Raw genomic sequence first — 71,597 nt, forward strand, 5'->3', positions numbered from 1 at the left:
AAGCCTCTCCATGTCCCAAATCCATTCCAATCACCTAGTGACTAGAGAGAGTTTTGTTCGTGTTCTTTGAGCTCTTGTTTCTTGGATCGCTTTCTTCTTCCTCATTCTTGTTCTCAAGACACTTGTAATCAAAGCAAGAGACACCAAGTGTGTGGTGGTCCTTGCGGGGTCTAAGTGAACCGTTTGATTAAGGAGAAAGCTCACTCGGTCTAGGTGACCGTTTGAGAGAGGGAAAGGGTTGAAAGAGAGCCGGTCTTTGTGACCACCTCAACGGGGACTAGGTTCATTGGAACCGAACCTTGGTAAAACAAATCACCGTGTTCATTCGCTTGTCTTTCATTTGATCTGTTTTCCCCTCTCTCCCGGACTTGATATTCGTTCAAATGCTAACCCTGGCTTGTAGTGTGTGCTTAAGTTTATAATTTTCAGATTCCGCCTATCCACCCCCCTCTAGGCGACTTTCAATTGGTATCAGAGCCCAGTACTTCATTTAGAGTCTAACCACTCGAAGTGATGTTGGGAGGATCCGCCAAGAGGGAGATGGAAAGGGGCGAGAAGGCCACAAGCTACAGGAAGGCTCCATCAAGGGAGTCCGGCGCCAAAGGCAAGGAGGAATCCCCTCCCCGCGTCAAGTCGCATAGAAGTGGCGACAAGAAGAAGAAGATGAAGAAGGTGGTCTACTACGAGACCAAGTCTTCATCGCCTTCCACATCCTGCTCCGACGCGGCGTCCGTCACTTCTAAGCGCCATGAGCGCAAGAAGTTTAGTAAGATTCCCCTATGCTATCCTTGCATATCTAAACACGCTCCTTTACTTTCCGTTCCATTAAACAAACCTCCATATTTTGATGGTGAGGATTATTGTATGTGGAGTGATAAAATGAGGCATCACCTAACCTCACTCCACGCAAGCATATGGGACATTGTTGAGTTTGGAGCGCAGGTACCTACCATAGGGGATGAAGGCTACGACTCAGACGGGGTCGCCCAAATCCGACACTTTAACTCCCAAGCAACTACTATACTCCTCACCTCTTTATGTCGAGAGGAGTATAATAAGGTGCAAGGGTTAAAGAGTGCCAAAGAAATTTGGGACATCCTAAAGACTGCACGAAGGAGATGAGGTGACCAAGATCACCAAGCGGAAGACGATCGAGGGGGAGCTCGGTCGATTCGTCCTCAACCAAGGAGAGGAGTCACAAGCGATGTACAACCGGCTCAAGACATTGGTCAACCAAGTGCGCAACCTCGGGAGCACAAAATGGAATGACCATGAAATGGTCAAGGTTATTCTTAGATCCCTAGTATTTCGCAATCCCACTAAAGTTCAATTAATACGTGGTGATCCTAGATATAAGCTAATGTCTCTCGAGGAGGTAATTAGGAAGTTTGTGAGCTTTGAGTTGATGATCAAAGGCTCCAAACACATCGTTGACTTGGAGCAAGGCGTCACCTCCACACCCGAGGTGCAACCCGTCGCATTCAAAGCGACGAAAGAGAAGAAAGATGAGTCTACATCAAGTAGGCTCCCCATCGACGCCTCCAAGCTCGACAATGAGGAGATGACGCTCATCATCAAGAGCTTTCACCAAATCCTCAAGCAAAGGAGGGGGAAGGACTACAAACCCCGCTCCAAAAGGGTGTGCTACAAATGTGGTAAGCCCGGTCATTTTATTCCTAAATGTCCTATGTCTAGTGATAGTGACAGGGGCAACGACAAGAGGGAAAATAAGAAGGAGAAGAAGAGGTACTACAAGAAGAAGGGCGGCGATGCCACTGTGTGTCGGGAATGAGACTCCGATGAGAGCTCCACCGACTCCTCCGATGAGGATGCGGCAAACATCACCGTCAACAAGGGACTCCTCTTCCCCAACGTCGGTCACAAGTACCTCATGGCAAAGGACGGCAAAAATAAGAAGGTACAAACTTAAGCCACCCCAAATATACTACATCTAGTGATGAGGGTAGTTCTAGTGAAGATGAAGATGATTTGCTTACACTTTTTTGCCAACCTTAACATGCAACAAAAAGAGAAATTAAATGAATTGATAGGTGCTATTCATGAGAAGGATGAACTCTTGGACAGCCAAGAGAAATTCCTTATTAAGGAAAACAAAAGGCATGTTAAAGTAAAAATGCTTATGCTCAGGAAGTAGAGAAAAATGAAAACTTGACTAAAGAACTTAGCATGTGCCATGATTCAATTACCAATCTTAGAAATGAGAATGCAATTTTAAATGCTAAGATTGATAAATTGAATGAGTCAATTTCTAGCCTTAAAACTGAAAATGCTAGTTTAATTTCCAAGGCTAAAGAATTAAATGTTTGCAATGATTCCATTTCCTGTCTTAGAGATGAGAATGCAATTTTAAATACTAAGATAGAGGAATTAAAATCTTGCAAACCCTCTACATCTACAGTTGAATATGTTGCTATTTGTACTAGATGTAGAGATGTTAATGTAGAAGCTATTCATGATCACCTTGCTTTAATTAAACAACAAAATGGTCATATAGCTCAGTTAACTGCAAAAATTAATGAGCATGAAATTGAAAATGAAAAGTTTAAATTTGCTAGAAGCATGCTCTATAATGGGAGACGCCCTGGCATCAAGGATGGCATTGGTTTCCAACAGGGAAGCAATGTCAAACTTAATGCCCTTAAAAGATTGTCTAGTTTTGTTAAGGGTAAGGCTCACACGGTTCAGGATAATGAGGATTACATTTTATATCCTCCTAATTATCCTGAGCACAAAATTAGGAGAATTCATGCTAAGAAATCTCATTCTGTTTCCCATCATGCTTTCATGTATAAGAATGAGGCTTCTAGCTCTAGGCAATCAACCCGTGTTAAATTGCCTAAAAAGAAAACTCCTACTGCATCAAATGAACCTAACATTTCATTTAAAATCTTTGATGCTTCTTATGTGCTGACTAACAAATCAGGCAAAGTAGTTGCCAAATATGTCGGGGTCAAAGACTTGTGTTTGGGTACCCAAGGTGCTTGTTTCTAACATCAAAGGACCCAAGACTATTTGGGTACCTAAGAACAAGGCCTAAAACTGTTTTGCAGATTTATGCATCCGGGGGCTCAAGTTGGATTATTGATAGCGGATGCACAAACCACATGACAGGGGATAAAGAATGTTCTCCTCCTACGAGAAAAACGAAGATCCCCAAAGAGCTATCACATTCGGGGATGGAAATCAAGGTTTGGTCAAAGGACTTGGTAAAATTGCTATATCACCTGACCACTCCATTTCCAATGTTTTTCTTGTAGATTCTTTAGATTACAACTTGCTTTCAGTTTCTCAATTATGCAAAATGGGCTACAACTGTCTATTTACGGATGTAGGTGTTACTGTTTTTAGAAGAAGTGATGATTCAGTAGCATTTAAGGGAGTACTGGAGGGCAGCTATACTTAGTTGATTTTAACAAAGCTGAACTCGATACTTGCTTAATTGCTAAGACTAATATGGGTTGGCTCTGGTGTCACACCCGGGCTTCGGGACACCAAGACCCGGGCGCGAACATAATCACCAGGTGTGCTAGGACCAAGTCTCACACATATGATGAATCATGGCACAGGATCGAATGTCACATCTTTACTATATAATAGGAGTTCTATACAAAATAAATAATTACATTATAAGGAGACAACGGTCCAGCAACCCAAAGTTGACTGGGAGACGACGGCCTAGACCTCTCACGAACTCGACACAACATCCTCCAAGCGCCTCATCCTGCGGTACCTGTTCTTGACCTGTGTGTGGGGGGTGTGAGACAGCAAGAGTGAGCTCACATACGTTCATAGCTCAACAAGTTGTGGGGAATAATGTGCATGAACTCACCAAAGGTGGGAGCTCACGTGAAGTGTAAGGCTTACCAAAGAGGATGGTTAGAGCTGAGCATTGCTTTTAAAGTTGGTCAAAATTTTATTAGCAGTTACTAAGTATAAGTAAATACCAAACCCAATTAAGTAGTAGAACAAAAATAACAACATCACCTGCGATGCAATGCATATGACAAATTGAATTTAGTTCCATAAATTAATCATGTGAGTGTCCGAGCTGCTCATGACCGTGAGCACGACTAGTATACCAATTTTACACTCTGCAGAGGTTGCGCATCTTTACCCACTATAACGTTGGCTTGTAATATTATAGACCCAACTAGGAGAAGAGAGGAGGGAACGTCAAGAGATGGAGGCGAGGATGATGGCGGAGCGAGAGGCTCGCCTGGCAGATCATCAGAGGATGGCGGAGATGTTCCAGTACATGCAGAGCCTTGGCGCCGCATAGGGTTTCGCTCCGCCACCTCCATTGTTCCCTGCAGTTGACCCTGCTTTGTTCCATACTCCTGTGAGTATCAAAATTGTAGTTAGATGTTGGTAATGCATCTGGTATAACACATGCAATCTCTTCTCTGTGCAGGGCCAATCTGGGCGGCATCCAACAACCCTCATGAAGGGTACAACCCAACGCAGCACCAATCCAATCGCCCACCTCCATGAGAGTTATGTTTTTAGTGTTTCGACTACAAAACTTATGTTGAATACTTATGTCAGAGCTTGTGAACTTGTGTTGATACTTCTGAACTTGTGTTAATACTGTTTGTGTTGAGAACCTCTGAACTTATGTTGAATACTTATGTCAGAATTTGTGTTAATACTGTTTGTGTTGGCTATATATGTCTGTGATGATCTGTGATGTATATATGTGATATCTATGAAATATCTTTTGTTTGTTTGGATAGAATAGGAAAAACAAATAAAAATGGTGTGTACTAGTCACTTTGCCGAGTGTGACACTCGGCAAAAAGGTGCTTTGCCGAGTGTCAGGACCATATCACTCGGCAAAGAACCAAGACCTAGGCACTGATATAGGTTCTTTGCCGAGTGTAGTGGCCCAGGCACTCGGCAAAGAGGCACGCTTTGCCGAGTGCCATACAAAGCACTCGACAAAGAACCTGACATGGGGACCCCGCTGGCGGATTCTTTGCCGAGTGCTGACCGGCAGACACTCGACAAAGGTAACTTCTTTGCCGAGTGTCACCTAGGACACTCGGCAAAGACGTCGTCTCCGTCACCCAGCGCCGTGACAGCGACTTTTCTTTGCCGAGTGCCCGAGAAAATGTACTCGGCAAAGAAGGCTTTGCCGATGCACTGTGTGCCGAGCCCTCTTTGCCGAGTACGACACTCGGCAAAGAGTTTGTCGAGTGTTTTTAAGGCTTTGTCGAGTGCTTGAGGCACTCGACAAAGCCGTCGATTCCGGTAGTGCCTATAGCCTAGGCATAAAATAAGAATGCACCAACAGTGAATGATCCTAATTTATTTGAATAGAGAATAATTCTATGAGCATTTTGCAATTTGAATCACTCAATTTAGAGTTCATATGCAAAAGATATGAAATAAACAAGTTTTGAAGTTTAAAATACAAAATTAGGTCCAATTCTGTGATTAATAAAAAGGTCAGGGCTCTGTTTATAAGAATCTAGGGGTCTGCGGGCAAAACTTAAAGGACGACAGGCTGAGGGCGCAAATGAGCGGGGGAGGGCGAGTGAGTGAGAGCGGGGTCCAGAAAAGACTCATGCGCGTGGGGGTGTGGCCGGGAATCGCGCGGTCGTGGGCGCGTCCACGGCGAGAGTGTGGCGGTTCAGAGAGGAAGGGTCCAACAGACGGGCCCGACGGGTCAGAGAGAGAGCAGGCGAGCGAACGAGCTTCTGCGCTGACGAGCGGGACCCACGGATCAGCGAGAGAGGGCAAGAGCGTGCGGATGGGTTTGACGCCGACAAGTCGACCCCACCAGGCAGCGAGAGGGAGAGAGAGCGGGCGCGAGAGGGCACCGACAGGCAGGGGCCGCCTGTTAGGGAGGGCTGGTGCGCGGGCGCGGGCGCGCGCGCGGGGGCTGGGCCGACTAGGCTGATTTGGGCCGAAAAGGGATTTTTCTATGTTCCTGGAATTTTCAATTGCTTTTCTATTTTATTTACTTTAGGGTTTTTAAATCAAATTCGAATCAAATACAAATTCAAACCGTTTCAAACATGTGCATCAAACAAAAGAATAAATTAGGCTAAGCATGACTTATTTGAAATTTTCGGTCGACGCTACAATATTTTATGCATTTAATTATATTTTGATGATTTTCTATGACAAGAAATTAATAATACATAAATAGCCTAAAAATCGTGAAATTTTACGGAGGCACAACATATGGCCATATAAAGCCATAAAAATGTTTGGATCATAAGATCTATAAGATGCCCGCGTTTCTTCCATTTCATTTTCACTTATTTGTATTTATTTGTATGAGTTACATGTGAAATCACTGTAAGTATTCAAGTTTCAACATAATCAGTACTTTACTTTATCATTTTCATATGAGGACTTGAGTTATCTTCGTAAAAAATGTTTATTAGTTTTTGTAACTTATTTGCAATTTTTTAGTGAAACTAGAATATTTTATGAATTTTTAATATTGTGGTGTTGGTTCTACAATGTCCTTGTGATTAATAACTTTGAACTACATGATGTCAATTTTATCGGTTTACTTTCCTATATTTGATCTATCGTATACATGATTATGTATTGCTTAATTTATGTGTTTGTTGGATGGTTGGACAATTAATATCATCGTGACAAACTACCCGACAACTATCTGGTACCTATCCGAGTAGTATCTGTTATCCGTTTTTTACCCGCCCGGATTATTACTCGGTCCTGTCATATATCCGTCCCGAATCTTAACTATCTGTATCTGATCTCGTATCCGAAAGAAATGCATTAGAGTAGGATACATGATGACCCAGTATCCGACTGTATGCGTCCCGTTTTCGTCCATGAACGAGGACGACGACAAGGTTGCTGAATAATCTATATAAAGTTTCCCTGCTTCCAAAACCGCAACAATCATGATTGCGACACCAACAATTTTCGTTGGCGGCGGATTGAATTATCCAAAGCTCAAGTACGATCCCAAATAGCGCGCGGGTGTTGAGGAAAGGGAATCTCACTTAAATATGCACACTTTTGTTGAATAGCCCATTAATTTTGAGATATGCTGATGATATTATTTGAAATTTTTTTGTGCTTTGACCTTGCGGGTTGGAAAATGTTGATGAAGTTACATTACAAGTGTACGAAACCTATGTCAGTATCTGTTCCTTTTGCATCACTCTTGTCACAAGTGTTGAAACCTAACAACGAGACGACTATGGGACTTTTGGTGTATATGACTGTATAGCGATGGACCCAACTCTATTAGATGATGCTATTATGCACTTGGATGTTGTTCTACAAGGACAGTGTTTATACACTATTATCTAAAATCTACAGGTAAATTTGGCATGCACTTGGATGTTATTAGCTGTTACTGAACTCGTGACATTTCTGTGTTTCAGATCTGAGCCCACATGAATCTACGCTGTTATGTGATGTTGTTGAAGTTTGAATGCTCCAGTAAGTACCTCCGAAATACAGGTGACACGTACTCTGAAATGCAGAAAGAAAAAAAATACGTGTGACAGAGACTGATTTGCATTGGATTTGGTTGTTTTCCAGGTTGATTCATGGGTTAGAGCACTGTCAAGTAATTCCCCCAGAAGTGTGTGTGCAGTACAGTCTATAAGGCTGGTTCTTGCATTCACAGAATGTGATATGCATTAGCCAATGCACTGTACATACATTTTTTTTAATGCAAGGGAGATCCCCATTTCTATTATGATCATAACAGAAATACAGAGTTTCAAGTTGTGACAGCCAGAACAAACGGCCAGGTGCAAAGCAACTGCGGGACAGTGTCACTCTTGGATGATCTGGTTCAGATCTCACCAGACAAGCCAAAAAGCCACATGCATACCCACGAAGGGGAGGGGCCAAACAGAATGAAAAACAACGACAACTAACATAACCGAGCACGCACTCATCATCAGTTTGGCACCCTCCTGGAGAAGATCCTTAAGCTCTTTCTTACTGAGCCATGCCCGGGAAGTTATCAACGCACCCGCGTGTCAAATGATATCATTAGGAGAGTTAATAAGTTTTTTTTCCTTTTTCAAAACACATTATTCCTAGCCTTCTAAATAGCCCAGCACATTTGCAGCAATGACAATCATGTATATTTTATTTGAATGGGGGCTGTTAGAGATATAATTTATATCCATCTATAGAAAGGTAGTTTAGGGGACTCCATATTCTCTCCTGGTCTTGTGGAGCTGCGCCTCCTTTTTCTCCTATGTTTGTTACAGAGTCCTTATCATGTAATCCTCCTTTATCATGTAATCCTCTTCTATAAATATGAGAAGGCGTGACCTATGAAGGTCAAGACGCCATACATTAACATGGTAACAGAACCATAATTTTTCCAGCAAAATCTAACTTCATCCTCTACCTCCTCCTCTCCTTCCACCACTACTACCACGCTTTCTTCCATGGTGTCTTCCTTTGTGCCAATTCCTATTCATCATGCTGTTACAATACGACTCACGAAGTCTAACTTCCTCCTCTGGCGAGCTCAATTACTGTCCTTTCTCTGCAACGCCAAATTGCTGGGCTATCTCGATGATTCTCTTTCACCTCCAGCTCAACAAATTGCATCTACATCTGACAATAGCATCACCATGGTCTCCAATTCAGATTATGATCGCTGGTTTGACCAGGATCAGCAGGTTCTTAGCGGCCTGCTGTCATCCATGTCTGAAGAGGTTCTGCGAGATGTGATCTCAGCCTCCACATCAAAGGAGGCCTGGGATATCTTGCAGCGAATGTTCTTCTCTGCTACTCATGCTCCCATGGTGCAAATTTGAGTTGAACTGGCTACATCCAAAAAAAGAGATCTATCTGCGGCTGATTTTTTCGCCGAATCAAGGGGCTGGCCAATGAACTTGCTGCTACAGGTGCTGCTTTATGTGATGATGAGATAATAGCATATCTTCTGGCTGGCCTTGGCTTAGACTATGATTCTTTTGTCACATCGATGACCACTAGATCTGAAACCATTACATTGGATGATGTATTTGCCCACCTCATGGCGTTTGAGGCCCGCCAACTTCAGCATCAGGCCGAGCTACAACTTCATACTGGTTCATCTGCCAACTATGCCGGACGTAGTGGTACACCGATGAATCGTGGCCGTGGTCGTGGTCGTGGTCGTGGCCGTGGCCGGTTCCCGCCTCCTCGTGTTGATACTTCTCCTCGTTATTCAGGGGATAATCGAGGATCAGCTACTCGACCAACTTGTCAGATTTGTGGCAAAGAGGGTCATACTGCAGTTCGCTGCTGGTATCGTCATGATGATTCCTACGACGAAGTACCGTCGTCGGCTGCATTAGCTGCTTCATCCTCCTACAACGTTGATCCCGATTGGTACACTGACACGGGCGCTACTGATCATATCAACAGCGATCTAGATCGCCTTGCTGTTCGGGAACGTTATCACAACAACGACCAAGTTCGAGTGGGCAACGACACAGGTTTGCACATCTTACATACCGGTCAGTCTTCAATTACTACTGCTGCTCGTCCTCTTGCTTTGCGCCATATTTTACATGTTCCTGAAATTTCTAAAAATCTCCTTTCAGTTCGTAAATCTTCTAAAAATAATTATGTTTTCTTTAAATATCATCCATGGCATTTCTCTATAAAGGACCGACAATCGGGACGCAGCCTGCTGACCGGCCAATGTGAGTCTGGTCTCTACCCAATCCGATCGTCTGCAGCTACTACACTCAAACATGCTCTTCTCAGCAGGTCTGCAAGCAAGACCCAGTAGCATGCCCGTCTCGGCCATCCCTCTTCACAAGTAGTTCAATCCATTTTACGTCTTAATAATATTCGATGTACTAGTGAACCCTGCGTCCGTTTGTGATGCTTGCCAATTAGCTAAAAGTCATCAGCTACCATATACCGTCTCTCTTCATCAATCCACTTCACCATTAGAATTAATTTTTTCTGATGTGTAGGATCTTGCCCCTAAATCTGTTTCTGGGTTTAAATATTACATTAGTTTTATTGATGCCTATAGCAAATTCTCTTAGGGCCCGTTTGTTTCGTTGGAATTGAATTCCATTTTAATAATTATAATTTAGACAAAACTAATTAAGTTTATATATTTATATATATAATATATTTGTATATTATCCTAAATCACATGAGAGAGTTGGTTATATAGTATATTTATGTTATAGAGGTGCAGGTAGAAGAGTGTGCTATAAGTTGTACATCGGAAAATTAGCATGTAAATCTATAGAATCAATTTCCATCTCTCACCGCATGAATTTGTGATAGGCTTATATGATAACTTTGGAAAGTGGTGGAATGTCATATTCTAAAAAATTAGCCTATTCCATTAGTAAGATTCCAATTCCTCGAAATGAAAGGAAACAAACGGGGCCTTAGATATATTTGATGCATGATCGCACGGATGCCCATCGCATATTCTCTTTGGAGCCATATTTTGCATTGGTACAAGTGAGCAGGGATGTGCCTAGAATTTAGGCAATTAGCAATGTGTCCCCAAACCACTTTGGCAATGGGACAAGAGAAAAACAGGTGATTAACAGTTTCAGGGAGGGGACAGAAACAACAAGTTGGATCCCCACTCCATTTTCTTTGAGGGCTTGTTCGTTTGTGTCGGATTGGTGGGTCGGAACGATTCCGAGCTGGATTGCTTCTCTAATTTGTATAAACTTTGATTAGCCGGAACGATTCCGGGTATAATCCGATGTAAACGAACAAGGCCTGAAGGAGATTTTCTTTAGAAAGAATTGCATTGTTTTCCGTCAGCCACAAGAAGATTTTAATTTTAGGGTGGGAGTTTGGCTTTCCAAAAATGTTTCATATTTGGTCCATATTTCCTGTTAACTAGGAAAGAAGAGTACATGCATGTAAACGAAGCACAACTCCCACACAGAATGCTATCCGGTGCATGTAAACGAAGCAACATACCATTTTTTCAGGGAAAACGAGGATACAAGGCTGGTCGAGGAGCATTCAGAGCGAACAGACCCGCTTATAATAGGATGATAGAGAGAGATGCAGCAGCAGCAGCAGCCGCCAACAGGTCGACAAGCGCTGCTGACCACAAACTAAGCAAGGAAGGAGGGCCAAAACAATGGCGACCTCACATAGCCCCATACGCCTGTCTCGAAGCCGGAGAATGAAGAGATAGCCTATCAACGAAGCAGCAATATGGCACCTGGATCGATCATGCCGCCGGGACGCTCTGTGGCCTCCGTCCTCCTCCATGGCCTCCTCTGCCTGCAGCTGGTTGCCTTGGCCGAGATCGAGATGGAGGGCGGCAGCTGCATGCATTTCAGTGTCTCCCCGCCGGCTGCTCCGCCCGAGGACGCCGATGAGCGTCGCAACTATTTCCGCGCCATGGAGGCCAAGGACCTGTTCCGGCACCAGCAGATGATCAAGATGATGGGGAACGGCAGTGGCACTGGCAGCGGCAGCAGCAGGAGGCGGCAGGCCAAGGAGTCGTCCAAGCTGCCGGAGGTGATGTCCGCCACGTCCATGTTCGAGCTACCCATGCGGAGCGCGCTCAACATCGCGCACGTGGGCATGTACCTGGTGTCGGTGCGCTTCGGCACGCCGGCGCTGCCGTACAACCTGGTGCTGGACACCGCCAACGACCTGACGTGGATCAACTGCCGGCTGCGGCGCCGCAAGGGCAAGCACTACGGGCGGACCATGTCGGTGGGCGCCGGGGACGATGGCGCGGCGGCCAAGGAGGCGAGGAGGAAGAACTGGTACCGGCCGGCCAAGTCGTCGTCGTGGCGCAGGATCCGGTGCTCGCAGAAGGAGTGCGCGCTGCTGCCCTACAACACGTGCCAGAGCCCCAGCAAGGCGGAGTCGTGCAGCTACTACCAGCAGATGCAGGACGGCACGTTGACGATGGGCATCTACGGCAAGGAGAAGGCGACGGTGACGGTGTCGGACGGGCGGATGGCCAAGCTCCCTGGCCTCATCCTGGGCTGCTCCGTCCTGGAGGCCGGCGGCAGCGTGGACGCCCACGACGGCGTGCTCTCGCTGGGGAACGGCGAGATGTCCTTCGCCGTCCACGCCGCCAAGCGCTTCGGCCAGCGCTTCTCCTTCTGCCTCCTCAGCGCCAATAGCTCCCGCGACGCCTCGAGCTACCTCACCTTCGGTCCCAACCCGGCGGTGATGGGGCCGGGCACCATGGAGACGGACATCGTGTACAACGTGGACGTGAAGCCGGCGTACGGGCCCTTGGTGACGGGCATCTTCGTGGGCGGGGAGCGCCTGGACATCCCGCAGGAGATCTGGGATGCCGAGAAGGTGGTCGGCGGCGGCGTCATCCTGGACACGAGCACGTCGGTGACGTCGCTGGTGCCGGAGGCGTACGCGGCGGTGACGAGCGCATTGGACAGGCACCTGTCCCACCTGCCGCGGGTGTACGAGCTGGACGGCTTCGAGTACTGCTACAGGTGGACCTTCGCCGGCGACGGCGTGGACCTGGCGCACAACGTGACGGTGCCCAGGTTGACGGTGGAGATGGCCGGTGGCGCGAGGCTAGAGCCGGAAGCCAAGAGCGTGGTGATGCCGGAGGTAGTGCCCGGGGTGGCGTGCCTGGCCTTTAGGAAGCTGCCGCGGGGAGGGCCCGGGATCTTGGGCAACGTGCTCATGCAGGAGTACATCTGGGAGATCGACCACGGAAAGGGGAAGATGAGGTTCAGGAAGGACAAGTGCAACACCCATCATCTCCACAACAGCAAAGGCGGAGAGGTCTATAATAATAATAATGGCAATTCCTCCTCTACTGTCGTGCATCGCGTCAATTAATTCGTTCTCTCTTCTCTATCTCTACAAAATTAAAGGACCAGACCATGCATGCACTTCGCTGTATGTAACAAAAGAAGCAGGTAGCTCAGCTGCCTTGCCTGTGTTATGTTTATTTCACTTCTTCATTTGCTGATTATCTTGGAGTATATACCCACTCTGTAAGAGGATTACATTCATAATGAGAGAGAAGCGGGGGTTACATGTTTAAGACACTGTTTGGAAACAACCCAGTTTATCTTTTAGATCTTTTAGCTAGGAGGGGTCAGTTTATTGGTTTTTTAAGAAACCGAGAATCTAATTTCTATAATAAACTGATATGTTTGGAACTACCTTAATTTCTATAAACCAGTTTCTTAAAAATTAGATGCTTCCAAACAGGTCTTGAACCGCTGGAGGTAGTTCCATACATGTTGTGGCATCACCCTTGCATTCCCCAAGCAGAATACATTTGTAGACAAATTAAATTCTGCACATACATAGTATTACAATTCAATACAACAGCATAAACTTGCAAACCTCAGTATATCTATTCAAGATGCATGCGGGTACAGTTGCAGGGTTTAATTAATTAGGACCAGTTTATTGGTTTTTTAAGAAACTGATAATCTAATTTCTATAATAAACTGATATGCTTGGAACCATCTTAATTTCTATAAACCAGTTTTTTAAAAATTGGATGCTTCCAAACAGGTCCTAAACCGCTGTAGGTAGTTCCATACATGCTGTGGCATCACCCTTGCATTCCCCAAGCAGAATACATTTGTAGACAAATTAAATTCTGCACATACATAGTATTACAATTCAATTCAACAGCATAAACTTGCAAACCTCAGTATATCTATTCAAGATGCATGCGGGTACAGTTGCAGGGTTTAATTAATTAGGACCCTAGCTTATATAAAGCATGTCTTTTTGGTATCTGTACTTGATATAATTAATAAAAAAATTACAAGTAAATGTCATCCCCTGGATCTCTTCATTTTCACAATGAAGTCATCGTCGTCGTCGTCACTGTAATCAACTCTTCTCTTTGCCTTGGAATCCATAATGCCTGGCTTCTTGGAACTTTCAGGTTTATTATCTTTTCTCACTGCACAAGACTTGATTGGGGTACCCATCCTCACTTGCTGCTGCCGCTTTTGCTTCCTTTCATATGCCTTCCTTGCTCTCTCAGGAGACAACATACCATGCTCCATCAACCTGTTTAGACGTAAGGGGGGGGGGGGGGGGGGGGGGGGGGGGGGGGGGGGGGGGGGGGGGTGCATGTAGAAGAGGGCCATTAACACAATATTGTAGCCTGTAGGTGCGTGCTCATAGTCATAGGCTCATAGCCTTAAGTCTAGATAAGGAATTAAGGATGAATGCAAAGGGAGCGAAGAGCGTACTGTACTGTACAAACACTGCCTACTTTGAACGTTAGCATGTCAGTCCAATCCAAGAAAGGTATTTCTTTGCAGCATAAGAATTACTACTAAATACTGATCGTCCATCGGGTGAGGGGAGAAAGCATAATGCATACCAGAATTCAGCCATCTCACTGGAGGGGATCTGCTTGGACAGTGACTCGTAGAAAATCCTGAGAGGCTCCCTCTCCTCCGGAGGATCGAACTTCTGGCCGGGCAAGGAGTAGACCTTCTTGTCGGCCTTCCCTCTACCTCTACCTCTGCTGCTGCTGGTGGTGGTTCCACGCTTGGTAGCTGCCGCAGCTGGGGAGGAGGAGGAGGAGAATTTCCCCTTGGCCTGCACCACAGCATGAGCATGAGATATCCCCCCCGATTTAGAGCCTGGCTTAGTTAGAATCGACCAGTCTGAAAATTGCCATACGAGGAGGAGGAGGAGGAGACTACGGGATCTGATCTGGATCTGGTTTGGTTTGGTTTGACTTGGACAAAGAGGGAGGGCAGGCAACCAACAAGCTAAGCGAACAAGGAAGGAGGCCTACCTCGAATTTGGCAGATCCGGCTGCGGATCCGATTGCCGACTTGCCTTTGGCCAGCGCGGAAGACGAAGACGACATCGCCGGCCGGGGAGGAAGAGGGGATGTCAGGCGTGGGTTCCTGAGCTAAATCCCACGCACGGGCCACGGCAGCAGAGCAGCCGATGCCGAGCAGGAGCAGCATTCGCTCCACGTGAATTAAGAAACGCCAGCTAGGGGGTGGGTGATGCCAAATCTTCGTTCCGTTCGAGTATTTTGCTATTACAGTAGTCGTTTAAGCAGCTTTTTTTATCTACAAATCTAACTTCTCTAAAGGAGTATGTACTCTTTCTCGTTTTCACCGTGGTTCCTTTAAAAAATCCTTATACTTCTTTTAAATCGTCGTATATGCACGTAGGTTTGTTTCTCTCTCCTACTTCTTGCCTTTAGTGGACTATTATTTATGATTCATGATAAACTACCAAGCCTAATATAACAGTAAGTCGTATGTAGCGCAACATTCCATATGATACCTAAAAGAGGACGAGCGAATGAGCGAGTTATAAAAAGGGGCAGGTTTATTTTTAACTCATACCTTTTTTCACTACCAAGATAAAATATAGTATTTATTCTTTTCAGTTTAATACATGCTTACATGCTATGTGGAGCATATGTTCACTTTTGTATAAGTATCTTTTGTGGGAATGGTGTGCCATACTGGTTTACTGGACCCGTGGTCGCAACATACGAGAATTGTATTAATACTTATAAGTTGACCTCTTCTCTAAAACAGGATTAAGCGAATTTTTACTCTCTTTTCTTTTTCTTAGGCTTCCTTTGAAATGAAGGAAAAACAAATGAATTTTAGAGGATTCAATTCCTACACAAAGTTTTCCTACGAGAGCCTTTGAAACAAAGGATTACTTGGAGTCTGCCTTGTCGAAGTTGCTCAAAACATCTGAACTTCGGTATAACGAAGTGTGTTTCATATGAATAATGAAGGCTGGACGAAGCTGGCAGCTTTGGCGTAGAGAAAAGCTTCGTCCAAAAACATATGGAGAAAGGCTTCGGACGCAAGCTGATGAAGGAAAAGAAGTCTAAGACTTGCACAACAAAAAAGATATGGAAAGGACAGCAGTATCCCTACATCATTTGTAAACAATGAGTGTAAAAACTTAAGGGATACAATTGTAATTTTGTATAAAGGCTGTTATCTTCCCTATAAATAAATAAATAGTGTCCTACATAAGGCACCTTTTTGGGGATCTCTCACTTCGTACTTACGAAGAGCCTTCGTGTCATTCTATGTGCAGGAGCCGAAGGTATGCTTGTATATTTATTTACGAAGAGAGATAGAATAAAATGCTAAGGCATATGAGAAGAGTCACATATAAAGTATCACTTCGTCACTCTTACACTATTTCATTATGTTTCTCATCAAAGACCTTCATCCTTATGTTCTAGTTGTGGAGGACGAAGGTCTTTATATCTAACTTATGTTGCCTTGATTTTCGATGCCTTAAAGGAGGGTTGAAATTGTCGGTGTTTAGTGTCCGACCGCACACCCGAGGGTACCCTCGTGGTGCTTTTGTGTAGGACGGTGTCGCTGATGGTAGCTCGATGGTTCGTGCCAGAAGCACGAGAAGGGGAGTAGGACGATTTTCTGCAGGTTCAGGCCGCTTTGAAAGGCGTAATACCCTACTTTTCTGGTGTGGATTTGTATGTGTGGTGTGATTAAAAGTGGTGTTTCGTGAGTTGAGAGGTGTTAATGAGATGAAAATGATGGGGTTCCCCCTAGGCCATATATACATGACCGTGGGACACTCTCTACGCACACGCTGATCACACTCTTACAACTTATCTCCTAGTTAATAGCGAACAGACTTTGCTTATCTTAAGGAAAACCCGGTGGCTTCGTTCCGATCTATCTCCGGCGTTTGAGGGCGTTGGGCGCGGGAAAGACAAACGGCTTCCTCGATTATGCTTGATCCGCGGACGATCCGGGCGCGAGCCCATCGCCTTCTTGGGTCGACCCATTTCAACTGTAGTCTTTGCCCCGGCCCACGATGTGACGACCTTGCGGGGTGACTGGTTTGTGGCCCCACACAAGGGTTTTCGCCTTCTAGTGGACCCAGAGGATATCTGTCCCCCACAGAAATTAACTATCAACATTATTGAATCCTATCAGTTCCTTTAAAACCTCTATGGAATGGCATTCTCCATAGCCATTTTAGAGGAAAATAAGCATAAGGTCCAATATCATGTTTCCTTTTTTTGTGTATTGCATTCCTATGTTTTCTTGCGCATGATCCAAACACATATTTTGTAGGGTTTTATGTTATAAATTCATGTATGATTCCAATAGCATGGGCATTCTAATCCTGTGTTTTTCTTCTCACGTTTTAAGAATCCCGTGTTTCAAAGGAACCCTTATTTTTCCCAAGAATAAATGATCAAACTGCTCTTACACCCGTTTGGTTCGTAGGAATTGGTCCAAATTAAATCAGTTTCCATATCTCGGCCCGTTTGGCTGTTCATAGAATTCAATTCACTATTTCAGCCCATTTCCTATCCCTGAAATTTTAGCCTATGCACGTTTCAGACCCTCACCCGTCGAAAATGGTTTGAAAGTTAGCTAGGTTTCAAGCCTCACGCACTGCTCGTGCTTCACGCCGCTATTTGTGCTTGTGGTGGTCGCCGTCAGCGCGACACTTCCTGGCCGGCAGGTGATCATCCTCGACGACCTGCATAGCACCTGCGCACATACGCTTCCTGGCCGGAAGGTGACCCTCGCACACCATGACGATTGCATCATTGAATCGACAGCGGCATCATTGAAAGTTGGCTGCGGGTTGTTCCTGGCTGGCAGGTGACCCCCGCACACCACGACGGCTGCATCACTGAATCGACGGCAGCATCACTGAAAGTTGGCTGCGGGACTGTTCCTGGCCGATGACGGCATCGACGACGACGAGGTGAGATGAGCTTTTAGAGTCTCTGAATCGCTAGATCTGATAGAAAATATTGCTACAAACAAATATCATCAATTGTTTACATGCTCTGGAAAAAACATGTCATCTTTTGTGATGGTTTATGTATTAAATTTAGAAGGAAAAAAACTCTTGGTACCTCAGTTGACGTACCATATATTGTATTTCTTTAGTAAGTTTTTAGAGAAGTAATTAGAGATATCCCTATTATCCTTATATATGAAGACGAAGGAATAACAATTTTACACGCAAGTAATATAATCATCATTTCTGAATTCTTTACTGTATCCTGATGCTATATCATTTGCAATTTAGAGAAGAATATTATTTTGTTTTTGTTTTGTGTGTGAAATTCTGCCACCAAATGGTTTCCTATGAGTCTGTGGGCAAGTAATGTTTCCAATAAAGTTTTTTTGCAGTCTCATCTAACGACCTATTTGCCATAGAGTCATTTGCAGGAGTGTTAAAACAGCTCGCTGTTTTGGGATTTGCCGCCTCAAGTTTCATCTAGCTACCTCCAACAAATCCTTCAATCTCCATGGCTACATCGGTACTTCTCCTATTCCACCATGTGCTCCTACTAGTAGTGTTTTATTCTTGAGTAGAGCATTTTGCTTTCAACTAGCATGTCTAATTGCATATAAATTACGTGTTCTAGATATCAACTCAATATACTATCGAGGAGGAAATTAAAAGGAAGAGAAAGAAGCGAAAGAGAGTTGTTGTATTAGCTATGTCTTTTATGGCTATTATTGCAAACCGGTATCAAAGGAGGAGACCTAGACACATCGTAGATGCTAACGAAGTTCAAGAGAGAAATGTCGAGTGCAGAAAACAAATGCTCTGTAATATGTACCAGGGTTCAAATGTCTATTGCTATGACAGTTTGCGCCTAACTAAGAGATCTTTTAGTGACTTGAGTGCCATCTTACGAGAAAAGAGTGGCCTACAAGATACCTTAAATGTGTCGGTAGAAGAAAAGCTTGCAATTTTTCTGCTTATAGTAGGTCATAACACCAAAATGAGGCTGGTCTGTAGCACTTATGGGTGGTCCCTTGAACCAATCAGTCGACACTTCAACGAAGTGCTTAGAGGTATTCTATCTTTAAGTCATGAGTTCATCAAGCTTCCTAATCCAGAAACCACTCTACCCGAGGATCCAAAGTGGAAATGGTTTGAGGACTGCCTAGGTGCACTAGATGGCACACATATCGATGTGAATGTTCCATTGACTGACCAAGGTAGGTATAGAGATAGGAAGCAACGAATCACCACTAATGTATTAGGGGTTTGTGATCGACAAATGAAGTTTCTGTATGTCTTGGCTGGATGGAAGGGTCGGCTTCGGATTCACGCATACTACGTGATGATATGTCACGGGAGGACTCATTTTGTTGTTCCTAGTGGTAAACACTATCTAGTGGATGCTGGATATACAAATAGTCCGGGATTTCTTGCCCCGTACCGATCTACACGGTACCACTTGAATGAATGGGCTATCAAGTCAACAATCCATCTATTGCGAGAGATTTATTCAACCTACGCCATGCAACAACTAGGAATGTGATAGAGAGAACTTTTGGGCTATTGAAGATGAGATGGGCAATCTTGAGGACCAGCTCATATTTTGATTTAGAAAACCAGGTATAACATAGTAGGTATTCAATTAAAATTCAATCGTTAGTTTTAAAATTGTGTATTGACTTAGCCATATTATTCTATGCAGATTAGGACCATCCATGCTTGTTGCATATTGCATAATTTTTTAAGGGATAGACAAAGAGATATGGACGATATTCTAATACATGAAGTTGATAGTCTCATCTCTGCTGCTCCTACTGAAAATCAAGGAGAAATGAGTCTGATTACGCATGTTCAATCAACTAATGAGTGGGGTGATTTTAGAGACACCAAAGCTAGTGAAATGTTTGTTGATTATCAAGTGAGGCGTGGTCAAAGCTCATAGTTGTATGCTTCTGTTTTCTATGTCTTCGTCTTTTCTGAATTTTTGTGTTTGTGTTTTTTATATGTGTGGTTTTTTGATTGTAGGACAAGAAAACAAGGGCTATGTTCCTTGGAATGATGAGATGGATAAGGTACTCCTTGATACATTTGTGGACTATTACAATAAAGGTGATATATGTCAGAATGGGTGGAAGTCTCATGTATACACAACTGCTGTGAAGAATGTTTGTGAGAAGTGTAATGTCACCATTACAAAGGAAAATATTAGCCCTCGCATCAAGACCTTTGATAAGCACTACAATATCATTGATGGTTTGTTGTCCACTAGTGGTTTTGGATGGGATTGGGAGAAGAACAAGCTCAAAGTTGATAGTGACATTGTATGTGATGAGTACGTTGAGGTAAGAAATTTTTTGTAGTTCAATTTTTTCAGTTCAATTTTTGTAGTTCAGTTTTTTGCAGTTTAGTTTATGTTTCAGTTCTAAGTTTATTTGTTGATGTATCTTTGTAACAATTTTTTTGCAGAAGAATGAGGAAGCAAAAGGATATAGACATAAAGTTGTGAAGTTTTGGGATCTACTCAGCCTAGTGTACAATAAAGACCAAGCAAATGGAGAGGGTGCTAAAACAGCAGCTGGAAGTTTAAAGGAAATGGCAAAAGAGAATGATACCGGAGGCAAGGATGCTCCATATTCTGTATCTTCCTCGAGTAGTTTAAAAAGACAAAGATCAGATGATTCATTTAACTCTATGTGGTGTGATAAGTTTGACATGCTTACATCTGCATTGAAAGATGATGGTCCAAAGCTACCCTCTTCCGCCGAAGTTCTCACCGCATTACAAGAGGTTGAGGGACTTGATGAAGACACAAAACTTGAGCTTTATGACATCCTCACCTCTAATGCACGCAAGTTTGAGTCGATGATGGCACTCCCAATGGAAAGGAGGAAGAGGTGGCTTATGATGCAACTAAGGAAGTGAAACAACTTATATGTGAACTTTAGATCTTTGTGTTGAACTGATTGTGTGAACTTGTCTTTGTGAAACTTTTGTGTGCGAACTTGATGGCTATGTGAAACTGTTTTGTGTGAACTTGATGGCTTTGTGAAATTGCTATGTGAAGATTTGATGTCTTTGTAGAACTTTTATGTGCGAACTTGATGACTTTGTGAAACTATTATGTGTGACTTGCCTTTGTGGAGCTGTTATGTGAACTTAATAGTTTGTGATAGTTATAAATTGTTCATGCTCATTTTTAAGCAGATGCAATTCAAGTGATACTTGTTTGTATTCAAATTCCGTGTGCAAAGTATCCAAACAACATCTAGAATTTAATTCTAGGAATTCAATTGCTTGTACAACCAAACAAAAATAATGGAATTGAATCACTTTCTAGTCGATTGAATTCTATATAATTCATTTCTTGGAATTTATATCTTGGAAAATGTTTCATTTCTAGATATCCAAACGGGCTGTTAGAGATTTTGTTTCTTTAGATCGTAACTCTCCCACATCGAACACCAGGAGCGATTAGTCTCCTAGATCAAAGGCCTTCTTTTTTCAAGGGAGTGGTGCACCGTCTTACTCAATGAGGCTACCGCACTAGCTGTCCTCCTCCGATCTGACACTGCTCAATTAATGAATTTATGGGTATTTAGTTTTTATGATATTACATGTTTAAATATAAATTACGAATATTAAATATAGATTTGTCTTATTATTTAGTCTTCATCTATGCAATATGTGACACGAACTAAACTTTAGTTTAGTGAAACCAAACGATCCCTTATACTGCTTGATTGATGGATATTATTTTGCATTCAGAAATATGGTCAGATTGTAGTATCCAGCATTCTCGATTTTTTTAATGTAACTGGAACAAAACAGCGAGGTGTTGGCCTTTTTTTTTATCACGAACAAAACATTCAGATGTTTACACAAGCCTGCTGGAACAGAACTTTCATTTAGTCCGAGAAAGGGCGAGTGGACAGCACCCTGACGACTTACTGAAAACTAAAGCTCTAGAGACAGAAAAGAAAAGAAAAAAGAGAGAGTAAAAAGACACTCAATCCTCTTTTAAAGACAATAATAACTTATAAGTACATATTATAAGTAAATATTTTAGAGAAGTTATTAGATTTATCCATACTAAAAGAAAAAAGTGTTCACTATAATACTATGATAGAAAAAAAAAACTCCCTCCGTTCAGGAGCAACCATGGCCCAACAGCAGTATGGAAATGATTGCACTGAAAATCATTCGAAGGTCAACCATGGTAGTTTGCAAGTCGCATAGCACCGATAGCAGGTAAAGACCACCCACCATTAGCTAGATATTATTATTATTATTATTATTATTATTATTATTATTATTATTATTATTATTATTATTATTATTATTATTATTATTATTATTATTATTATTATTATTATTATTATTATTTGTTGTTGTTTGTTACAGGGAAAGGGAAAAAGCAAGGAGACAAAGAGGAATAATGCCGTCTGTTTGCCGTGCTCTGCGTGAACAAGATCGAAGACCTCTTCCTCCTCCTGTTTCATCCTCTGCAATGCAACGTTATACTATCTTGTGGAGCAGCCAGCACCAGCAGCCCCCCAACCAATCCATGGCAGCGCGTCTCCTATCTCCTCCGTGTCCCATAAACTAGCTATATAGCAGCAGATAGACGGTGAGCATCCAAGACCGTCCGCCGAGAGTGCCTGTGCCAGGGGGGCCATGGCGCTGCCGCGCCAGCACCTCGCTCTCGTCGCAGTCCTTGTCTCTGCCGCCGTGGCAGCGCAGACGACCACAGACGAGCTTTCTGCTTCTCCGGCGGATAACAACAGCGCACTAGTGGCGGGCGTGGGCATCAAGGTGTCCTTCCGCCCCCGAGTGGCAATCGTGGTGGGCATCTTCACCATGATCTTCTCCCTCACCTTCCTCGTCCTCATGTACGCCAAGTTCTGCCACCCTTCCGGCTCCTCCTCCAACAACGGCGCAGCCGCAGCAGCGGTGTGCAGCGTCGGAGTCCCCAAGCAGGTCATCCAGTCGCTGCCCTTCTTCCGGTTCGCCACCCTCCGTGGGGCGCGCCAGGGGATGGAGTGCTCCGTCTGCCTCGCCCGCTTCGACGACGCCGACCTCCTCCGCCTCCTGCCGCGCTGCCGCCACGCCTTCCACCTCCACTGCGTCGACCGCTGGCTCCAGTCCAACGCTAGCTGCCCGCTCTGCCGGACCAGCGTCGACGCCGACCACGCCACGCTCGGCCTCAAGTACCCCTCCAGCGCGCGCATCGTCTTCGGCGGCGACGCGCTGTCTTCTGGACGCTTCGACGACGCTGCTGGTGCTGGGACGGGGAGCGGCCGCGACCTCCTCGACATCTTCGTGGAGCGCGTGCCCGGACCGTACATTAAGAAGACGATATCATCATCGCCGCCGCCGCCGGGGCTGGACAGGCACAAGCACCGCATCATCGTGTCCGACGTGTTGTTCAGGAGCCGGTGGAGCGAGCTCAACTCCGCAGACCTTATCGCGCTCGACACGGAGATGCTGCGCTCCGTGTCCAGCGGCCGCTTTGTGTTCCCGCCAGAGTACAACAACGAGATGATAGCAGCAGCAGCAGCAGAGGAGGAGGAGGAGGAGGACGACGGTATCATGCCGACGGCGATGGGGAGGAAGCGGCTGCTGGAGCCTGTCGACGACGTGGTGGACGACGACCTACTAGGTGACGGGTGCAGAAGCGGCTTCGCCGTGTCGGCCTCGGCGTCCGCGGCGAGGATGATATCCTCCGGGGTGCGCTCCATGTCGGAGATCGTGAGTCTGTCGAGGGAGCGGCTGTCGGAGGAGGACAATCGGCGGTGGCTGACGATCGCACGGCGGACGGCGCGGTGGTTCGCCGCCGGGCGCGCCAGCAGAGGGAATGAGGAAGAGCACCGAGCTGTCCACGTCGTGGATGACGTGTAGACTGGAACAGAAGAGGGAATCGAACCGAATGGAATGCGTTGAATCTGTCAAGCTATGACCATCGATCCATTCAGTATTATTGAATCATGGAGGTGGTTTGCATTGGATGATAATGCTCAAGCAGAATCATCATCAACAACAAAGAAAACAAGTGCAGCAACCCTTCTCCACATGCATGTAAAGTAAATTAAGAACACCATCTACTACTAGAGTAGACTTATCCGAGTTATTATTAATTAGAGTTCATTTTTTTTACAATTAACACATGTTCTTGGCTGTTAGCACGCCATAAGAAAGAAATCAATAATACAGATGGTGCAGTGTGCATTCTTTTGTTTGTAACAACATGATATGAATGACACAACCTATTTTCCCTCGTTCCAACTCCTTAATTAGAGCATCTTCAATAGGAGTTCTAAACGGAATTTCATTTTGAAATATAGGACTATAACACCAAAAACTTACTTCAATATGGTTACTATTTCAAAAAATCCATCAAATATTTATAGAACCCGACCTCTTAGGTCATAAATATAGAATCACATATGTTAGAGCTCTTGCCTGGTTTTGTACACTATTTCTAACCTTTTATTTCCAAAATAACATGATTTATTTCCTAATAAATGTTTAGAAACCTGTTCAGCTAGTGCTTCATCTATTGGTGCCATCGGATTTGTGATGGTGTACTCGATGGAGGTGTCATCGTTGCCACCACCCGTCTCTCCAGTGTTACTACTGTCTGTGCCCCTGCTGTCCTAATGAGCTTGTTTGTCAAACACTACATTGCACGTCACGTGGACACACTTAGTAATGGCCCGGTATGCCTTGATTGGAGCCACACTCATAGCCGATGAACACCATTTTTTGCCCGTGATCATATATCAAGCTTCTTTAGGTTCCGAACATACACAATACACTCAAAGGTCTTAAAGTTTGAGCCTAAATAGTGTCAAATATAGCGTAAATATTGTCACAATGATTGGCGCGATGTCACGTACAACCCCGCATAATAGGCATGCGCGAATCTAGATGGTTACCGTACATATCAAGACAACATGAGATACATGAATATCTCTCGGATGTCATATTCATGATCGTAAAATTCTAAAGTTTAATCGTAATGATGACAAATATAACGTAAATATTGTTACAATGGTTGTAAACTTCAGCACGAGGACACCTTCGTCTCTCTAGTCACTGAAGGCGAGGAGCCGATTGATGTGGGGAACACATCGAGCTCCCGACGGAACACGCGACTGAGGTGTTGGCTGCTGTGTTGGACCTTCACGGCGGCGAGATCAAACTAGGCGGGCAAGGTAAATGTTGATGGATGTATCCACCGCAGCCCCTGCATGTTGGAATTTGGCCTATTTAGTCCACTTGTAGGTGGACCAATTCAAAAAAAAAGTCAAGGTGGTGTGAGGGATGGCATGAGTGCCTTTAGACTATCCGCAACGGTTCCCTCTAAATTTTGCTCCCTGTAACTTACTTTTTCAACACGTCACCCATATTCTACCTCTATTTTACTTCCTTCCGCAACAGTTTTCTCTAAATTCTCCTCCTATATCCACTACAACCATAAAATATCATTTCCTATACCTATTTATCATCTATTATCAATTTTTTGTAAACTAACAATTAATAGAGGACACAAAAGTCAAGAAAGCTACAACGTTTAGAGGAGACGCCAGAAGACGCCAGAACGGGAGGGAGAGAGAAACTTACCACCATTTAGGGGGCAAGCCAGAAGACGCCAGAACAGGAGGGAGAGAGAAACTTACCACCGTTTAGGGGGCAACGGAGGGGGCACCGCTACACTTCTACGTTGCACTGCAGCCTCTACACGTAGCGAAGGGGATAGCGAGCGGTTACAACGTAGCGGAGGGGGCAGCGCACGATAACCGTTGTGCATAGCCTTAGGTTGTACTTTGGTTTTTGTCTACTAAAAGACAAAAGCTAAATCAAAGAACCGGATCCAGAAAGCAGTTTTAAAAAAAATCGACTTTCTCATAGTGCAAAACTGAAAGCACTTCTATACCTACTTTTAGCGGCTTTCGAATGGAACTGTGAATATATATATATATATATATATATATATATATATATATATACACACACACACACGAATTTTAGCGGTTTCCAACCAACAGTTTTTTAAATCTTTTTAGCAGTTCACAGCCTACAACAGTTTTTTACAGATCACAGCCCACAACAGCTTTTTTTTACAGCCACAACCCAATCAAACAGATCGTCCCATGTTGCTTATCCATGTAGGAGATAACCAATTTATAAGTGTGAGTGTGCACTTCTCTTCACATCTAACACACAAAGGGTTACAGAGGATGCTATGAACCGACCACACGCACAGACTCGCTCGCGTTTCACATTTTTCGCAAAATTAACGCGTGACTTGTGACATGCGACGATGTGTGATCGCGCTGTGACGTGTTCTAAATAGCAGTTTATTTTTTGCCTTTTATTTATTTAGTTATCGAGTACCACACCTAGATTGCCATGTCTACCGGGAATAATTGGACGCGCACCGCGTGAACTCCGTGCGGTTGCACGTAGAGCGATTTCAGGAGCAGTTATTGGAATTTAGCATATTGAACCTATCAAATTGCTGTGATCCTATATAAAAGGGGACGTCCTTCAGTCGGAGGGCGCACAGGAAAAGCAACTGACTCTCCATCTGCTTCTCAACTCTCTATGACTGTTGTTACTCTGTTAGCCGTGCAACAAATCAATGGAGAGCGGTGTCCTGGAACCGACACCGTCGATTTGACAACCTGCACGTGTGCCGGCGAACCCGGTTTCTTGGAAGTGCGTCTCATGTCCGCTCATGTTCTTCAACTCGAGCCGTGTGAAACACTATAAGTAGATCTGCATATTTCTATTCATTGCAATGCACATCTTTGGGATAGATCCGCTGTTCGTTTACCATTTGTACATTAATTTTTATGAGATGTTCTAGATTTGTTTTGTACTAGCGTTATTGATATTATCTGCTAGTAGATCTAGGTTTTATGTTTATGTTGCATTATCAAATTAATCTTAGGTTTATTAATTTGTAATGCCATCAGCGCTAAGATAGTCTCTGACCATGTGGTCAGGCTCATCGCCCTTGTAACATGCCCCGGCATCGGCCACGGGTCTGGATCTTCGGCCGTCGCTGTCGGTGTTTAAGTCGTGACTGCACACTATGGGGTAGCCCACATAATGCTTTTGTGTCACACCCGGATTTAAGGGATAAAGTCAGGTGCGTCTCATATGTGCGCCAAAGAAGAACAACACATATAATAACAGAGTGTATAGAGATAAATGTCACAATATCATAACAGTAATTATTACATAGCGGAAGCCTTATGAAAAATAAAAGATTAATATAAAGTGAACTAATGTCCGTCCTTGGCGCCATAAAGTCAACTGGGAGACGCCACCTAGATCAAGTCGTACTCCTCGTTGTGCGGCTCCTCCTGGTCCACCTGATCTTCTCCTGTGGGGGGTTTATATATCGCAAGTGTGAGCTCACAAAAAATCATAGCTCACCAAGTTGTGGGGAATAATGTGCATGAACTCACCAAAGGTGGGAATTCCTGTGATGTGTAAGGCTGATCAATAATAGGGGTTAAAGTTGAGCATTGCTTTTAATAAGTTGGTCAAATTTAATTAGCAATTACTAGATGTAAGTAAATATCAAACCATAATAATAATAATAGAACAAAATTAATAATAAATCCCATGCAATGCAAATGATAAATTGAATTTAGTTTCATAATTCAATCATGCGAGAGTCATGAGCTGCTCATAACCGCGAGCACGACTAGTATACCAGTTTGATACTTTGCAGAGGTTGTACCCTGTACCCACAAGTCATGTTACCTATCTGCCACGGGGTTGTACATGCCCCATACACCTCTACTAAGGAAGCGAGACAGGATAACACTACGAGGCATTTACAAAGTTCCACTAGCTTCAGAAAACCCGCTACAGTTTCTAGGAAGATCAATGCAGGAATCTCCCGTCTGACCGCCATCGCAGTAAAATCAACCCGGGAATCTCCCTACACGCCTACTCCCCTACTGCCATTGCCCCTATCGGGTAAGGTAGTCCTCCACTAGCTTTCCTAGTTAGTCAGCCAAGGGCGTTCCATTCCACCCTTGTGGTGGCACGTGTTTCTCAAGTTAAGCTCCATGTTCCAATTAAAAATAATGACCTTGACATGAACAATAAATAAAATAACAGTATAATTAGAACATGAACATAATATAATATTAAACACAAAACCATATAGAGCAATAGCAAAACTATCCAAATGATTCAGGGATGAACAAGGTAAAAAGATAACCAGACTAGGGTGACCTATTGGGTACCATCAAAATTAAACATATGCATGAATATATGATTATAAAGAATATTATTGGGTAATAAAAGTGGTCAAGGGCACAACTTGCCTTCAATGAGCTCCTGCTCAGCAACTTCTACCTGCTGAACACCGGAATCCTCTGCCACTGGCTCTTCTACTCGCCACAACACAAACAAGCATAGTACAAAGGAGAAATTAACATCACACCAAACATTTATACAAAATACATATTATTAATCTACACATTAAAATGAGATCATAGGAAAAAGAATCACTAAATTCAGAGTTATGGATTTTAAGTTACGAATTTCTAAAGGTTTTATGTGTTTGGTGCAATATTAATTAAGAGATCAATTTTAATACAGTTTTCATGTTAAAACAGTATTACTGAGTTATAGACAACATTAATACAAAATTATAAGAACTGGAATGGATCAATTATGACTAAATATGAATTTTGTAGGGATTAAATAAGATCTAACAATTATTTTTACATTAAAAATCACTTTCTATTTATTTTTCCTTGATTTTCTAATCCCATGGACTGCGCGCATAATAACCAAAGAGCGCAGGAGCTAACTCCAGCATGATACACAAACTCCAGCATGATGCATATACATTATTTAGATGTCATTTGTTTAATTATTCCTTCTTAAACATCGTTATTCTCATGTTATAATGAATAGATGATACACAAATAAGGAGATCAACAATATTTTCATTTTATACACTTTAGGTATTACATTTTGGGAGGACGACGATGTTGATCGCTGCTCGATGGTACGTGCGAATGTATGTCAGAACACAAGATTTATATAGGTTTAGGCCACGTAAATGCGTAACACCCTACGTCCTGTGCGATGTTGAGTATTTGATTGCTCTGAGTTTGTGGATTATTGCGAATTACAGGTAGCTGTGGAGGTGAATGAAAGAGTTCATATCGATCTAATGGTGAGCCAGTCTTTTTGGTAGGCGACTTGAGAGATATCATATCTTACATATCGTTTGAGTCTATCATCTTCTATTGCGAGTATGCCTACTCTTCGAGGGTTCGGTTGCTTTTCCTCCGAGTAGGTCACTACCTGGTCACGTCTAAGATGTGTCTTAGAGTCTCGCCATTCTTCTGCGACAAACACACATGGATAATGTTCTTGTGTCGTATTCTTCGAGCTTGTTTCCCTCTTGGCATGTTGTCTTGTTTCGCCTGCATGCGTCCCGATAATACGCACTGTTGGGTGACTTACCGCGGGCCTATTAGGCTACCCATGCATGGAACATATCTGTGTTGCAATGACCCATGGTATATCCTTCTCCCATAGCCGTCGCTAGATCCACGACGGAAGTCGAAAACTATTTCTCACCGGCGTCGACGTCCTTTGACATAGGATCTATCGAATGGCCTTGGTACGGCCGTCGCGATGCAGAATGGCGAGTTACTGGCGAGACAGCTAGGGCTGAGTGTAAATAGCGACATCATAGACAGCCACATAGTTTATATGGTGGCCTTGGATCCACAACTCTAGTTATTGAAAGTCTAGTGCTCCTAATATATGATCTCTTGTATATAACATTTTATAGTAATTAAGCTGCTTGCAATGGAGTAAATGATACGGCAGCAGCGTGCGTGCACACGTATTGTGTCCCGTTGCGAGTAAATGCGGCGCACGGCGGGTGGGCCATGCGTGTTTAATTAATTTGATTTGAATGGATCCATGCTGTTTCATTGCGTTCATGCAGATACTCCTGCCCAGTTCCGGTTACTTTCTTTTTTTTCTATGAAGACGTATTCTTTATTTAAATTAAATCGATATTATACGTACTAGTAAGAATGCTTGAATATTTTAGTTTCTATAATAATTGTATATATCACTAGTAGTTATGTCGTTTAATTAACGACGTTGATGTTAAGCGAGCGCGATATAGCTAGACTACACTAAATTAAGTTACACAGTAATAGTGCACGCAACGCAATTTGGGTCATGCATGGCCGGTGGTACGGTGAGGAATGAAGAAGATGCATGCATGGTACGTTGTATTGCCATCAAGGCAGCTGCATGCAGTAGTGTGTACGCGCCTCAGCTCGCGCTGCGTTCAATTCGTGGCTCCGGGTCACGACGGGCGACAGGTAAGTCATGCAGATGCACCTTCCAGTCGATCAATGACCTGCTTGCTCTCTGCCGTCTGGTCATGCATGCATGTGTGTATATATATGCATGGTGTCCGCGCCGGCTATAGCTGTGCTGGATGATACATGCATCAGGGGGCGGCCGGCCAACCAGTAGTCGTCGATCGATCACATTATGTCCCACATCGCGGTGGAGCGCAACCGGCGGCGTCAGATGAACGAGCATCTCAAGGTGCTCCGGTCCCTGACGCCCGGTCTCTACATCAAGCGCGGCGACCAAGCATCCATCATCGGCGGCGCCATCGAGTTCATCAAGGAGCTGCAGCAGGTGCTGGAGTCGCTGGAGGCCAGGAAGAAACGGCGCAGCAGCGGCGGCGGCCACAGCTTCCTTACGGGTAGCCCCAGCCCCACGCCCAGCCCGCGCTCCCACCTCCTCTCCTCCGTTTCCACCCCGTCGCCGCCTGTCATGATCAAGGAGCTCGCCGCCTGCTGCAACTCCGCCGTGGCCGACGTCGAGGCCAAGATCTCCGGCTCCAACGTCCTGCTGCGCACGCTCTCCCGCCGCAGCAGCATCCCCGGACGACAGGCCGTCAGGCTCATCGCCGTGCTGGAGGGCCTCCACCTGGAGGTGCTCCACCTCAACATCAGCACCATGGAAGACACCGTCCTCCACTCCTTGGTGCTCAAGATCGGCCTCGAGTGCCAGCTCAGTGTTGAGGATCTTGCCTACGAGGTGCAGCAGATCTTCGGTCAGGACACGGCCGAGCAGAAGCCGCAGGAGGAGAATCATAATCAGCATATCATATACTCGTCAGCCATGGCCGCCGCCATATAATTAACATAATAACAAATGCATGGCTCCATCCATTTGCTTACTTATATGAAGTATGTAGCCAGCTAGCTCGCTGTATTTGTGTCCTTCCTTCTCTTGCTATATATCCTTCAAGCGCATGCATGCATGGGCATGGTATAACACATAGTGAAGTAGAGCTATCTAGCTTTACCTTTTTTACGTCGTCGTCGTGATTATGCTGATACTAATCTGGGAGGTATAAACTTAAACGGTTAAACCATACCTTCTTGTCCGACGTTGAGGGCGGCAGTTGCTATATATGGCCGTGGCGTCCTGCATGGGAACACCACCATCCTCCGTATGATCCACCTCCCTGTCTTCCTCCTCCGGTTGTCTCCTGGGGCTCTCCACGGGCCTTGGTGCCATGCATGGGGGATCTAGGAGCGGTGGAAGCCACAGCTACGGTGATTCCAGTCATTGATAGGGGCCCTGAGTGTTTTTTCTCCAACACTAGTCAAAGACAATTTAAAAATCACATTTTAAAGTAGTAAATTAATTCAAATGAAAAAATTTTCAACTACAAATTTGTATAACTCATCATGATGTACAATTTATATATTGAACATTTCTTCATATGACAAAATAAAAATAAATTTGTTCATAAAACCTATATCTCTCTCGTAGTTTATGAAACTACGAGAGAGACGTATAGAATTTATGCATATTGTTAGAACCATCATCTGAGATAAACAAATTACCAAACAACCAAAATAAACTTTGTAGATCTTGAGAAGTTATAGAAGTTTATAGTTGACAACTTTTTCATTTGAAGTCATATTGTCAACAAAAACTACGTCTGAATTTAAAAAATTTAAAATTTGAATTTTGAAAACGACTTCGAAAGGAAAAACCACCAACATGAAAGTTGTAGGTATTGAAGAGTTATGAAACTTTATAGTTGACAATGTTTTAGTTTGAAATCATCTTGTTATGCAAAACTATGTTTGAATTTCGAAATTTAAATTTTTCAAACTGTCTCGGATGGAAAAACCACCAAAATAAAAGTTGTAGGTCTTGAAATATAATGAAACTTTGTTGTTGACAATTTTTTGATTTGAAATCATCTTATCATTGAAAATTTCGTGTGAAGTTTTTAAATTTAAAATTCAAATTTTATAAACGGTCTCGGATGTAGAAACTATTAAAATAAAACTTTTACATCTCAAAAAGTTATGCAACTTTATAGTTGGTCACATTTTCAAATGAACTCATTTAGTGTCTTAAATAATCAAATTACTCTCGATTTGTTATAGTACATAGGGAATGGAAACGTAATATAAACATAATTGGTGTAGTAGTGTAGTGGTATAGGAGGGTATGCGCGAGAGAGAGGTTGTGAGTTCGAATCTCACCATTTACAAAACATATATAAGTTTGATTTAAAATAATAGTGAAAAATGATAGGGCAACGGGTAAGGTAATAGGGTAGGGTTGGAGAGTTGTTCCTAGAATTTAAAAAATGTTTTGCTGTTTTTTTTAAATTTTTTCGATTTTTAATTTGCCGCGTGTTTTTCTTTGCCGAGTGCTTTTTGACACTCGGCAAAGTCTTTGCCGAGTGTCCGAAAAAAAGTACTCGGCAAAGAACCCTTTGCCGATGAAATCTTTGCCGAGTGTTCTTTGCCGAGTGTTACACTCGGCAAAGCCTTTGCCGAGTGTAAAATAGCCTTTGCCGAGTGTCTTAGACACTCGGCAAAGAACGCGATTCCGGTAGTGCAAGACCTTGGGAAGGCCGCCTGCTTTATATACACCGCCGGAATCAGCTTCTTTCGAGTGTCGAGTGTCTGAAGCACTCGCAAAGCCTATAAAACACTCGGTGAAGGCTCGACAAAGAAAGCTCGATGAACTGTATATCGGCAACAACTTCTTTGCCGAGTACTTTTTATCGGGCACTTGATAAAGTCTTTGCCGAATGTCTGACGGTACTCGGCAAATAAAAGTCATCGTCACGGCGCAGGTGACGGTGACACTCAGCAAAGGCTCACTCTTTTTGTCGAGTGTCCACTGTACAAATACTTGGTAAAGAAACCTCTCGTGGGCCCCTTTACCAGGTCCTTTGCCGAGCGTATTAGGTGGCACTCGGCAAAGACTCCCTCTTTGCCGAGTGCTCACCTGACCAGCACTCGGCAAAGAGATCACCGGTGGGCCCATTTGTTAGTTTCTTTATCGATTGCATTTGTAGGCACTCGACAAAGCTTGCTTCTTTGCCGAGTGCCAAGGCCACAACCCTCGATAAAGAGGCTTTACCGGTGCCCAGGTGTGCCTTCTTTGCCGAGTGCTATAACCTTGAGACTCAACAAAGTGATAGATTACCCCTTTTATATTTGTTTTTTCTATTCCATCCAAACAAACAAAAGATATATCACATAATCATCACATATACATCACACAGATATCACATAATCATCACATACATAATAGAGACCACATATATCACAAAAAGCACAAATCTCACAAGTTTTTCACAAACATGTCTATATTCATACCAAGATTCACCAACATAAGTATCACACAACTCTAAAACATAAGTTTTTCACAAACATAAGTTCAGGACAAATTTATCACACAAGCTAAGAGAAGATGATGAGCGAGGTGGGCGGCTAGACTGGTGCGGCGATGGGCTAGGTGATCTATGAGGGTTGTTGGATGTTGCCCTAGATTGTCCCTGCACAGAGAAGAGATTGCATGTGTTATACCAGACAAATATATATCATGCAGTACTAGAATTTTGATACTCACAGGAGTATGGAACTGAACATTGTCAACTAGAGGGAACAACAGAGGTGGTGGAGCAAAACCCTGTGCGGCGCCAAGGCTCTGCATGTACTGTAACATCTCCGTCATCCTATGCTGATCTGCCAAGCGGGCCTCCCGCTCCTCCATCGTCCTCACCTCCATCTCCTGTCGTTCCCTCCTCTCTTCTTCTAGCTGGGCCTGTAATATTCCAACCCAATGTTATAATAACTCAAAGAGAAGGTATATAACTCAAGGAATGATGAGTTATAGAAGCACTAACCTAGAGTTGTTGTATCTGATAATGTGAGTTGTCCTGCCGAGATGGTATGGTTGGGCTCGAGCTCGTGCTCCTTGCTCGCACCTGAGACAGAGTGGGAGTGGACGACGAGTCGATTGCCCAGTCGGCAATCCAGTACCGCCCATGCCTCTTGCCTCCTCCGATCCTCATGAGGACATCTCCGTCGATGTCCTCGGATCGAAATCTGGGCCATGGACCTCCTGTGCCATGGCGGTGTACTCACGAAGGCGGTTGTGACGGTAAGGTTGCTATGCCCCGGGCCCGTCATCCAGGTTGTAGGTGACGTCGGATGTCGCCTTGCCCTTGTGGGCCATAGCATAAGCCGAGAAGATAGAACAAGGCTAGCCACCATGTGATGCCGACTGTAAGAAAACCAACGAGATAGTTAGACATAATATCTAATCTAGTGTTATATACCTAAATAAAAAAGAGGGCGTACCCATGATTTTGCATATTTCCCAAGGCTACAGTTTCCTTGGTGGTGGGAGGGACCTTGCATCATCAGACATCGTTCCCAGCTAGCATTGTGCGCCTCGTCCCACTCAGGCGAGCACCACCTATCCACCATCTGCTCCCAGCACCGAGGATGTGTGGCGCACCAATAAGGAACCATGTACAAAGTAAAACATGTAAATTGCATATCAAAAGATAAAATTAAGCAAATTTATCACAAATATTAAAGTGTTGTATTTACCTGCAAGTACTGGTCCCTAGTCAACGACATGGTTCGGGCGTCCTGCTTGATCACCTTCTCCCCAAGGACGGAGCCATGGTAGCTGACGATGGCCTGAATTCGTGCCTCGTAGTGCATGTCCACGATGAGCTTCTTACAGCTCGTGGTGGCCACCACATCCGACCTGGCCTCGTATCCAGCCTCGCATATGAAGAAATCCTGCATACAAAGACGATGTATCCATACATTATTTCAAGAATGTGCAACGAATGTGATATATTTTACATTATAGTAAGACTTAACCACAGCTCTTGCTTCACCCCGCTCCGCCTTGTTGTTGAATTCCCTGCCATCCCGGTCTACTACATCGAGGGCAACGGCGTAGTGGTCGAAGGTGTAGGCTGGCCCATCACTCCGGCGTACTCAATCAGTCCACGGAAGTGTTCCCTGCACAGAAGGTCGAGGATGCGATTGGGGTTGCGTGCGTGACCCCCTGCATTTTCCACAACCTTCCAACACCTGTCCAAATGATAAATAAAAAGTATTAGTTTATATTATGAATTTGAACACATAATATGAACAAGCAGGGAGAACATAAAGTTACATGCCTCTCCCCATGCGGCCGAATCAGCGGCCGCCTGTCTCGAAGTATGGGATGCTGAGGGAGACTCGTGGGACTTCGCAGGTAGACGTTCCTCAAACCTAAGGCGCCAGAACCTGAGGCATCCTACTGAGCATCGTCGTCATCCTGCTGCGCCACATCAACAGCGACCTGCTGCTCCACCTGCTATTGTGATACCCAATTTTCAAAAAAGAAGAGAAATTGAAGTTTACTTTTTTCTGTGTTTTCTCTTGCGGGTTCCGTGCTATGGGGGGTTTGGAATTTTAGGAGGTAAGCATCCGTAAATCAGTAAAATGTATGTTTGATGTGTGCGCGGGGGTCAGGAGCTCTGGCGTAGGAATGGTTTTGGGCCGTTGATCGCGATCCAGCGGTGGGAAGCCCACTTCCCCCCCCCCCCAAACCCTAGCCGCCCCTCTCTTAAGGCCCCTTGTGGGCAGCTGCCCCCCTTCCCTCCTTTGGCCGCCACCCTCCCCACATCTTCCCTCTTCTCTCTTCCCCAAGTGCTGCAGCCGCCCCCCTCCATTCTCAAGTTTCTTGCAGCAGCCATCTCCTCAACCCTAGCCGCCACCCCCATCTCCTCTTCTCCAAGTGTCGTTCTTCCTCGTCGGATCTTCTTCGTGTGGGTGCAAGTTTCAATTGGAGAATTGGTGGGAGGAAGGAAGGAGGAAAAAGGTGGAACTCAAGGTGATCTTGAAGTTATCTATGTTTTTGCGCTAAAATTCAATTGATTATATGTTTATCTATGCGAATCGGTAGAGGTGTTGTCCAGAATTTTTGTGGGTGGGCGAACAGCAGTAGTTCTAGTGATTTCTAGGAATTTTTCGTGGGTAATTAGTGAGGATCAGTGATATAATCATGTAGAGCTTTGTCATACCTTTCCAACGAGTACTTATGCGCTCGATTCGGAGTTATAATTTAGGAGATATCGCTGTTTGAATCCGGGTATGCTGCTGTCCAAAAACAGATTGTAGGGTTCATCTTGTGGACTGTTTTGGGCTAATTAGGGTTTGGAATTTAATTATAATTTGTATACAAAACTTGTGGGGAATTTTATGTAGATGCTTCTGGAGTTTTTATTTGTTACCACTGCTGTCATAATTTTAAAGATATGAAATTGACAAGCAGCACCGCTGCAGTTGGTGTGTGATGGGGGTGATAAGTGGCTTGCGACGGGTTTGGAATCGTGCGTAGGTGCGGCTCGTTTATGAGCGTTGGTTATGTGAATTTTGTGTACTAAGTGGTGTATTAAAAACAGGTGGTAGACTTCCGGATTGCACTTAGGGCTTTGTCCAAGTTTCCCGGTGAAGGCAAGTAAAATAGTGTTGGTTATTCTGTCGGTCGATTAATGTGTCTTATACTTGATTATATTTCTGTTATTTGTGTTCGTACTCATATTCCATGTTGGGTACCATCATTTGAATATATCCATGTTCTATTGATTACATATGTGTAGGGTGTGGTTTGATCATGTTGCCCATGTTGTTTATTATTTGGAATGGGTGGAAGTATATGTTTAACACATTTTATTTGGGGAGGACTCATGTTGTTGATATGTATAGTGCATTCATCATCCTTTGCATGGAAGTTTCGTCGTGATCTTATGGTCCGACTGTACCGGTACAATAAGCATCATACGTTGCCTGAGAAGGGGTATGATGCAGCTTTATATCCTTAGAGGTATGAAGGCAGAAGTCATTACTGCATCTGTAGCCATGTGCATTCATGGGTGAAGTGTGGCACCTGTCATGGTGGTGTGGATAGTGTGGATCTTTTCGTTGTGATTCATTTTGGAATTGAGTAATTGGTTACTTGTTTACTTGCTGCAATTTAATATTCAAGAGGGAAATTGTGAACTGCGTGGTTGTTTAAGCATGGCTTATTTACATTGTCCAGTCGTTGTTGATCTTTTTATTTGCTGAGATGTGTCATCTCACTCTTGCAATATTTGATGCAGGCACTTGATCCTTGCTTTTGGGAAAGGAGGGAAGTAGTAGCACGCCCACTACACATTTAAATAAATGTACCATTGCTTAGTAATGATGTTAAACAGGGGTTCAAGTCTAGGGGATTAATATGTTCTAGTCTTCATGATAGTCGAATTTTCTTTTGGGTTGGTCGGGTTCCCTCTCTTTTTATTTGGTCATGATTATTCATTACTATCTCTGCATTCTGTTTAAACTACGTGGATTATCTTTTTTTACATTATGTATAAACTTTATGTTCCTCTCGTTATGCTACTTTCAGGGAAGGTGCTGCCGGATTTTGCTTTACTTTCTGTCTCTATTTCTTTTCTTATGTTGTTTAAGTTTTGTGGGTAGGGTATTGGGTAACATTCATTGTGTGGGAGCAATGAGGTGTTACAGTTGTCGGACATCGTCGTCCTACCGTGCCTCCTCCACCGACCTACGGGTCCTCCTCCTCCCCCTCCTCGTCCTCATCCCACCGCCCACCATCTTTGTCCAACAACCTGCAATTAAGAGTAAGCAAATAAGCACATATAAAAAAGATGTATTTAGAAACAAGTGCGAAATAAAAATATAGCATTACATCGATTAAAAATAATCTTCATATATGTCGGGGTTAGCCGGATCATAAGTCTCATCATCACTATCAACCATTTCATAGTCAACACCATCTGAAGGCGCAATTTCGTCATTAATGCCATTGCCTTCAAGTATTACTAAGTCATTCTCATTTTGCACCTCATCCTCCTCCTCATCAACAACCATTTCAATATATACTTCCATTCCGATAGCTTCAGTTAAGTCTATCTCAAATTGCCCTTCTAGCCCATCTTCTTGGAAGAACTCTCTGTCATATGTGTCCGGGTCTAAGTTATAATCTTCATCGTTTGGAACAGGTAATTTACCGTGCGGTGATACCTTATACACAACATCCCAACCCTTAAGATGTTCTTTCGTTTGGCACACATATGGGAGATAATACACTTGTGTGGCCTGTTGGGCCACGATATAGACATCGTCTCCTGGTAAGGTGGAATCTTGTCTAATTTCGACTATCCGAAGATTTGAATGTGTTTGTCTCGTCACTTGAGGGTCAAACCAATGACATTTGAATATCACTGGAGTAAGAGGTTTGGAACCATGAAAATTGAGTTCATATATTTCTTTGATTCGTCCAAAATAATCGACCTCGTCAAGACAGACTCCAGAACACGTTGTTTTTCGATTAGGCCAACTTTGGTCGTAGCTTGTTGTGCGAAAACGGTATCCATTGACATCATACACAGAATATTAACTGACCCTATAAGCAAAGCCATTTGCTACTTGTCTCAACTCGACACTCATAGACGGATCTCTTTGGCCCTGCAAGTATTTGCAAGTTAAAAGAAGCTAAATTGAGTTCATAGACGGATCTCTTTGACAAACTAAGCATGTACCTTATGTTTGAACCAGGAAATGAAATCGAGCAATCCATTTCCCGCACCCTTTCTAAGAAGGCTATCATATTCCTATGAAGTTGGGTCCCTTGATCGACGCCAAAATTCATGAAGAAATTGTTCTATATATGGTGTCACCTCTTCAAGGTTGGTCAATACATATAGCCTGATATGGCGCCACTCTTCATGTCTCAAGGTCTTGGTGGTCGAACCACTTGCGTTTCCGAGTTGGCCTTGAAATATGTTGAGGTTCGATTCATTGCCGCCATCATTGTAATGAGGGGTGGATTTTGCACGCTCGGTAGTTTGTCACCATAGTAAGTTGTTGTGAAGTTTGACACCTCCTCTAGAATGTATGCCTCTGCAATGGAAGCCTCAATTTTGCATTTATTTCTATATTTCTTTCGAATAGTCTTTAGACATCTCTCGATTGGATAGCACCAACGTCCCTGCACGGACCCCCCCATTCGTGCCTCATACGGGAGATGAAGAATCAAATGCTGCATTGGATTGAAGAAGCCGGGTGAAAATATCTTCTCAAGCTTACTCAGTAACACAAGTGTCAATCTTTCCAAGTCAGCAATCACAGTCCGAGATAACTCTTTTGCACAAAGCTGACGGAAGAAATAGCTCAACTTTGTAAGCGCTTGCTAGACATGCTCAGGGACATAGCCTCGAACCATCGCTGGAAGAATCCATTCAATCCATATGTCAAAGTCATGACTCTTCATCCCTAAGACTCGCAGAGAAGATAAGTTCACCCCCTACTCAAGTTAGTTGCATACCCATCAGGGAAAATCAAAATCTTGATCCACTGAAGTACTTCCTTCCTCTAGGCCCTGCTTAGGACAAAATCGGCCTTAGGCCTTCTCCATGTCTTTCCACCACTAGGCGGCATCATCTCTTGGTTTGGTCTATCACATAACGCTGCCAGATCCACTCTTGCCTTTATGTTATCCTTTGACTTATCAGAAATGTCCATAATTGTTGTCTAAAGTGCCTCGGTGACATTCTTTTCAGTGTGCATCACGTCAATGTTGTGTGCATGGAGCAGGTCGTCATAATAGGGGAGCCAAGTCAGGCCCAACTTATGTGTCCACATATGCAACTCACCATATCCCACAAATCCACCTTCTGGATTGGCCACGAGCCCTTCTATATGTTGACGAATTTCGGTACCAGTCATCATTGCAGGTGGGCGGTCTGTCACTACGTCACCTTTCGTAAAGTTCTTGATGTCTAGGCAGAATGGATGGTTAGGAGGGAGAAATTGTCGATATTTATCGAACGACGAATATTTGTCACCCTTCTTCAACCAAATGAACCTAAGAGCTTCCTTGCAAACTGAGCATGGGAACTTACCATGAACTGACCAGGCACAGAATAGCCCTTACACCGGTAAGTCATGCATGGAGTACTGGTACCAAACATGCATTTTGAAGTTTGTCTTCGTAGCTCAGGCATATGTCCACACCCTTTCCTGCCAAGCACGTACCAATTCATCAATCAAAGGCTCCATGTACACGCCCATTTTATTCCATGGGTGTCCGGGAATTATCAACGACATGAATATATTCTATCTTTGAAAGCATACACCGAGGGGGAGATTGATTGGGGTAACAAACACGGGCCAACATGTGTACATGACATCGCTCATTCCATAGGGATTGAACCCATCTGTGGCCAGCGCAACACGTACATTACGAGCCTCTTCGGCTTTCTCATGATCAAAGTGTTTCCATGCTTCACCATCAGATGCGCGCACCATCTTGTCAGGATTGTATCGTTTGCCATTTTTGTTCCATGTCATCTATTTCGCGGAATCCTCGGTCTGGATCCTCGGTATGAATGGAAGGTGGCGTAGGATTGTCACGAGGATGTCAAGCTGCCTCTTCTGTCCATCACCAGAGTCTACCTCCATGAACCTAGACGATTTACACTTGGGACAGTACTTTACCTCCGCGTATTCTTTCCTAAATAGCATGCAGCCCTTCGGACAAGCATGTATCTGCTCATACATCATCTTGAGTGCACGAAGGAGTTTCTGTTCCTCGTACATGCTCTTTGGCAGAACGTGATCCTCCGGAAGCAGGCTTCCAATAACTGTCAACAAGCCATCGAATGTGTCTCGACTCATGTTACACGCCCAATGGCATCCAGTTGAGAAATCTTTGTCTAGCCATGAAAGGGCTTCTGTGCCACGTCAAACATGTCGTAGAACGCCTTTACGGTCGGCTCTGGCTCGTCCTCCGTACCCCTTCCTCCGGTGAACTGTGCCTCGTGATAGTCGTTCAACATATCTACTACCCCGGCATCAACATCATAATACTGTACGCATTGTCTAACCACCTCCTCTCTTGTATGATGCACTTCACCATAGAAGATCCACCGAGTATAGTCTGGTGTAAATCCATTCTTCAAAATATGTTCTACCATGGCCTTCTTTGATTTTCTTTTCCGGTTGGCACATTTGTTGCATGGGCATGGGACTAGACTTGCTCCTTTAGCAGCTTTGCTAAATGCTCGTTCCACGAAAGCATCAGTCTTTCTAATCCATTTAGAGGTGACATCGTTTCTTCCTACACGGCCTGTGTACATCCACTCACGGTCCTCCATACTCTAACATATATAACCGACTATAGTTTAATATAAACATGTAATGCATGTACACTACGTTCCTACCTTCTAATAGGTGAGGATATGTCCTAATACGTTATACCTAGGGTGACGGTGGAGTACGGCTAGCCGGGCTGTGGTGGGTCGGTGCAGTGGCGACGCTTCGTGGTGCAGGCAGAGCCGCAATTGATAGGAAGATCTCTGCAAAAAAACAAGTCTATCAACAAAATTTTTTGGCAGCACCTCCCCTGCATGGGGAGGTTTCCAAAGCCTGCAAATAAAAGTAACATCACGATGGCTAACATGCAGATATACATCAACGACACGATGGTCGCCAATCACGAATATATATTTAATCCATGAGATTTAGCACAACAAGACTACATACTACATAACTACATGTAAACTACATTTATATTATATATACTACATGAAAACTACAAGGTCATTTATAGTATATATACTACATTTATATAACTACATGTAGACCAACTACATACCTAAATGTTTTGATAGCATATACACTACATGGAAACTACATTTTCAATAGCATGTAGTTTCGTATAGATCAACCATATGCATATACTAAAAATGTATACCTTTGCGGTGGGCGGAGTAGTGTTGGGTTAGCCGGGGAGGATGGCTGAAGATGGTCGAGCAGCGGTGGAGACGTCATGTGGCGGTGGAGATGGATGGGGCGGCGTGGTTGGCGGTGGCCACGGTGGCCGAGGCGGCGGGGTTGGCGGTGGCCGGTGGCGGCGGGGTTGGCCGGGGTGGCAGGGGTGGCGATGGAGATGGGCGGCGGCGGTGTTTGTGTCAGAAGTGAAGAGAAGTGAAGAGAAGAACGCCGGTGCCCACGGCTAAGTAAACAGACTTTGCCGAGTGTCCATGATCCGGTATTCGACAATTTTTTTTAAAATTTAAAAATACACTTCGCCGAGTGCCCCGTGGCTAGCACTCGGTAAAGATTGTTTTATTTTTATATAAATTCTTTGTCGAGTGTCCCCGGTCAGACACTCGACAAAGAACGTATTGTATTTTTTTTCCTTTTTTCACCAAACTTTTTGTGGTGTTTTCCTACAATAGGTAGACCTACATGTTCAATTTTGGTACAATTATCAAAGTGTTTGCTATAGCTATTTGATTTAATTTGTTTAGTTGAATTTCTTCGGATGATTCAGATTTGAACTGCAAGTCACTCGAAATATGGAAACGGTGAATGCAAAAATGATGTCCATGTTATTTAGCACAAGTTACGACTTATTTCAGAAACATACCAGAATTTTCGAGCACCATGCTCACGAAACATGGCTGTGAAGTTGCCATCCATTTGTTTTAAAATTGTATAAAATACATACAGAATCAAAAAATCATGAAACTTGTCGACATGTCATGATATCATATGTAGAGCCTATGATAAAAATTTGAGACTATTTCGAGAAAGTTTCATTGTACTATATGTAGAAAGCTAAGTGTCCTACACATGAAATCATAAAACTTCAATGTAGACTGGCTAGGTTTCTACACATAGTGTGTCACAACTTTCTCGATACATTCTCAAATTTTTATCACATCATATACATATGGTATCATGACATATGGACAAGTTTCATGATTTTCTAACTTTATTTGTGTTTTATACAATTTTTAAACAAATGGATGATAAGTTCACTGTCATGTTTAGTGAGCATGGTGCTCAAAAATTCCGGTCTGCTCCTTAAGTCAACCGTAACTTGTGCTAAATAACATGGATACCATTTTTACATTCACGCTTTTACATTTTCCAGTGACTTGCAAGTTCAAATCCGAATTATCTGAGGAAATTCAATTAAACGAAAAAATCTAATAGTTATAACAAACACTTTTATAATTGTGCCAAAATGGAACATGTAAGTCTATATAGTGTAGGAACAAACCACAAAATGTTTGGTTGAGAAAAGAAAAAATATATATTTTGCCGAGTGTCCAAGATAGACACTCGGCAAAGCAATGTTTGCCGAGTGTCAGGCTTTAGCCACTCAGCAAAGTAGCTTCTTTGCCGAGTGCCAAAACCCAGCTCTCGGCAAAGCTAACAACTGTCATGTATAGATGGCTACTGATGACCCTTTGTTGAGCGTCACCGTTCGCCGAGTGTTCGGCACTCGGCAAAGCAGACTTTGCCGAGTGTCTGCCTGTGTCGAGAGTCCTGCTCTCGGTAAAGGTGGTCGTTACCGAGAGTAGGACATTGCTGAGTACGGCACTTGGCAAAGAATCCTTTGCCGAGTGCCCGACAAAAAACACTTGACAAAGTGTCGAGCACTCGGTAAAGAGCCAGATTCCAGTAGTGATAGCGCCCAGCGTGATCGGGGGCCATAGCGATAGAATGGATTGCGCCCCCCAATCAGGGCACATGTTATCCATACACATGGTGAAACGATACCTATCAGGACTCCATTATGTTATGAGCCTAGAGAACACCCTAACATTCTCCCATTTGTTCTATACTTTCCTTGTTGTTCTTTAGCTTTTCTAGGTTCCATCCCTTGACAAGTTTACGCATAAAGACCGGTCCGTAACAACGACAGATTAAGTTCCACCACACTCATTGATTATAACATGCGCCTACCTTAGAATGAAAATAACTTTTCTAAGGTTGTTTCTATAGCTCCTTGATTCAAAATCACTGGTGCTCCCTTATTCCCATGCCAGCTACGTATGTGCTATAAACACGTTGGCTGGAAGACATTTTATGACGGATCCGCTAGCATAGGCTAGGTTCTATATACTTAACTATGATATTGTGATCATGGATCTTCTCCTTAACAACAAAATACTTAATGTCAATGAACTTGACAACTCCACTTTGACTTGTTTTGTTGTAGGGGGTAAAATATCGTTGGCTCATTATTGTAGAATATTCTAAGTGGTCATTCTATGCTACTAGTCCTGAAAGTCTGGGTCGTGCCCAAAGGGCCAGCCCGAGCACGGGCCGTGAAAAATGGAACAAGGCCCGACCCGACACGACTGGTTTAAATTCGGGCTAGCATGACACGAACCGCGGGTTGGGCCGTGCTCTAAATTTTAGCCCGTCATGCTACAAGGCCCGACACATCGTTGTGGGCCGTGTTCGTGCCGGCCCGACACGAAAACAGCACGGTCCGCACGTCCGCCACCATTTAATTAGGTTTAGGGTTTACTTTTACTCCCACTTCTCCCGTCTCCAAGTCTCTCCTCGACTCCTCCGTCGGTCGCCGCCATCCATTCGATCTTCTCCGCCAGCCGCCACGAGCCCATGATGCACACCGACTACGGGCCGCCCAGCACCCCAGCCTATCGCGCACGCCCAGCGGCCAGCGCCCCAGCCTATCGGGCCACGCCCACGATGCGCACCGCGCAGGCGCGTAGTCGCGCATGCCCAGGCGCCCAACGGCCATCTCCCCAGCCAGTTGGGTGTCGGTGCCTCGGCAGCTCGCTAGTCGCCAAGATGCGCTGTTGCGCACGCCCAGCACCACAGCGACCGAGAGGCCGATGCACGCTTATCGGGACTGCCCACGCCCCTAGGCCCTAAGGTATGTGTAGAGTCGTCGAGACGCCGACTGCTGATGTGCCGTACTACCGTGTGCGTTAGCGTGCCGTGCCTGGGTCAGCACGGCCCGACGGAAGCCTGTCATGCTTTAGGGCCGTGCTAGGCCTTATTTCTACTCACCAGGCCCGATAAGGCACGACCCGATTCTATTTCGTGCTAGCCAGTCCCGACTAACTGAGGCCCGAAGCACGGCGGGCTTGTGCTGGGCCGGCACGGCATGTCCCACGTTGCAGCACCATATGCTACCAACCACTTTAATCTGAGTACAAATTTCTTTGTCCACGTCGTCTGTCTAGCTACTTCATACGTTGCTACAAACTTAGTGTGTATTGTGACTGAAAGAGAAATATGGTTTAACCTTTTCCTATAAATAATTTTGGTGATTGAATGCCCAACACAAATATATGAACTAACTAGTTTGCTCTAGATTATATATTCTACAGGTACATAAAGGTTCAACACAAACCAATATAAGATTGAAGAAAGGGTTCAAAAAGAAAGGAGCAAAGAAACCGAGTATGCCCTGGTCTGGCGCACCGGACAGTGTTCGGTGCACCAGGACCATACAACATCCAACTCTCCACCCTTGGGTTTCTCTGGGCGTGCTCCGCTATAATTCACCGGACTGTCTGGTGTGCCACCGGACTGTCCAGTGCACCAGCAATGCAACGGCTATCTCGCGCAACGGTCGACTGCAAAAGCCGTGCTGACCGCTGAACAGTGAAGAACACTGCGCAGAGTCAGAGGCGCACTGGATAGTGAACAGTGTGTGTCCGGTGCGGCGCCGGACTGTCCGGTGCCACTAGAAGACAAAGCCTCCAACGGTCGACAGCGCCCAAACCCTAACGGTTGGGTGACGTGGCTAGCGCACCGGACAGTGTCCGGTGGCGCACCACTGTCCGGTGCGCCCATCGACAGAAGCCATCCCCAACGGCTATGTGGTGGTTGAGGGCTATAATTACCCCCAACCACCACCACTCCAAGCATCCAAGTTTCCAGCACTTCACATTTAATACAAGAGCTAGTGCATTCACTCTTAGACACAATTCGATAGAATCAAAGCCTATCCAAGTCCCAAATCCATTCCAATCACCTTGTGACTAGAGAGAGTGTTTTGTTCGTGTTCTTTGAGCTCTTGTTCTTGGATCGCTTTCTTCTTCCTCATTCTTGTTCTCAAGACACTTGTAATCAAAGCAAGAGACATCAAGTGTGTGGTGGTCCTTGCGGGGTCTAAGTGACCCATTTGATTAAGGAGAAAGCTCACTCGGTCTAGGTGACCGTTTGAGAGAGGGAAAGGGTTGAAAGAGGCCCGGTCTTTGTGACCACCTCAACGGGGACTAGGTTCATTAGAACCGAACCTCGGTAAAACAAATCACTATGTTCATTCGCTTGTCTTTCATTTGATTTGTTTTCCCTTATCTATCGGACTTGATATTCGTTTTAATGCTAACCCCGGCTTGTAGTGTGTGCTTAAGTTTATAATTTTCAGATTCCGCCTATTCACCCCCCTCTAGGCGACTTTCAATTGGTATCAGTGCCCGGTACTTCATTAGAGTCTAACCACTCGAAGTGATGTCGGGAGGATCCGCCAAGAGGGAGATGGAAACCGGCGAGAAGGCCACAAGCCACGGGAAGGCTCCATCAAGGGAGTCCGGCACCAAAGGCAAGGAGGAATCCCCTCCCCGCGTCAAGTCGCATCGGAGTGGCGACAAGAAGAAGATGAAGAAAGTGGTCTACTACGAGACCGACTCTTCGTCGCCCTCCACATCCGGCTCCGACGCGGCGTCCGTCACTTCAAAGCGCCATGAGCGTAAGAAGTATAGTAAGATGCCACTTCATTATCCTCGTATCTCTAAGCGCACTCCATTACTTTCCATTCCATTAGGCAAGCCACCATGTTTTGATGGTGAAGATTATTTTATTTGGAGTGATAAAATGAGGCATCATCTAACCTCACTCCACGCAAGCATATGGGACATTGTTGAGTTTTGAGCGCAGGTACCCAATGTGGGGGACGAAGACTACGACTCGGACAAAGTCGCCTAAATATGGCACTTTAACTCCCAAGCAACTACTATACTCCTCGCCTCTCTGTGTTGAGAGGAGTATAATAAGGTGCAAGGGTTAAAGAGTGCCAAAGAAATTTGGAACGTCCTAAAGACCACGCACGAAGGAGATGAGGTGACCAAGATCACCAAGCGGGAGACGATCGAGGGGGAGCTCGGTCGATTCGTCCTCAACAAAGGAGAGGAGCCACAAGCGATGTACAACCGGCTCAAGATCTTGGTCAACCAAGTGCGCAACCTCGGGAGCACAAAATGGGATGACCATGAAATGGTCAAGGTTATTCTTAGATCCCTCGTATTTCGTAATCCTACTCAAGTTCAATTAATACGTGGTGATCCTAGATATAAGCTAATGTCTCCCAAGGAGGTAATTGGGAAATTTGTGAGCTTTGAACTAATGATCAAAGGCTCCAAACACATCGTCGACTTGGAGCAAGGCGGCACCTCCACACCCGAGGTGCAACCCATCGCATTCAAAGCGACGGAAGAGAAGAAAGAAGAGTCTACATCAAGTAGGCTCCCCATCGACGCCTCCAAGCTCGATAATGAGGAGATGGCGCTCATCATCAAGAGCTATTGTCAAATCCTCAAGCAAAGGAGGGGGAAGGACTACAAACCTCTCTCCAAGAGGGTGTGCTACAAATGTGGTAAGCCCGGTCATTTTATTGCTAAATGCCCAATGTCTAGTGATAGTGACAGGGACAATGATAAGAAAGGGAAGAAGAGAGAAAAGAAGAGGTATTACAAGAAGAAAGGCGGCGATGCCCACGTGTGTCGGGAATGGGACTCCAACGTGAGCTCCACCGACTCCTCCTCCGATGAGGATGCCGCCAACATCGTCGTCAATAAAGACCTTCTCTTCCCCAACATCGGCCACAAGTGCTTCATGGCAAAGGACGGCAAAAAGAAGGTACAAACTAGAACCAACCCCAAGTATACTACATCTAGTGATAAGGGTAGTTCTAGTGATAATGAAGATGATCTACTTACCCTTTTTGCCAACCTTAACATGCAACAAAAGGAAAAATTAAATGAATTGATAGGTGCCATTCATGAGAAGGATGAACTCTTGGACAGCCAAGAGGAATTCCTTATTAAAGAAAACAAAAAGCATGTTAAAGTTAAAAATGCTTATGCTCTGGAAGTACAGAAAAGTGAAAACTTGACTAAGGAGCTTAGCATTTGCCATGATTCAATTATCAATATTAGAAATGAAAATGCTAGTTTAATTGCTAAGATTGATAAGTTGAATGTATCAATTTCTAGACTTAAAACTGAAAATGATAGCTTAATTTTTAAGGCTAAGGATTTAAATGTTTGCAATGATTTTATTTCCTGTCTTAGAGATGAGAATGCAATTTTAAAAGCTAAGATAGAAGAATTAAAATCTTGCAAACCCTCTACATCTACCATTGATCATGTTACTATTTGCACTAGATGTAGAGATGTTAATGTAGAAGCTATTCATGATCACCTTGCTTTAATTAAACAACAAAATGATCATATAGCTCAATTAACTATAAAAATTAATGAGCATGAAATTGAAAATGAAAAATTTAAATTTGCTAGAAGCATGCTCTATAGTAGGAGACACCCAGACATTAAGGATGGCATTGGTTTCACACAGGGAAGCAATGTCAAAATTAATGCACCTAAAAGATTGTCTAATTTTGTTAAGGGCAAAGCTCCCATGGTTCAAGATAATGAGGTCTATATTTTATATCCTGCTAATTATCCTGAGCACAAGATTAGGAGAATTTATGCTAAGAAATCTCATTCTGTTTCCCCATCATGCTTTTATGTATAAGAATGAGGTTTCTAGCTCTAGGCAATCAACCCATGTTAAATTGCCTAAAAAGAAAACTCCTACTGCATCAAGTGATCATAACATTAAATTTAAGACTTTTGATGCATCATATGTTTTAACTAACAAATCAGGCAAAATAGTTGCCAAATATGTTGGGGGCAAACATAAGGGGTCAAAGACTTGTGTTTGGGTACCCAAGGTGCTTGTTTCTAACATGAAAGGACCCAAGACTGTTTGGGTACTTAAGAACAAGGCCTAAAACTGTTTTGCAGGTTTATGCATCCGGCGACTCAAGTTGGATTATTGATAGCGGATGCACAAACCACATGACAGGGGAGAAAAGGATGTTCTCCTCCTACGAGAAAAACGAAGATCCCCAAAGAGCTATCACATTCGGGGATGAAAATCATGGTTTGGTCAAAGGACTTGGTAAAATTGCTATATCACTTGACCATTCTATTTCCAATGTTTTTCTTGTAGATTCTTTAGATTACAATTTGCTTTCTGTTTCTCAATTATGTAAAATGGGCTACAACTGTCTTTTTACGAATTTAGGTGTTACTGTCTTTAGAAGAAGTAATGATTCAGTAACATTTAAGGGAGTATTAGAGGATCAGCTATACTTAGTTGACTTTAACAAAGCTAAACTCGATACTTGCTTAATTGCTAAGACTAATATGGGTTGGCTCTGGCATCGCCGACTAGCCCATGTTGGAATGAAGAATCTTCACAAGCTTCTAAAGGGAGAACACATTTTGGGACTAACCAATGTTCATTTTGAGAAAGACAGGGTTTATAGCGCATGCCAAGCAGGAAAGCAAGTTGGTTCCCACCATCCACACAAAAACATAATGACAACGGACAGGCCACTGGAACTACTCCACATGGATCTATTCGGCCCGATAGCTTACATAAGCATCGGCGGGAGTAAGTACTATCTTGTAATTGTTGATGATTATTCTTGCTTCACTTGGGTGTTCTTTTTACAGGAAAAATCACAAACCCAAGAGACCTTAAAGGGATTCTTGAGAAGGGCTCAAAATGAGTTCGGATTAAGGATCAAGAAAATAAGAAGCGATAATGGGATGGAGTTCAAGAACTCTCAAATAAAAGGCTTTCTTGAGGATGAGGGCATCAAGCATGAGTTCTCTTCTCCCTACACACCTCAACAAAATGGTGTAGTGGAGAGGAAGGATAGAACTCTATTGGACATGGCGAGGACCATGCTTGATGAGTACAAGACTCCGGACCGGTTCTAGGCTGAGGCGATTAACACCGCCTGCTACTCCATCAACCGGCTCTACCTTCACCGAATCCTCAAGAAGACATCATACGAACTCCTTACCGGTAAAAAGCCCAATGTTTCATATTTTAGAGTCTTTGGTAGCAAATGCTTTATTCTTGTTAAAGAGGTAGAAAATCTAAATTTGCTCCTAAGGCTGTAGAAGGCTTTTTACTTGGTTATGACTCAAACACAAGGGCATATAGAGTCTTCAACAAATTCACTGGATTAGTTGAGGTTTCTTGTGACATTGTGTTTGATGAGACTAATGGCTCCTAAGTGGAGCAAGTTGATCTTGATGAGCTAGATGATGAAGAGGCTCCATGTGTCGCGCTAAGGAACATGTCCATTGGGGATATGTGTCCTAAAGAATCCAAAGAGCCTACACAAGCACAAGATCAACCGTCATCTTCCAATCAAGCATCTCCACCAACACAAGAAGAGGATCAAGCTCAAGAAGATGAAAATGAAGATCAAGATGACGATCCACCTCAAGAGGAGGACAATGATCAAAGACGAGATGACAATGATAAAGATAAGGAAGATGATCAGGAGATTTAGGGTCAAAGACTGCCACACCCAAGAGTCCACCAAGCAATTCAAATAGATCACCCTGTCAACTCAATCCTCGGTGACATACATAAGAGGGTAACTACTAGATCTCGAGTTGCTCATTTTTGTGAATGTTACTCTTTTGTCTCCTCTATTGAGCCATATAGGGTAGAGGATGCACTAAGAGATTTGGATTGGGTGCTGGCAATGCAAGAGGAGCTCAACAACTTCACGGGGAATGAGGTATGGCATTTAGTTCCACGTCCTAACCAAAATGTTGTAGGAACCAAGTGGGTATTCGCAACAAGCAAGATGAGCATGGTGTGGTGACAAGGAACAAAGCACGACTTGTGGCCAAAGGATATTCACAAGTCGAAGGTTTGGATTTCGGTGAAACTTATGCACTCATAGCTAGGCTTGAGTCAATTTGTATATTACTTGTCTATGCTACTCACCATGGCTTTAAGCTTTACCAAATGGACGTGAAAAGTTCCTTCCTCAATGGACCAATCAAGGAAGAGGTCTATGTTGAGCAACCTCCCGGCTTTGAAGATAGTGAGTACCCTAACCATGTATATAAACTCTCAAAGGCGCTTTATGGGCTCAAGCAAGCTCCAAGAGCATGGTATGAATGCCTGCGAGATTTCCTTATCACTAATGGATTCAAAGTCGAAAAAGTCGATCCTACTCTCTTTACTAAAACCATTGCAAAAGATTTGTTGTATGCCAAATTTATGTTGATGATATCATATTTGGGTCTACTAACAAATCAACTTGTGAAGAGTTTAGTAGGATCATGATACAAAAATTCGAGATGTCTATGATGGGGGAGTTGAAGTATTTTCTAGGATTTCAAGTCAAGCAACTCCAAGAGGGCACCTTCATCAGCCAAACAAAGTACATTCAAGACATACTTACCAAGTTTGGAATGAAGGATGCCAAGCCCATCAAGACACCCATGGGAACAAATGGGCATCTCAACCTCGACACGGGAGGTAAATCCGTAGATCAAAAGGTATACCGGTCGATGATAGGATCTTTACTCTATTTATGTGCATCTCGACCAGATATTATGCTTTCCGTATGCATGTGTGCAAGGTTCCAAGCCGATCCTAAGGAAGTTCACCTTAGGGCCATGAAAAGAATCATGAGATATTTAGTTTACACTCCTAAGTTTGGTCTTTGGTACCCCAAGGGATCCACTTTTCATTTAATAGGATATTCATATGCTGATTGGGCAGGGTGTAAAATTGATAGAAAGAGCACATCAGGGACTTGTCAGTTTCTGGGAAGATCCCTGGTGTCTTGGTCTTCAAAGAAACAAAACTCGGTAGCTCTTTCTACCGCCAAAGCCGAGTACATTGTCATAGGCCATTGTTGCGCGCAATTACTTTGGATGAGGCAAACCCTTAGGGATTATGGCTACAAATTGAGCAAAGTCCCTCTCCTATGTGACAATGAGAGTGCAATCCGCATGGCAGATAATCCCGTTGAACACAGCCGCACTAAGCACATAGACATTTGGTATCACTTTTTGAGGGATCACCAACAAAGGGGGATATCGAGATCGTTTATGTTAGCACCAAAGAACAATTAGCCGATATATTTACCAAGCCATTAGATGAGAAAACTTTTAGCAAACTTAGGAATGAGCTAAATATACTTGATTCTCGAAACTTTGATTGAAACATTGCACACATAGCTCATTTATATACCTTTGATCATATCTCTTTTATGTCTATGACAATGTGTTTTCAAAGTTTATTTCTATACTAAGTCGTAGATTGAAAGGGAAATGGAGTACTCGATGAAGACAAGGCTTCCACTCCACTCTACCGATATCGTTTATCCTTCGTCGTTACTCCGCACTCCAAATTGGTATAATCCTTCACTCTTATTTACTTGTACCAATGGGGAGAAAGTTTATAGGGCTCTCAAAAGTCTTCTTTTTTGGTGATTAATGCCAAAGGGGGAGAAAGTATTAGCCCAAAGCAAAAGGACCGAATCACCACCTTTCGAAAAATTTTAATTGATATATTTCAAATTGGTATGTTTACCTTCAATTGGTATATTTCAAAACTAGCATCTCAATATATTTCCAATTGGTATCTATTAAAACCCTCTTGAAAACTAAGAGGAGAATTTCATTCAGGGGGAGTTTTTGTTTAAGTCAAAGAAAAACATTTGAAACAAGGGGAGAAAATTTCAAATCTTGAAAATGCTTCTCGAAATCTTATTCATATACCTTTGACTATTTGCAAAAAGACTTTGAAAATATTTTCCAAAAGAATTTGCAAAAACAAAACAAGTGGTGCAAGCGTGGTTCAAAATATTCAGTGGTCCAAAATATTCAGTGTTGAGGAAACTTACCACACCGGTAGCACACCTTCTTGGAGCAGGATTTGTAGTCCTTCCCCCTCCTTTGCTTGATAATTTGGCGGAAGCTCTTGATGATGAGCGCCATTTTCTCGTTGTCGAGCTTGGAGGCGTCAATTGGAAGCCTACTTGATGTAGACCCCTCCTTCTTTTCTTCCGTCGCTTTGAATGCGACGAGTTGCACCTCGGGTGTGGAGGTGGCGCCTTGCTCCAAGTTGACGATGTGTTTGGAGTCTTTGATCATTAGCTCAAAGCTCACAAACTTGCCAATCACTTCCTCAGGAGACATTAGTTTATATCTAGGATCCCCACGAATTAGTTGCACTTGAGTAGGATTGTGAAAAACAAGGGATCTTAGAATAACCTTGACCATTTCATGGTCATCCCACTTGGTGCTCCTGAGGTTGCGCACTTGGTTGACCATCGTCTTGAGCCGGTTGTACATTGCTTGCGGGTCTTCCCCTTTGTTGAGGACGAATCGACCGAGTTATCCTTCGATCGTCTCACGCTTAGTGATCTTGGTCACCTCGTCCCCTTCGTGTGCGGTCTTGAGGACGTCCCAAATTTCTTTGGCGCTCTTTAACCCTTGTACCTTGTTATACTCCTCTCGACACAAGGAGGCGAGGAGTATAGACGTGGCTTGGGAGTTAAAGTGCCTAATTTAGCGGCCTCGTCCGAGTCATAGTCTTTGTCCCCCACTTGTGGTACTTGCGCTCCAAATTCAACTATGTCCCATATGCTTTCGTGGATTGAGGTTAGATGATGCCTCATTTTATCACTCCACATACAATAATCTTCACCATCAAAATATGGTGGTTTGCCTAGGGGAACAAAAAGTAATGGAGCGCGCTTTGAAATACGGGGATAGCGAAGAGGCATCTTACTATACTTCTTGCGCTCCTGGCGCTTAGAAGCGACGGATGACTCGGAGCTTGATGTGGAGGGTGACGAAGATTCGGTCTCGTAGTAGACCACCTTTTTCATCTTCTTCTTCTCGTCACCTTTCCGATGCGACTTGATGGAGGAAGAGGATTACTCCTTGTGTTTGTTGTCGGACTCCCTTGAGAGAGTCCTCCCCGAGCTTGCGGACTTGTCGCTGGTCATGATCTCCCTCTTGGCATGATCTCCAAACATCACTTTGAGTTGGTTAGACTCTTAATGAAGCATTGGCTCTGATACCAATTGAAAGTCGCCTAGAGGGGGGTGAATAGGCGAAACCTGAAATTTACAACTTTAAACACACACTACAAGCCGGGGTTAGCGTTAGGATTAAATTCAAGTCCAGGAGAGAGGGGAAAACAAATTAATCAAGAATCAAGTGAGTGAACATGGTGATTTATTTTACCGAGGTTCAGTTCTAAAGAACCTAGTCCCCGTTGAGGAGGTCACAAAGACCGGGTCTATTTCAACCCTTCCCCTCTCTCAAACGGTCACTTAGACCGAATGAGCCTTCTCCTTAATCAATCGGTCACCAAGACCTCGCAAGGACCACCACACACTTAGGTGTCTCTTGCTTTGATTACAAATCACTTGAGAACAAGAATGAGAAAAAAGAAAGGCGATCCAAGAAACAAGAGCGCAAAGAACACGAACACACTCTTTCACAAGTCACTAAATGTTTGAGTTGAATTCTAGGCTTGGAGAGGGTTTGATCTTTGGAAATGTGTCTTGGAGTGAATGTGTTAGCTCTTGTATTGAATGTGATCTCTGAAAAACTTGGATACCAAAGGTTGTGGTGGTTGGGGGGTATTTATAACCCTCAACCACCTTGGTAGCCGTTGGGGAGGCTGCTGACAATGGGCGCACCTGACAGTCTAGTGCGCCACCGGAGAGGCACTATTCCTTGTCCGGTGCGCCGCCACGTCACCCAACCGTTAGGGTTCAGAGCTGGTCGACCGTTGGAGGCTTTGTCCTCTTGCGGCACGAGACAATTCAGTGCCACACCGGACAGTTCGGTGCCCCTCTAACTTGCTGCTCTGACTTCTGCGCTGCACTGTTGCTGCACTGTTCATTTGGCAGAGACGACCGTTGCGCACAGATAGTCGTTGCTCCGCTGGCTCACCGGACAGTCCGGTGAATTATAGCGGAGCGCGCCTAAGTTTTCTCGAGAGTGGCTGGTTGGCAACTGTACAGTCCTGGTGCACCAGACACAGTTCGGTGGCACACCGGACAGTCCGATGCGCCAATTTTCAGCATACTCAAGTTATTTGCTCCATTTCAAATTGAGTCCCTAACTTGATTTTTCTCTTGGTTTGTGTTGAACCTTATGCACCTGTAATACATGAATTCTAGAACAAACTAGTTAGTCCATATGTTTGTGTTGATTATCAACCACCAAAATTAGTTATAGGAAATGGTTAACCCAATTTCCCTTTCACTAGCTTATTCGAGCGCGAGGTCCGTCTTCTTCCTCAAAATAGAGAGAGGGAGAGCGAAAAAGGCGTGCCCGACCGACAACTTACCGACGACAAGATGGACAAGGAGAAGGTCGAGGAGTAGCTGTCACACCCGGATTCAAGGGCATACCCGGGCGTGAATCAAATGTGTGCTAGGATCAAGTCTCACACATATGATGACTCATGGTACAGAAACGAATGACACATCTTTACTATATAATGGAGTTCTATACAAAATAGTTAAATAATTACATCATACGAAGACAACGATCCAACAACCATTGTTGACTGGGAGACGAAGGCCTAGACCACTCATGAACTCATCACATCATCCTTCATGCGCCTCATCTTGGTAGTACCTGTTCTTGACTTAGGGGGATGTGAGTACAACAAGGGTGAGCTCACATATGTTCATCGCTCAACAAGTTGTGGGGAATAATGTGCATGAGCTCACTTACATTGGGGCTCATGTGAAGTGTAAGGCTTACCAAAGAGGATGGTTAAAGATGGGTATTGCCTTTAAAGTTGGTTAAAATTTTATTAGCAGTTGCTAAGTATAAGTAGATACCAACCTAATTAAATAAGAGATCACAATTGATAATAACACCCACAATGCAATGCATATGACAACTTAAGCTTAGTTCCATAAATTAATCATGTGAGGGTCCGAGCTGCTCATGACCGTGAGCACGACTTATATACCAGTTTTACACTCTACATGGTTGTGCATCTTTACCCACAAGTCATGTTACCCAACTGCCACGGGGTTGTACGGACCCCATACACCTCTACCGAGGAGGCAAGACAGGGTAGCACTACGTGGCCTTTCTAAAGTTCCACTAGTTTGAGAAAACCCACTACAGTTTTAGGAAGAAGGAAGCATAGGAATCCCTCGTCCAAAATGCCATCGCAATAGTTCGACCCGAGAACCTCCCTATACTCTGCAGCGACGCCTCCCTGCTTGCCCTTTCGGGTAAGGTAATCTCTTCCTAGCTTTCCTAATTACTTTGCCAAAGGCGACCCATTCCACCCTTGTGGTAGCACTTTTTTCATGGGTGGTTCTCCATGTTTCAATTAACATGGTGATCTTGTCATGAACAATAATTAATACAATAGTAAAATTGGAACATGATCATAATATAACATTAATTTCCCAAAACCAGGTAGAGCAATAGCAAATCTACCCAATAGTTTATTTGTTTGCAAGGTGTGGGGTAAACAAAACTAGAGAAACCTATTAGGTCCCATCAAATTAACCTGAGCACGTAACAGTGATTACCAGAGAACATTATTAGGTAGAGAGAAAAGTGATCAAGGGCACAACTTGCCTTAGACTTGAGATTCCCAGGTACTTCATCAAGTTGGTCTTCAGATTTCTCGTGACCTCACTGCTACTCATAGCAAAACATACAAATAGACGTCCTCTTCGGCTCCCGGAGCGTGCCCCACACCATCCCCAAAATACCCAAGCACTACATCTTATGCACGTGGCCCGAGCATATCCTTGACGTCCCAAACTCCATAGTGTGCCCCAGGAACAACTCCACTACCGACGTTGAATCGCTAACCGTCTTCTCCGACAATGACGCGCTCGACGGCACAGACGCGGTAGACGGCGACGAGGAAGAGGACGACATTATGTACTGTCTGCGGCGGCGAGCGATTTGCTTCACGCTGGCCAGTTCACCGGTGGCGAGAAAATGGAAAACACGCAGCCGTTTTCTCTGATGAAGAAGCCAAGGTTTCTCTGTGCCAGCGCGTAAAGTTTTTCCATTGCGGCCGGGACCGACCTTTATAGGCCCAAGAAAGCGCCTCGGGAAACCAACGGCCCCACAGTAAAATGTCACCTCCCAACGGTCATATTTCAACCCCTCCCTCAAGGACTACTTCAACCTGACGAGGGCAGCTTTCGACCATCTCCCAGAAAAGACTTCGGGACCAGCTCACCAAGTTGAATCGGCCCCTCGGTGGGCTAGTGTTGGAGCGAAGGCCGACTGCCCCCTCGATCAAACTTCTTTAACTTCAACCGAACATGTTTTTGTCGCAGGTACAGGAAGCGAAGGGTATTTCAACTGGTATCAGAATCGAGGTCTTCGACCGGAGCTGATGGAGACGTCGGAGCGAAGGACCACACTGTTTAAAAGGGGACTCGTTGTAGCCTCGCGAAGGCGCCCCCTTCGGCTCGGACAGTTCTGCACGACGACAGTCCCGACGAGGTTGCAGGTCGGCTTCACGGGGTGAAGGGTGCCGCACGCGGGCGAAGGCCACGTCGCCCAATGGCGGGGCCCAGGCTGCGTTCCGTCGTCATTTGGGCCCATTTGTAAGCCCCTCCTCGGGGTAGGTTCCGTTGTACATCTAATCAGTCTGTACTTATCATCGCTGTAATGACCTCATTAGGGGGATATTCAAGAGCTATAGCAGGTAACCGGGGGCATAACAGTACTAGGGGGCACACCTACGTGCTCGGTTACCTATAAATACCCATGCACTGTATATAGACGGGACACGCTAAACAAGACGCTATAGTTCCCTACTTACTGTTTTGTGGAGCACCTGAGTTCCCTATTTCTCGAGTGATTTGGCCCACCTGACCACGTGTTAGTCGGTCCCAACAGTTATATGCTGCTAGCAACCACAAGTTCAAAGAACACAATCAATAATCAAATATTAAATATACAATGCAAGTATGCAGCCATAGAATAATACAATAATGCAAAATTAATCACATGCCACATCCATACATGTTCATATCATTGATCATAACTATGGAAGAGCAAAACTATAAGAGACAAGGCCACACTAAGGACTAGATAAACTTGTGTTGTGGCTTGACTTGACTCACCTCGCTCGCGAGCTAACTTGCGAGTTAGCCTAATCTAGCTCATTAAATAATCGAGCTAGAATACTTGTTCAACTCGCTACAAAATTAAAACGAGTAGTTGAGTTACTAATAAGTCGAGTCGAACAAGTTATCAAACCATAAATATTTCATCTAACCTTTTATAGATTAAAAAATATGACCGTATTTATCCATCGTATTGATTGGATCAGGTCGGTTTTTTCCAGACAGGTCGGGTCGGGTGGCTCCATCCTACATGTAAACCACGCCAGCAGCTGACCTAGCGTCCACTCATCTCAGCAGCTGACCTGACACTGAAAATGCGGGTCCCATCGCCGCTGGCCAGCAACGCCTCTGCCTTCTTCCCTCGGCCTCCGCCCTCTGCTTCTAGTCTGCCAGCTTCGAAACCTCCGCCCCGTCGCATAAACCCCTCCTCGCCTCCTCCGCCCGAGCCTGCCTCCTCATCGACTTATACGCCTCCTTCTCTTAACTCGACGCACTAGCCTCAGCCAATTGTCGCATTTCGTCGCTATGGGGTCCACAGCGGCCGTCTCCGTCTCCGCCTCGGCGATCGCGTCCCGCGGCTGCGCCAGATCCGAGGCTGCGCGGCGGCCAGGTGGAATCCGGGTCTGCGGACTCCGGAGCGAGGCCCTCACGTGTCACTCGCTTCGGATCTCGCAGGCGCCCGCGAGGCTGATGGTGACGAGGCCGCCGCCGCCGGCGGCGGCGACCAATGGCGCGGCGGCGGGGAGCTGCGGGTTCGACTACGATCTCGTCATCATCGGCGCGGGCGTCGGGGGTCACGGCGCCGCGCTGCACGCCGTTGAAGAGGTCTGCTTCTTTTATTGAGTGCTCGGTGACTCGGTGTAGAATCAGCACGGTGTTTTAGTGAGTAGTGTCTGTTGGGACGTGGAATGACTAGGAATCGTAAGTTAATGAGTAATCCTGGTATAGTTGAGCTGCGAAATTGGTCTGCCATGAGATGCGTCAGTATTGACCAGAAATGATAAATGTGATGCCTGATTGGTAATTTAGCATTAGAAATGGAAATTTTGCTTGAATTGATCATGATTGTTGTCGGGAATATATCCTGTGCAATCAGTCATGCTGGTGCAACCGTACAATCAAGCGACCGAGTGCATCCAATCAAATCCAATGGTGATGTTATTTTAGGTGGAAGAGGTTAAATGTAAAATAGCTACTATGTTTCAGGTGGAAGGGGTTAGATATAAAATAGTAGTCACCGTTATATTTTGATTAGATGCATTCGCTTTATTGCATGATTGCACCAACATGACTAATTGCACAAGGTATGTTCCCATTTTGTCTGTGTGATAAGGATTTTAGATCGATGAGGTGGTGAGGTGCCACTAGGCTAAGGTTGGTGGAAGGCCTAGACATGTGCCTGTAATTTGGGTGTGAAACTTTCTTGCTAGCAGTTAGTTTAAAACTTGAAATACTTGTTACTTTTGGTGCTAGCGCACAGAGCGAGCCATTTGCAACCTATGCCTAGTCTAAAACAATTCCTTTTTTTTTGCGAATTTGGGTGCTTGGTCAGGGACTACCATCGATTACTTGGGTGAATTTGGAGGTTTGGTGCCCTCCATACCATTGTTTTTTTAAGATCCAAGTACATATTGTTCTGGCATTGCATACCATTGTTGTTGGACTGGTGTTAGTTGATCTTCTAAGTAGTATTAATTTCAAGAAACAACAGTATTTTCCCATTTTAAGCTCTTGTCATACGATAGACTAGCAAAGAAGAATGATGCCAAACATTAACCATACCAATAAATTTCTAAGAGTTTGCACTGCTTCTATATTGATCTTGTTTCACTCTGCTCTAATTTGTTCAGGGCTTAAAAACAGCAATAATTGAGGGAGATGTTGTGGGTGGGACTTGTGTAAACAGAGGCTGTGTCCCATCGAAAGCGCTTCTTGCTGTCAGCGGTCGAATGCGGGAGCTTCATGATGAACATCATATGAAGTCTTTGGGTCTACAGGTAATGTGGTCAGATGAATTCGGCGAGAGCAATTCTTGATTTGCTGTTTCAAATTGGCTAGTGCAAAACTGACAAAAAGCTACAGCTAGGAGCTTGTCTGAGTACTTTTGTCCATTCTAGCGCCTAAATGCATCAATGTTAGTTGCAATGAGTAGAATTGTACTTAATTTGTTCATTCCAATTTCTTCATTTAGAGTCAAATCTTTCTTGGTGTTTGACAGAATCCAATAGACAAAGTAAAGCTGTAATAAACAAGGGAAGGTCATACAGTGCAGGATTCAGGTTCCCTGGTTATATTTACCTCCACAAGTGTAAAATTAACATTTAAATTTGAATTAGTTACATGCATTATTTGTATCTTTATTAAAGTTTCCCCCACCCCCACTCAAAAAAAGCAACAATTTAAACAAGGAATCTACTTGTTCTTAGGAGGCATGTGAAGGTCTCAACCATTTCTTGTGGTCATTAGCAATTCTTACTCGAACATGTTATTATCTATTATCCTGATTGATGCTGAATTTTTAGGCATATTACCTTGTAACAGGTTTCCTCTCCTGGATATGACAGACAAGCTGTTGCTGATCATGCAAACAATCTTGCCTCGAAAATCCGTATCAACTTGACTAACTCAATGAAAGCTCTAGGAGTGGATATATTGACAGGTGTTGGCACTATTGTGGTAAGTTATCTATAGTCCTTGATTGATGTGGAACAAACAGTTATGTGCATGAGAATCTTATCCCTGTTCTTTCACCGGAGGTTAATAATTCAGAGTTGCATGCTATGGACTATTTAACTTCGACAGCACTTGGATGAATTATCAATGCTAAACATTTAGTTCGTGTGCCCTATATACTGTTTTTAATTGTTAATAACTATGTTTGTCCCTACTTTTTTTTTATTTTTTTTCAATTATGTTGGTTTTTCTTAATATGCATAAACTTAAGCAAAAGCACATATCTATAATGGGAAATGCTTCACGTACGACTGGAGTACGGCCAACGTTAATCTACAGTTCTTATTGCCTCTTGTTCGGGCTAATGAATCATGAGCCATTAAATGATCTTAATCGTACCTGATTCTACCACTATAGTCGTTCTTGTAGCAGCGCTCATCTATAATCTATGAGCAGATTGAAGACTAGTTAGGTATGGATCAGTTAATAGTTACCTGCATGATCTAACCAGAAATGAAACAACCTGAATATTTCTGGTTAGGATTATGAGATTAATTATGTCCAACACTCCAATGAGATTATGTGTAACCAGATCTTATCCATGAATGTGAAAAATGAGCTCTCTGTAGTTATACAAATTGCATGTTCTAACACGTTTTCACTGATGTCCTGACTAGGGAAAGCAAAAGGTACGATATGGAAAAGCTGGTTTCCCAGATAAAGAAATCACTGCCAGGAACATCATAATCGCCACTGGTTCAGTTCCTTTTGTTCCGAAAGGGATTGAGATTGATGGTAAATGCTTCTCTGTTTGAGTTCTCTTCAAATATTGAAAACTAAGTACTATAGGAAAGTTATGGAATTATGGTGCATGCTGGAGATTTATAATAAAAAATTATTTATTTCAGTTCTGTTAAACTTCAATATCAATAATGAGGAGGATATAGATATGGCCATGAAATGTAGTGTGATAGTCATCTTTAATGCACATTGTGATTTTTGGCACTGCTCTGCTTTTCAGAACTTTCTGGTGGTTCATAAAATGATGCAGTCATTCCTAATTCAGTGTGACACACAATGCTGTTTTGCTTGTCTGTTTGTTTAATTCAACTCTATCTATTTTGCTTTTCACCGTTTCTAGAAGGACCCAAATGTTATAATGTTGTAGCACCAAGAATCCAATCCCACCACACTGATTTAGGTTGGATCTGGAATCACCAGGGACAAAAAGCAAAGCATGAGGTGCCATTTGTTATGTCTTGAATACCCATATGGGTATATACCTGTTTCTAGAGATTTTTCAGTGTTGGATTCAGATTTTGAGAGCAAAAACTGTAGGATATGTGATCCTTGTGACCATTCTGTTGTCGCTGGCCCAATTTCTGTCACATCATAAACAAGCCTAGAAATTTGACGCATTCGAGATATGAATATTGGGTGCATTTTTTATTGTGACATGTGTATTAGTTGACATTTTTTGTGTACTTTCCTTGTTGTATGTTCTCACAAAATTCTACTGGATGATTATATGCAGGGAAAACTGTATTTACTAGTGATCATGCACTGAAACTTGAGTCAGTTCCAGACTGGATAGCTATTGTTGGAAGTGGTTACATTGGACTTGAGTTCAGTGATGTATACACAGCTCTTGGAAGTGAGGTACATTAGAAGCTCTTGCTCGGATTATTTGCTATGCTGATTTCTCCAAGAACCATTCTTGGCAACACCAGAGAAACAATGAAACTTGCCCAGTATTCTAGTGTTCTTTACATATCTGATGTTATTTTCTCTGATTTTTCATCTTAGCACTACTGATTGTTTGGGTATCGTGCAAAATATGGTTCCAGCATTTTGAACTAAGTAAATGCTAAATAATTCAGATAAGCTGGATGAATTCTAGAATGCTCCTTAGACATCTGTTGCCTGATGAATATGATTGTTCTCAGTTAATTCACTTGAATTTACTCAATTCAAAATTGGGCAGGTTACTTTTGTTGAAGCTCTTGACCAGCTGATGCCTGGATTTGATCCTGAAATTGCAAAATTAGCCCAGAGAGTTCTTATCAATCCTCGGAAAATTGACTATCACACTGGTGTTTTTGCAAGCAAGGTTCACCTTTGCTCTAGCTTCCTCAAAGTATTCCAGACTTTTTTTTGACATAGTTGAATAATCTGTATGTTGAATGGTCTATTGATTTTTCACCAGATTACTCCTGCAAAGGATGGAAAACCTGTGCTCATCGAGCTTATTGATGCAAAGACAAAGGAGCACAAAGAAACCCTTGAGGTAACATTTCTGATATCTTTCAATCTTTGGCAACTTGCTTTTGTTCTTTTGGATTACTTTTGCCATTCATCGCTTTGTTATGGTATAATGGTGCAACTACAGCATGCATAATCTTTTGTTATCTCGTTATCTAGAGCTTTATGGCTTTACTGAATGAATGCTTCACATTGGTCCTATACCTGCCATGTGTATAGTTGGTTGAGCACAGAATGCTGTAACAATTATTTGTTACAAGCATTGTAATTGAAATCAGCCAGTAGAAATGTTTTGTGTCAATGATATGTTATGCTTTTCTACTTCATCCAAACAGAAATGCATGTCCATTAGGACATTGACTGACAACAGTGCATATATAGAGACATTTATATATTATGAAATTGTTTCTGTAATGAATGAGTAATGTCAATCCATATAAATTTAAGATATTCAAAGTCATAAGTCCACTTGTAAATGCAAATTGTCATCAGAAGCAACAATATGCTAAGCAACACCAATTGCACTGCAAATTACCATTTGATTCTTTACATGTTAACCACAATGGCTCACTGGGAAGGATGGAAATTTGTGTGTAGGTTGACGCAGCCCTTATAGCTACAGGAAGGGCGCCATTCACCAAAGGGCTTGGCTTGGAAAACGTGAGCATCTGGAAATTGAGCCTAACTACCAGATCTTATGCTACATTTTAAAATATAAGAATACTGAAGCTTATTTTTCTTTTCTTCAGATCAATGTTGTTACACAACGTGGTTTTGTGCCTGTTGATGAACGGATGCGAGTCATGGATGCAGGTGGCAATGTGGTATGTTGCAACTTTTATTGCACGGATTCTTTCCTTAGAACAAGTGTACCCTCAAGATTTCTGCATAATTCACATATAGCATTATTATACAGGTACCCAATTTATATTGCATTGGAGATGCCAATGGCAAGCTCATGCTTGCCCATGCTGCCAGTGCACAAGGAATTTCAGGTACTTGAGAGTTCCTTTTTCTTGTGGTTTCTTGGAGCATGCTTATTGGTGTACTTGTCTGATGTTGACTTCCTATTCAAATGTAGTTGTTGAACAAATCTCTGGAAAGGATCACATCCTAAATCATTTAAGCATCCCAGCAGCATGTTTCACCCATCCAGAGATTAGTATGGTTGGATTGACAGAGGTAAGTTATCTTCTTATTGAAGTTGTCAGACCTGTACTTTTCAGGCACTCCCTTCTAATCAATAATGTACATGAATTTCATTGGGTGAATATTTGGACTATCATGTTCTTAATGGCCGTTTTGCTCATTTGACTGCAATTATGGAAGGATATAAATAGGCAACGTCTTATTTTTTTGCTTAACATACTGTTTTTTTTTTTGAAACTTTCTCAGCCACAAGCCAGAGAGAAGGCAGATAAAGAAGGATTTGAGGTAAATGTTGTGAAGACTAGCTTTAAGGCTAACACTAAAGCTTTGGCAGAAAATGAAGGAGATGGGATTGCTAAGGTCATTCTGTTTGCTACTTCACGTTCATGTTTTCTCCAGAATTTACACATGTTCTTTGTCAAGTTTTCATTAACAGAATTTGACAATATGTGGTCCTCACTGCAGTTGATTTACCGACCTGACACGGGTGAAATTCTTGGGGTTCACATTTTGGGTTTGCATGCTGCTGATCTCATTCACGAGGCATCAAATGCCATCGCCCTAGGAACTCGTGTGCAAGTGAGTGTCGCTGATAATCTATTTTTTATTGAGCATTCATCTTTGTTGGATTCTGTCATACTCGTAGCTAGCAGTTCATCTTGAACCTGTACATAATCGTTTCTGTATTTGCAGGACATCAAGTTTGCTGTTCACGCACACCCTACATTGTCTGAGGTCCTGGATGAACTCTTCAAAGCAGCCAAGGTATACATCGATCGATGCCCTCATTTCTTGCTGCTATCACGTTTCTTGGCCCTCAATTCTGAACAAGTGCAAGCGACGCTCTCTGTTTCCAACAGGTTAATTCCGGTGTTTCTCATTCTGTAAATGAACCAGTTGCAGCCTAGAGAAAGGCCGGATAGCAAGCCAAGGCAGCCACCCCAACCACTCCTGAAGGTCCTCAGCTTCGTCACGACCCTGTTTTCTTCCCCAAAACGAGATTGACAACGGTAACGGGGAGGGTGTTGTTGTAGGCAGTTGCTGTAGGTTACAAATTTGAGGAAGAAATTCATCAGTGAATACAAGCACACAAATGTTTCTTTTTTTGGTCCAGATTGTTAAAAGGGTCTTTTTTTTTGACGGTGGGGTGGGTTTTTGTTGGCTTCGTTATTTGCATATTTGTTGTTGGTTGCCCTGTAAGATGAAGTGCCGAGGCTAGCTCAGCTAGTTTGAAATAATTCATGTTTCAAAACTCAGATGTATTGCGCCGACACAATGGATTAGTTGGTTATCTTCAGTAAGCTGCAAAACAATATTTTGCACGGCACACGATTTGCTGGCCATATCCTTACCAGGCAGGCCCACAGGAGATCCCGCTGCACACTAACGGGCCAGACACAGGGTGGGCCGAATTCAGTTAAAATTTTCAGAATTTATTTTTTCTCCTTTTCCAAATATGCAGAATTAAAGGAGACAAAGAAATGCAAAAAGAACGAAAAAATGTTTTCCGAGATATAGAATGTTCTAGAAATATTTATAAACTATATTGTTTCGCTGCATAATTTTAGAAATATTTATAAATTTGTTCTATCTAATTTAAAGCCAATGCAAATTATTATTAAAAATGTATCAATTATAAGAGCTATCGTGATAAAAGTTGAGTACTTCTGTTTCATATTTTATGTAAAAGTTTATTTTTTATGTATCTAGCGATGATTTAATTTTTTTAAAAGAGATACTCTGATGAATGATTATTATTTTACTTGAATTTTAATTCGTCTAAGCACTACTTTTACTTTTAGAAAGTTTTTTCTAGTAGTCCTAAATTTTATTATTTTACTTGTGAAGGTGCAAATGTGAAAAGGCTTTGATGTCACCTAAAGGGCTTTAGGATGAATAAGCCTATTTAAAATGAAACTCAAACATGTTAGAAACTAGTGCGACATTGTCGCTTGGCACACATCACTGTCACTTCCTGGCATTGTCGCTCGATGTAGAGTGCTCGACCATTTAGAGATGTGCAAACAATACTTAGAGATAAGGTGCTTAGTGATGCACTCATAAACATGCACAACCAAGTATATTGAGTGGAAAGCAAGTACTACAATTCAAAACATAAGAGACAAGATAGACCATTTATTTCGTGGTTTATCTCGCATAAACAAGACTTGTGTATGTCCACATCGTTGAGGAAACCATAAATGCTTTCGAGTCTCATTCAACTCAATTTTCTTCTCTAACTCACCACCAAGGTGATGTGCTTGAGATTTCTACTAAGAATTAGGTAATTGTGGCGGAATCGTCCAGATTATTCCAGCTTAAGTGCCTAAGTCCCGCCTTAGAGGCGACGACACACTTAAACTTGAATAAATTGTCAGTCCGTCGGATCTAGTCCGATGAAACCACTTACACTAGATTGAATACCACTTGCTCACTTGAAGGTGAGACACATAGAAATACAATAATGCATAATACCACAAATTAAGGAGTACCAAATGTTAATACATCATCAGAGTTTTTAAAGGAAGTAAATCATTATTTTCAGTGCAGCGGAAATAAACTAACGACGATAACCGAGCAACCTAGTGAAGTCTGGCCAAGTCACTCCTTAAAGGTTGCCTGGCCAACCTGGGCAAGCGGAAATATTTTTAATAAAAACTAGAAACAAACTAGGTAAAACCGATTCAACCGTTGTTAAAACCGGTTCAACTGGTTTGCACGAACTCAACTAAAGAATGAGGTATAAAACTGAATTTATCTCGAAATTCACCCAGTTAACTTTGTAAATGGGATGTCCTAGATGATCCACAAGGTTCAAAGTAGTAGATCTGAAAAGGGCACTTCTCAAAATCCACACACCAAAAAGATATCAACAATTCTTCCACGGAATGGTGAGAGGACGAAGAACACAAACAAACAAACAAACACAATGAGCAAAAACACTTGTAACACCCTGAATTTAGGGGTATAAAATTTCTTCTCTAATATCTACCAAATTCAGGTGTTACCCCTTTTCTCCTCTCTATAGTTTTCTTTTCTCTTCCTTTTAGTAGAAGTTGGATTATTCATTTGGAGGTGTATTAATACTCTAGGAGATTAACCCTAAGGGGATATGAAGTGTTGCATCATTCTGAACCCTAAATTCTATTTATTTTGTTTGATGCATATGTTTGTGGAGTTTAAATTTGAATTTGGAGCAGATTTGTTTTTGAGTTCAAAAAAAAAAGAAATAAAAAGGAAAAGGAAAAGGAAAAAGAAATAGAAAATGAAAACCCTTCTTTTCCCCCTCCCTCGGCTCGGACCCATCTCGTGGCCCACCCAGCGTTTCCCCCCTGCCCCACGCGTGGCCCAGTCCCCGTCGTGGCCCATCCAACGCCCTCTCTCTCGCCTAGGCCCGCCCGTCAGCGGCGCGTTCGCCCAGTGCCCTGGCCCCACCTGTCATTTCCTCCTCCCCTGCAACCGGCCCGAGCCGTTTCTCCGGCGCAGGCGCGCTCACCCACCCCATCAACCGCTCTGCATCGCCGTCGCTTCAACGGTCACCGTCGTCCGTGCCGCCGAGCTCGCCCGAGCGTTGTCCCAACGTGAGCTCCATAGTCGGTGGTGTATGTTTCCCCTTCCTCCTCCCTCTGCCCTCGCCGACAGGTGTTCGCGGTGGCTCTGCGCCCGCGTGCCGGTCCCCGAGCACCCCGCGCCACTGGCCAACACCTTCCCCCCTCTCGCGCGTGCGCCGCCGAGCTCGCCTTGCGTCGTGCGCGGCTAGGAGGAAGACGAGGACCTTGACAGCCAGGGCCCACCCATCAGCCTCTCAGCGCCACCCACTTTTTTCTCCTCTCTGGGTCGCCGACAGGTGGGCCCCGCCTGTTCGTGCGGTCCCGTGCCTCATCGCGCCCTGCCCCTACCTCGCCGCTGACCAGCGGGACCCGGCCCGCTGGGGTCCTCCTGTCAGCAACCACCCGCGCGCCTTGGCACTACCTAGGTCTGCATGAAGAACATTTGCTCCACTATCATTGGGGATGGTGGTGGAGGCAAATGCTGGGGCACCTCATCCTGCAGGCATGCTACTCCTCCTGAGTACACCTCCCTCCTCGGTGCCTGTTGTTAGACATATGTGGAAGGCATTCACACATCACAATTGCCTTGCAATCTTTTAGCATAAGAATAGGCACACATAGTTTTACATAACGATGAAAGAACAAGCATCTTCACTGATTCTCAACGCAACCAAACACATCTTCTCAGATAAAGAGGAAAGTAGAAGTAAAAGGTTTCCCAACTAAATAACTAATTTTATTAACATTATTAACTAAACCAAACTGCAGGGAACTGAAAGTCGCTTAGAGGGGGGTGAATAGGCGGAAACTGAAATTTATAAACTTAAATCACAATTACAAGCCGGGGTTAGCGTTAGAAATAAAATCGAGTCCAAAAGAGAGGGAAAAACAAATCAACCAAAGAAATAGGGCGGATGACACGGTGATTTGTTTTACCGAGGTTCGGTTCCAAAGAACCTGGTCCCCGTTGAGGTGGTCACAAAGACCGTGTCTCTTTCAACCATTTCCCTCTCTCAAACGCTCACCTAGACCGAGTGAGCTTTCTCCTTAATCAAACGGGTCACTTAGACCCCACAAGGACCACCACACGATTGGTGTCTCTTGCTTTGATTACAAGTGCTTTGAGGAACAAGAATGAGGAAGAAGAAAGCGATCCAAGAACAAGAGCTCAAAGAACACGAGCAAAACACTCTCTCTAGTCACTATTTGTTTGGAGTGGATTTGGGACTTGCAGAGGCTTTGATTCTATTGAATTGTGTCTTGTATTGATTGCACTAGCTCTTGTATTGAATGAGATGTCTGAAAAACTTGGATGCTTGGAGTGGTGGTGGTTGGGGGGTATTTATAGCCCCCAACCACCAAACCAACCGTTGGGGAGGTTGTCTGTCGATGGGCGCACCTCGGACAGTCTGGTGCGCCACCAGACACTGTCCGGTGCGCTAGCCACATCACCCAACTGTAAGGGTTCTGACGGTTTCGACCGTTGGAGCTTAGACTTCTTGGGTCACAGGACAGTCTGGTGCTGCACCGGACAGCTACTGTTCAGTGTCCGGTGCGCTCTGACTCTATCGCGCACTGTTGCGCACTGTAGCGTTTGGCAGTGACCTTTGAAGTCGACCGTTGCGCTGGGAGCAGTTGCTCCGCTTGGTGCATCAGACAGTCCGGTGAATTATAGCGAAGCGATTCTCTAGAAACCCGAAGGTGGCAAGTTTGAAGGAGTACGGCCCTGGGCACCGGACATTGTCCGGTGCGCCAGACCAGGGTTCTCTTCAGTTTTCTTTTGCTCCTTTGATTTGAACCCTAACTTGGATCTTTTTATTGGTTTGTGTTGAACCTTTAGCACCTGTAGAATATATAATCTAGAGCAAACTAGTTAGTCCAATTATTTGTGTTGGGCATTTCAACCACCAAAATCATTTACGAAAAGGTTTGACTCTATTTCCCTTTCAATCTCCCCCTTTTTGGTGATTGATGCCAACACAAACCAAAACAAATATATAAATGCAGAATTGAACTAGTTTGCATAAGGCAAGTGCAAAGGTTGCTTGGAATTAAGCCAATTTATAGTTTCATTAGATATGCATGGATTGCTTTCTTTCTTTTAACATTTTGGACCACATTTGCACCACTTGTTTTGTTTTTGCAAATTCTTTTGGAAAATCTTTTTAAAGTCTTTTTGCAAATAGTCAAAGGTACATGAATAAGATTTCGAGAAGCATTTTCAAGATTTGAAATTTTCTCCCCCTGTTTCAAATGCTTTTCTTTTGACTTAAACAAAACTCCCCCTTAATCAAATTCTCCTCTTAGTGTTCAAGAGGGTTTTACCAATATGAAAAACATTTAGATACCAATTGAAAAATCTTTGAAACCATATATCAATTTAAATGTAGATACCAATTGAAAACTTTATTTAGAAAAGTTTGAAATTGATGGTGGTGCGGTCCTTTTGCTTTGGGCTAATACTCTCTCTCCCCCTTTGGCATTAATCGCCAAAAAACGGAGACTTTGGGGGCCCTTTTATTCTCTCCCCAATGGTATGAGTAATAAGAGTGAAGATTATACCAAAATTGGAGAGTGATGCGGAGTGACGGTGAAGGGTAAATAATACCGATAGAGTAGAGTGGAAGCCATGTCGTCGCTGAAGACTCCATTTCCCTTTTAATCTACGACTTAGTATAGAAATGCACTTGAAAACACATTAGTCGTAGACATAAAAGAGATATGATCAACAGTATATAAATGAGCTATGTGTGCAAAGTGTCAATCAAAGTTCCAAGAATCAAGAATGTTTAGCTCATTCCTAAGTTTGGTAAAGGTTTTCTCATCTAATGGTTTGGTAAAGATATCGGCTAGTTGTTCTTTGGTGCTAACATAAGCAATCTCGATATCCCCCCTTTATTGGTGATCCCTCAAAAAGTGATACCGAATGTCTATGTGCTTAGTGCGGCTATTGTAATACTCAAAAGTGTATAAAAGGATTATATGGGGATATCCTTGTGTTATGTGCCATATTCGCATCATGAAAAGAGCATACATGTAAGTAAGAGGATTTAATCCAAACAAATGATTCTAAAATAAAATAAAGTACATCTTGTTGGGGTTTTATGTTTGTGCATTAAATAAAAATAATAATAATATATAAAAAAAACTAGAAATTGGATTAAACCCTAAATTGAAAATTAGGGTTTGAAAGTAAGAAGAGAAATGATATGAAAAATATAAATAATATAAATATATTTCTAAAATTTGTATTTTTCATTCCATAATATTATTTGATAACAAATTTGTACAAGGTTTGAAACTAAATTCACATTCAAATTTAAACCTAGAAGAGAGGGAAGGAATAAATAAAAAGGAAAAAAAAAGAAAAAAAAAGGGGGAAACCTTGCTTGGGCCGAGTCGGTTCCTGGCGGCCCACCTAACCCACCTCTGCGCGGCCCAAGACCAAGCGCGCACGCCAGCCTCTCCATTATCGGTCGCTGCGGATTGGGCCCACTCGCCAGTATACCGCATGCGCGCGCTGTGTCTACTCTGCACTGGACCATGGGTCCGCTGTGTCAGTCGCCTAGTCTGCTCCGCGCGTTCGCCTCAACGGATCCCCGGCTATGGCGGAGCTAGTGTTGAATCCCCTGCCTGCTGAACACGCCTGGCCGTCTCAGCCGTGCGCGGACGTTCGCGCACCCGAGTTCTCTGACGGGTGGAGTCCGCGTGTCAGCCGCTGTGCGCCCTGTAGATCTTCCTCTCTGGAACCGATGGTGC

General features: G+C 43.7%; 5 protein-coding genes and 2 pseudogenes across 6 annotated transcripts; 5 read left to right on the forward strand and 2 right to left on the reverse strand.

Annotated features, from left to right (window-relative positions):
* The first annotated feature begins 8,896 nt into the window (after positions 1–8,896).
* Positions 8,897–9,027, forward strand: LOC111590023 (uncharacterized; annotated as a pseudogene).
* Positions 9,028–11,106: 2,079 nt separating this feature from the next.
* Positions 11,107–13,009, forward strand: LOC100281574 (pepsin A). Its single transcript, NM_001154493.2, has one exon. The coding sequence runs from the start codon at positions 11,185–11,187 to the stop codon at positions 12,799–12,801; it is 1,617 nt and encodes a 538-aa protein (NP_001147965.2). The 5' UTR covers positions 11,107–11,184; the 3' UTR covers positions 12,802–13,009.
* A 557-nt stretch (positions 13,010–13,566) lies between these two features.
* LOC100276253 (uncharacterized) lies at positions 13,567–14,945 on the reverse strand. The gene is made up of 3 exons (NM_001150085.2): positions 14,744–14,945; positions 14,321–14,541; positions 13,567–14,001 (listed from the first exon to the last, which is right to left on the reverse strand). The coding sequence occupies exons 1-3, from the start codon at positions 14,816–14,818 to the stop codon at positions 13,761–13,763; spliced, it is 537 nt and encodes a 178-aa protein (NP_001143557.1). The 5' UTR covers positions 14,819–14,945; the 3' UTR covers positions 13,567–13,760.
* Positions 14,946–22,285: 7,340 nt separating this feature from the next.
* LOC103637047 (putative RING-H2 finger protein ATL12) lies at positions 22,286–23,965 on the forward strand. Its single transcript, XM_020543344.2, has one exon. It carries the CDS (start codon positions 22,405–22,407, stop codon positions 23,626–23,628), a length of 1,224 nt encoding a protein of 407 aa, XP_020398933.1. The 5' UTR covers positions 22,286–22,404; the 3' UTR covers positions 23,629–23,965.
* Positions 23,966–30,237: 6,272 nt separating this feature from the next.
* LOC103635442 (transcription factor MUTE) lies at positions 30,238–31,160 on the forward strand. Its single transcript, XM_008657899.2, has one exon. It carries the CDS (start codon positions 30,295–30,297, stop codon positions 30,952–30,954), a length of 660 nt encoding a protein of 219 aa, XP_008656121.1. The 5' UTR covers positions 30,238–30,294; the 3' UTR covers positions 30,955–31,160.
* A 23,494-nt stretch (positions 31,161–54,654) lies between these two features.
* Positions 54,655–55,245, reverse strand: LOC109942009 (uncharacterized; annotated as a pseudogene).
* A 3,210-nt stretch (positions 55,246–58,455) lies between these two features.
* On the forward strand, positions 58,456–65,584 carry LOC100383599 (uncharacterized). 2 transcript variants are annotated; one of them, XM_008657065.3, is made up of 15 exons: positions 58,456–59,028; positions 60,054–60,200; positions 60,745–60,879; positions 61,554–61,671; positions 62,411–62,535; positions 62,861–62,986; positions 63,083–63,163; positions 63,736–63,798; positions 63,888–63,962; positions 64,055–64,133; positions 64,220–64,320; positions 64,534–64,647; positions 64,753–64,866; positions 64,981–65,052; positions 65,185–65,584. In XM_008657065.3, exons 1-15 carry the CDS (start codon positions 58,729–58,731, stop codon positions 65,290–65,292), a joined length of 1,758 nt encoding a protein of 585 aa, XP_008655287.1. In that variant the 5' UTR covers positions 58,456–58,728; the 3' UTR covers positions 65,293–65,584. The 2 variants fall into 2 exon arrangements, with proteins under 2 accessions (XP_008655287.1, NP_001169718.1); NM_001176247.1 differs by having other exon boundaries at positions 58,606–59,028; positions 65,148–65,583.
* The last annotated feature ends 6,013 nt before the right edge of the window (positions 65,585–71,597 follow it).

The sequence above is a fragment of the Zea mays genome, chromosome 8, assembly GCF_902167145.1.
Source record: "Zea mays cultivar B73 chromosome 8, Zm-B73-REFERENCE-NAM-5.0, whole genome shotgun sequence".
NCBI lineage: Eukaryota > Viridiplantae > Streptophyta > Magnoliopsida > Poales > Poaceae > Zea > Zea mays.

Coding starts and splice junctions, on each gene's coding strand:
- LOC103635442 (XM_008657899.2), top strand. CDS start 30,295: ATGTCCCACATCGCGGTGGAGCGCAACCGGCGGCGTCAGATGAACGAG.
- LOC100276253 (NM_001150085.2), bottom strand. CDS start 14,818: ATGTCGTCTTCGTCTTCCGCGCTGGCCAAAGGCAAGTCGGCAATCGGA. Junction 14,542..14,743: donor CCGGATCTGCCAAATTCGAG/GTAGGCCTCCTT, acceptor GCTGTGGTGCAG/GCCAAGGGGAAATTCTCCTC. Junction 14,002..14,320: donor AGTGAGATGGCTGAATTCTG/GTATGCATTATG, acceptor ACGTCTAAACAG/GTTGATGGAGCATGGTATGT.
- LOC100383599 (XM_008657065.3), top strand. CDS start 58,729: ATGGGGTCCACAGCGGCCGTCTCCGTCTCCGCCTCGGCGATCGCGTCC. Junction 59,029..60,053: donor CGCTGCACGCCGTTGAAGAG/GTCTGCTTCTTT, acceptor TAATTTGTTCAG/GGCTTAAAAACAGCAATAAT. Junction 62,987..63,082: donor CTGGTGTTTTTGCAAGCAAG/GTTCACCTTTGC, acceptor ATTTTTCACCAG/ATTACTCCTGCAAAGGATGG.
- LOC100281574 (NM_001154493.2), top strand. CDS start 11,185: ATGGCACCTGGATCGATCATGCCGCCGGGACGCTCTGTGGCCTCCGTC.
- LOC103637047 (XM_020543344.2), top strand. CDS start 22,405: ATGGCGCTGCCGCGCCAGCACCTCGCTCTCGTCGCAGTCCTTGTCTCT.